This window comes from Camellia sinensis, chromosome 7 (assembly GCF_055761805.1).
Source record: "Camellia sinensis isolate YWXY chromosome 7, ASM5576180v1, whole genome shotgun sequence".
NCBI lineage: Eukaryota > Viridiplantae > Streptophyta > Magnoliopsida > Ericales > Theaceae > Camellia > Camellia sinensis.
Window position 1 is genome coordinate 149601709 of NC_138967.1, and position 72089 is coordinate 149673797.

Below are 72089 nucleotides of genomic sequence, written 5' to 3' on the forward strand. Positions count from 1 at the left end.
GCTTTGTGCTACAACTTGAAAATTCTGAAAAATAGCATTCCAAACTCTTGTTTGATCATTGAATTATTTTTCACTTTTTAAGTTTGTGATAAGAAGTGATTTGTATTGTATTTTTATTGAGTGATAGTGTTTGTTCTATGAATGCTATATTTACACAAATCACATTAGGAAATGGTAGCACCAACTTAGGGGGATAAATCATTTTGCTAACATACTTGTTAAACCCTTTTGAGATGAACTCCTCATGAAAGAAAATTGAAGATTGAAAAGCTTCCATCTCTTGAACCTAACGTGTGCCTCATATACTCTCTTAAGCTTTTGAGGTAAAAATTCTATCTTATTTCCTTTGAGCTAATACTGTTATTACTTTGATAAGAAAAAGATTGATTATGCTTCATTTGATTTGCAATGTATACTCTTTGATGATGCTCTTGTCTAAAAATCATGCTTACGCTTAAAATGTGTGCTATATATTGAAATTCATGATTTTTCTTGGCATATGGATTGCTATACCTTGAACATGCTTCATTTTTTGGATTTACATTAGCTCCATGAGATTATATTGCGTTTAACCTATTATGAGCAACATTTGGTATTCTAAATAATACTTGAGCTATGATTGTTAAATCTTCTAGATTGCATATTGGTATCCTTGGTAGATTGCATGTTGGTATCATTTTGGCATCCTTATTGGTAACATTTGGCATCCTATTTAATTATGAGCTTTCGTTGTTCATATCTTCTATTGATTTTGCCAAATGAAACAAGTGGAAGAATTTAAACTTGATTAGTTTTAAACTGTGTAATTTTTTTTTTTTTTTAGTTCTGCATCTTGAGGTAAAAATAACTTTGCATGCATTGATTTTTTTTAAACCCTTATGATATTTTATTTGCATTACCATTCTAGCAACACCAACGTCTCATTAAGTTTAATTTCTGCTGGTATTAATTTATCTTATTTTACTTTATTTTTATTTTATTTTTATTTTGCTATTAGGCTTCATTTCTTTTATTTTTATTTTTTTTCATTATTATTTTTTGTTTGGGCTTAATTTTCTTTTTTTTTTCTTCTGCTTTTTAATTTCATTTTTCAGTACTTAAAAATAAAAACAAAAACAAATCAAAATACAACTATTTACATAAAAAAAAAACACCATTCATTTTTTTTTACGGCCTCATTTTTTTTACGGCCATACGCCGATCAAACTAAACATATTTCAAAAAAAAAAAAAACCTTTCATTTTTTTCCGGCCATACGCCGATCTTACTTACTTGCCTCTTCCACCATTTTCTTCTTCTTTTTATCACCTTGGGTGACCCTTGACACCTCTGCCCCTGTGCTTTCATCGAGAGCGACGACTCCCCGCCAACTATCATAGGCCAAGAACGAAATTGCTCCAAATCGGGCCATGGAGGTGGTATTCCATTTAAACTCTTTATTTTCGGCCTTCAGTGCACCTATTTCTGCTCGCGCATCCTTGTACATACGCTGAAGCAAAGAGAGTTGGGCGTTGACCTGATGGAGCTCATTCGTCCTGTTCTGCAATCGGTGAGCCAATTTTGTGACTGCAGTCACCGGCTCCATACAGGACGTCAGTGTGAAATGATTGACTTCAATGTCTGATTGAGCTACCATTATTTGCTCAATCGACATCATAGGAAGGTTGGGAAGAGTAGGCGCCGGGGCACTCGGCCTAGCAGCGCTTGAGGGGCCATTCAAGTCTGGAAAGAGAGTAAGGGGACGGGACGAGGCCATGTAGTAGGAGAGAGAGATGTACTCGAAAGGAGGGTAGTTTTTGGCAACCTTTTTGCTATGCTCAGTCTCTCTGTTTTGTCTCTCGAGGAAGACGAAGATCGAAGAGGGTGATGAAGAAGAGATAAAGGAGAGTGAGGTGAAGAAGAAGAAGCAAACGAGTGTGATTAAGATGGGGGCTGAAAAGAAGAGGTTGAAAAGAAGAAGACAAGAGGGGGAGAGAGCCGAGGCAGTTGATTGACTGATTGACCCATCTCTCTTTTGTCGGTTGGCTGACGCAAAAGCGGGGACGCATGTCCGACGCGATTTTCGACGTACAAAAAAGAGATGCGGGCGAATCATATATATATATATATATAAATATGTATATATCTATTTTGATTATCTATTTTTTGATGCCATTTATCACTATCATTTTCCTCCTCCTCCTCCTCCTCCAGATTTTGAGCCATAATTTCCTTTTGATAATGTCACAAGGGGAGAAAATTATATGACGTTATGTATTATGGTATTATTTTCAAACTAATCTGATGTTATGTATTTATAGTTTGATATCTTAAATCTTATATCATGTTATTGATTAAAGTTTATTTATTACACATGTGCTAACCTATGTATTTAGAAATGAATTCAGGGAGCATGACTTGAGGGGGAGCCCTTGTTACTCCCAAATCAAATCAAATCAAAACATCATTATGTGCCATCATAAAAAATGGAGAGATTGTTAGACTTATTTATTTTGATGATTTATTTAATTATGTTTTAATTTATTTGAAAGAGAAAAATAGAATCAAAATTTATTTTTTCCCATTATTTCTTACCTAAACCTTTATCTTAAATGTTGTTAGAATGTATTTAATATTTGATTAAATCAGGAGTTCAAACAGCCCAAAACAAAGGTTCAAACAGCCTAGCAAAGCAGCAGGCCAAAAGGTTCAAAAGGTTCAAGTGGAAGACATTCAAATTAGTAATGATGGAAGTACAACGACTATAAACCGCTATAAAGGTTCAAAAGGCCAAAAGGTTCAAGTGAAAGATATTCAAATTTGTAATGATGGAATGGAAGATATTCAAATTGGTAATAATGTAAGTACAACGGCTATAAACGGCTATGAATTCATATGATTACAACGGCTATAAACAGTTATAAATTCAAATGAATACAACGGCTATAAACGGCTATAATTTTCATTATATATACCAAAGCCTCTAATGTAAACAAGGTACAAAAACCTGAAAATATTCTTTGATCTATAATCACTCATATCAATTCTCATAAATTATACACTGAGCCTTATAGCTTTAAGTCCATCTTTCCTGTGTGAGGTTTACAGAAAAACTAATGTTTCATTTTTATATATCTATCTTTGAGAGATATTTATTGTAAGCTTTCTTTGAAAGTAAAAATACCATTTCATCTTGTAAAAGTGTTGCAAACACTGTGTTCTTGAAATCTTGAGAGTGATTGTGAATCACCTAAGATTTGCAACGGTTTGGGCTTGTAAAGTCTGTGTAAAATCCGTGGAGGATTGCTCCATTTGTAAAGAGGTTGCTAGCGCCCTTGTGAAGCTACAAGATAGTGGAAAATCTCAAGTGATGCTTAAGGAGTGGATGTAGGCTTGGTTGAAGCCGAACCACTATAAATCTGATTGTCTCCTCTTTCCTAATCTCTTTACTTTCCTACTACTGGTATAACTATTTAAAATTCATGTGTTAATCATTTGATTTATCCTGTATGTTAGTTATACTTCATTATTATTTTGCTTGATCATTTATTGCTAAGTTCATCATTGTGCTTGTTAATAATTTGTTGTACTAGTAGTTAATTTTATTAGGGTATTATTAATTTTAATTTGTAGAAACCTAATTCACCCCGCTCTTAGGTTGCTTTTTGGGTAACAGTTAGCATAATATTGGTGTAATGAATTTCATTATTAAAGTATATTTCTAATATAATGCTAATAACTAAAATTACACATTAGATTATAAGATAAGATAATAGATGACAATTATAACATTACTCAAATTTTAATATCATTTCAAATAAAAAAGTAAAAATCATTAATTCTATAATCATCATCTTTTTTTTTTTTTTTGCTAGGTTTATTTATTACTTTATGAGTTTATTTATTATTTTATATGTCAAAACTGTATTAGTTTATGTGTTTCACTAGTCATGCTTGTTACTAATGTAGTATTTATTGACACATGAAGTTGTAAACAAAATATAATAACAAAATATAATCATTCTAACATTGTTTGGTCAAAAAAAAAAAAAAACAAGTGCCTATCATTAATAAAAAGGTGGCCTCGTAGTTTTATTTATTTATTTTTAAATAATAAATATAAAAATAAGCTGAGAGAGTATGGATTGAGATAGTTTGGTCATATGTAACGGAGATCAACAGAGTCAGTAGTGAAAAGATGTGATACAGTGACGATAGATGGAAGTGTTTTTTTTTTTTTTGGATCGATAAAAAAGAAAACTTTATTGATGAAAAAACATACATTACATATGAATATAGACGTGAGCTAGTGTAGTAAATAGATTTATGAATCTCCTTAATTTGATTAACTAAATGGCCATTGATATAATCGAGTGGAGAAAAATGATTCATGTAATCGATTTGGTTGGTTGGTTGGTATTTTTATATCATAAATATACAATCTCCATACAACTTATCTCCCATACCACAAAAGATTTTGAAGTAAAAAAGGCTTATAATACATGTTCATTGATAATAATAAAAAAATAAAGCCAAATTACTCTTACAAACTAGCAGTGAAAATTTTGGTTGTCAATATGTGATTATTAGAAATACAAAGCAAATAAAAGTCAAGTAATGAAAAATAACTAAGCATTCACATTCCATGTATAATTGTATATATTAAGTTGAGAAATTAATCTTTTTATTGTTATAATAGGGAAAAACAAGGTCACTCTAACAATTTTGGGACCCTAAGAACTCCTAATATGGGGACTTTTATATATTAAAAAGAAAATATGATCAAAAGATTATGCATAATTTTTTTAAATTGTACTTACGAAAATGTTATTTCCATTCCATATACAACTAGCAAAATTTACTTAAATTTGTAACAAATTTTACAATAAGAAAAATGATCAAAATACTCTGTATAGCGATCCCAGTTGTCCCTTTACTGTTCTGTTGTATTCCGGACTCGGTTCCGTGAAGTTAGTAATTGTATCTATCTTGTTGTCATCCTTTAATTCCACTTGATTGAGTTTTAGGATGTATTGAGCAGAGTTGTTACAGGTTGGTTAGGCCTTGGTTTTAATTCTTTGTTGCCCAGTTTTTAGGAGGTCCGCTCGAGCGGGTCTTCTTGCGCTCGAGCGGAGATTGCACACTCCCAATTTTTCGTGTCCCTGCAAAACTTCTGCAGGTGTGTTTTTCACGCTCGAGTGGGTTTCTTTGCGCTCGAGCAGGTACTTTGGCGCTCGAGCGGGTAGTACCTTTGGGTGTAAGTTCTGAGAGCAGGAAATCTACGCTCGAGCGGACTGGTTTTCGCGCTCGAGCGGGTTTACTTTATTCTTGTGTCTTGGCGCTCGAGCGGGTCTTTTTGCGCTCGAACGGACCTAGTTTTTGTTCTTGACGCTCGAGCGTTGTGTTTTCCGCTCGAGCGGGAATGTCATATATCAGTTGGCTGTGAGGCAGTTTTAAATCACTTTTTCTCATCCTTTCTCTCTCTTACTTTTCTGAAAAGGCCATTTGAGAGCCTCTCTCTCTAAAACCTTGCATTCTCTCTAGATATTGACCTAGCTAGGGTGTTTTCCTCACCTTTGGCCTTTACAAAAAGGTTGTTGATCGTCGAGGGCTATTTTTTGATCCGAGAAACTCGTGGTTTGGAGCAACTTCATTTTCACCATCTTCCTCGTTGGGTCTCATCTTTTGAGGTAGGAATTCCTACTCACTCTTATGGGTTTTAACCTAGATTTTGAGTCTATTGTTTAAATGGTTGATTTTGGGACTTAGGGTTTCAAAATGTGTTAAAGAGGGTTTTATGATTTTGGGCTCATAATATGTATTTTGGGTTTCAAAATGATGATATTGTTGTTGGTTGGTGATATTGGAACCTTTGGGTCAATATCGAGAGTTGGGGGTAAAAGCCCTAATTTGTTGTTTAAAATTAATTGGTATAATTAATTTGGGAAAATTGTGAACTTATGGAATTGAGTTGGAAATAATGAAATTGGCTCATTATGTTGTGAAATGATGGAGTTGGATTTATAAATCGTTCACTTTTGAAAACATTGATATTTTATCTGTTAGAGCTTTTATTATCTGTTTAGAAATAATTGCTTGGGCTACCGGTGGAGGGTAGTTTTGATTGTTGTAGACAATGCATGATGATTAGGCAAACTAAAACTAATCAATTGGATATGTCATAGAGTATGGCAGTTGATAGAATACATTAACGTTATGTATTGATTGATTGTGTATATAACCTTTGTGTATATATGCATTGTGTGTGGGGGAGAGGAGATAGGGGATGTACTCCACGGTTTAGGGGAAGATAGGGGATGGACCTCTAAACCGGATGTTGTTTGGGAGGAGATAGGGGATGGACTCCACTGATACAGCTCATATGCTTGTCAGATAATGTGTTGATATAGCTCATATGCTTATCCTTGGAAGTGTTGATACAGCTCATATGCTTGTCATTGGAAGTGTTGATATAGCTAATATACATATCTGTTGAAATGTGGATACAGCTTGTATGCTTATCTGTTGAAATGTTGATACAACTAATATGTTCATCTATTGAAAAATGGGAAATGTTTAATATGAGTCATTGTCTCATATAAAGGATTGGCCAGGTTCTGAGCCGTTGATGTGAATTGTGAAATTGATAAGAAATGGAAACTGAAATGAAATGAGACTGAGTTATGAATTGGTTTATGGAAACTGAACATTTATCAATTGCTAATGTCTTAGTTATTGCTCATACTGTGTTTAGCATATCTCTACTGGGCGTTGGCTCACCCTTTATGGGACATTATTTTTAGGTTCAGGTAGTATGCCACCTCCAAGGACATAGCTTGGACGTTGATGAGAGTTGAAGACTCTTCTTTTATTTATTTTGATGTATTACATGTAAATTCAAGCCAAGGGCTTAATATGTATTGAGTTAGTACTCTTCTTTTTGTAACCAAGTGTTAACTTGGAAAGTTGTAAGCCCTTAGAGCATTTGCTTTTGTTGTTAACATGTAATACAGTTGTAGAATTACTCTGATAAATAGAAATGGTTAGCTTATTTCATATCAATGCATATCTAATGAGATGGGTTTTATCTATTTTTTTGAGGGCGTTACACTCTGAGCTCAACTACTAAATAAAAAGTGAACAAACTGTAACAAAATATCATTTGAAGATTATTTTTGCATTTTTAACTGCAAAATTGTTGGTCAAGCTTGCACAATTCATTTATCAAATAAATCATTTTCAATGATAAAATTGCTAATCCATTAAATTTTTATTGTAACATAGTTGATCGAAAGTAATATTTAATTAAAATTAAATTCGATTTTTTTTTTCTCTCTCTAGAAACAACTGTAAATAGGTCCAAAATGCCTCCAAATGGGGCGGAACCATATTTCTCAAAATACAAGTTTGAGCAAGCTTTGCGAAGCCAATAAATATCCTGGACTTTGTTATGGACATTGAGGCCTTGTTTGGGTAGAGATTATTTGGCTGAAATAGTCAATAAAAATAAAATAGATTAAAATAATCAATATGATAAATATTATATCCAATCTATAATCATTTTACTTTTTAAACATAATAGCCAAAAAATTATCATCTTAAACATAGTTTTTTTAATCAAGCCAAAATAGCCAAAAAAATCAAATAGCCAACTAAAATGGCATATTTCCAAACGGCACCAGTCATAAAATGAACTGTCATTGCTTAGTAGCCATGGGCTGAACTATTGGGTGGGCCTCTTCTGTGCAATTGAACCCTTTTTAAAATAAAATACCCATATAGAACTTAGGCCATGTTTGGCTATTGTGATAGGATTTGATGAACAATTTAGTGGGTTATACTGAAATCATGTTTGGTATCGCAGAATGATATGGGACTATGGATTCTCCAAAACGGTGGGATTAGCTTGCCCATGAGGGTGTGGTATAGATAATCCTATCTTATGTGATTAGATAACTAAAAGTTCGTTTGACATTGGTTAATATAGCCAACTTTTTTGTGTTGAGACTTTTTTTGCCTAATTTTTTTAGTCTCGTTTGGTTTTTGTTTTAGGTTTTTTTTTTGAGTTTTATGAGAGAAAAAAAATGTAATGATTATGGATAAAAAGTAGTAATTTGTCTAATTGATTTTTGTAGTCAATTTTGTCTTTTTATGATTATTTAGCCCCAAAATAAATGCCAAACCAGGACTAAACATTATTTTGCACCTACTTTATGAAAACAAAGAAGTCACATTACCTTACACTACATTGTGATGAATCCCAGCTAAAAAGACTATGCTATAAATCATAATCAACACCATATGGTATCATAACAAAAAAACATTACTCTTGAGTTACAGCAAAAAATCACTATAAGTTATAGCCGATGCTACAATGATAATTTTCATACCACATTAAATCATAATAAAATAATAATAAAAAAAAAAAAACCTAGTTTGAATTATAACAAACACTACAATAAAACATAACTTTACTTCAAAAGAGAAATTACAAATTACACAGAAACATTATTTATAATTACTCTCACAAAAGCTAATAGCATCCACATAGACAAATATTACAGAACAAAACATTGCTTACTGAGTTGGTTTCTTCTTCCCTTCCTTTGCACCCTTTTTTGAGTTTGCTTCCTTGTTCCAAATTTCTCAACAAACCATTCATGATACATTGTAGTCAGAGTGTGCCCAATAACAAGCCCAACTATTAGCCCACTACCATAACCCAATAATATGATAATCCAGTCAACAACACCACTTGGAAACTTTGAATCATCACCATGAAAGCACAAGGATGGTGGTGGTGAGGCCTCTGAATTTCCACATAACTTCGATAGAGGATAACCACAACCCGGAATTCCCATCATATGATCTGTTTTCAAATGTATCAAACTGATTCCCTCGAGGAATTAGGACAGTGAGATGGTTGTGAGAAACGTTTAGGAATTCAAGGAAAGTGAGTTGGGAGAGTTGTTGAGGGATCTCTCCTGAGAGCAAGTTCTGCGAAAGGTCCAATGATTCCAGCTCGGTCAAATTTGCCAAGGATGATGGGATGACACCAGTGAGACTGTTGTTGAAAAGATTTAACATCTGAAGCCCATTTAGCCTTCCAAGAGATTCAGGAATTTCCCCTCCGAATTTGTTGTTTGACAAATCAATAGCTATGAAGGCTGTTTGAATTTTCGCGTATACTCTATGTGTGCCTTTGTTGTCCATTGCTACTGAATACATGTAAGGCATTGTATACAAAATTACGGATCCCGATCTTGAATTTGCAATTCCAATTGGAGCGTCTTGACTTGCCTGCATATATGTTAACTTTTCTCTCTGGACCATTATCATTGCATTCCAGTTTTCAAAGTATTATGACGGTAAGTTACCCGAGAAACCATTGTTAGAGAGGTCAATGATGCGCAATTTTGAAAATTTTAATTTGGCTTGAGAAACATTCATGGCACCATGAAATCTGTTAGATCGCAAAATAAGAACTTGTAACTTAGGAAGAGCTCCCAACCACGAGGGAAAAGTACCCTCCATTTGATTGTTACCAAGAAGAAGAATCTCAAGCATTGTACAATTTTCCAATGATCTTGGTGCCTGAAAATCTAAGTGATTCGTGATTAGATCAAGATTAAAATATTCCAAATCCCAAAAATCCAAAACACACAATCTAAATCAACAAGCACTTACGAAAGTGATTTAGATTGTTTGTTTTGTCAGATTAAATAATAAATCGACACAAACGATTTTTACGTGGAAAAAACCACAATTGGACACCTCCAACTGTGATTAAAAAAACCACGGGCGAAACGCCATAAATCAATCCACTACTGAAGTAAAAAGATTACAAAGATATCTTACAAATTACCCAACTTAGTCAATCTGTCTTCGAATCTACTGTAACTCTTTTTCACGACTTCATCTCGGAACTGATCAATCTTGAAGTTGATTCCACAACCTCACTCACATATAGAATCAAACACCTTTCGACCCTGTATGCTAGAATCTTCGGAATCCACCGAAGAGAACTCTTTCTTGAATTTACAGAAACCAACTTCTTGATGTATGTATTTTAGATCCTGAGTGAAGAACTCTTCTCAAGACATCAAGAAAAACTCTCAAAAATCTCCCAGAAGACTTTAAACACAACCCTAGTTTGTTTTTATCAGATCTAGGAAAACCGTCCCAAACAAAACAACGTTAGCAGCTTTAAATAGGAATCTGAATCGCGATCTCCGCTCGAGCTCAACATAGCCCGCTCGAGCGGACTGAACAAAAACTGCATACGAAGAAACAGAGATGCGCTCGAGCGTAGGAGTTTCCGCTCGAGCGTCAAATCACACCCACCAGTATCTGTGCTTGTCCTGTCAAACTACTGTGACCTGCTAATCTACGCTCGAGCTCAAGAGTCTCCGCTCGAGCGGACAGTACAAAAACAGAAAAACAAAGTTTTGAATCCACACAAGATTTTGTCTCCGGATTTGACAACACAGGGACCTAACAGTGCCAGACCATGTAATTGATTTTGACTTAGATCAATCATCATGTCAGGAATTGCGCCGTGAAAATTATTGTGACTTAGATTGAGCACCTGTAGAGAATCACTACAACTGGACAAACATTGAGGAATCGTGCCACTAAAGTTATTATCAGACAAATCTAAAAATTTAAGAGAACTATTGTGGCAGATTATTGATGGTGGAATTTCTCCGGATAACGAGTTACCAATGACCTTATAAACAATGGTGGACAGTGGTGGAATTGGTAGTGATCCTTGCAGTCTATTAAAACTGAGGTCTAAAAATAGTAGTGACCGCAGTGGAATGACATCTGGATGCTGTTCAAAACCTGTCAGAAAGTTGTTCCCAAGTTGGACCTCTCGAATATTTTCTTTAGTGTTGTTCCAAAACCAAGTTGGTATTTCACCTTGAATTTTGTTATTATCAAAAAATAACACCTCCAATTCATCCTGGAACTGTAGGAAATTGGGGAACTCTTTCATGTTACATGATTCCAATCCTAGAACATTAAACTTTGGAAGTGTAGCATTGGTAATATTTTTGGTAACCACTGTCAATTTGTTCCCTGACAATTGCAAGGCAGCAAGGTTTTGGAGCTTCGAAAAAATGTCTAACTCTACTTCACTGCTCAAGTTGTTTTGATTAAGATTAAGCCATTCAAGATATTTGAGTTGAGAAATTGAGTTTGGAATCATGCCATGTAGTTGATTGTCTGTGATTTCTAGACCTGTTAATTTGGTGAGGTTCATAAGCCAAGATGGGATTTGACCAACTAATTCATTTGAATTGATAAGCAAAGTGGATAGCTGGGTCAGGTTGGCTAAAAACTGTGGTATCTCACCCCGTATTTTTATATCTGCAAGGTATAAGTCAGTGAGTTTGGATAGCTTACCAAGTGTCAAAGGTAAGGTTGGTGCATCAAAATTATTTTCACCAAAACGTAAGACGGTTAGTTGTGATAGGTTTCCCAGGGATGCAGGAATTTGGCCCCAAAACTGGTTCACACGAAGGTCCAAGCAGGTGAGTTCGGTCACACTACCGAACGAAACTGGAAGCATCCCAGAAAAATTACATCCTACTAAATCCAATTGCTTTAGGGGACTACTAAGGTGAAATTCAGGCAGATTACCAGTGAGATTGTAATTTTTTGCCAGCCTTAGAATCTGAAGGTTTGGTAGTTGAAAAATGGTCGTTGGGAATTCACCATACAACTGACAACTCTCAAGAAAAAGAGTTGTTAGTGAAGACATATTTGACAATGCACGAGTCACTGTAGAAGATACATTTACCCAACTGAGGTCAAGTACCTTCAAGCTGGTAAGATTTTGAACTAGGTCTTCCAAATTGGGGTTTTCAAGTTTCAGAGCATTTCCAGAGAGATCGAGGTAGACCAACTTTGAAAGATATGAGATATTTGAAGGGATTTGACTAAAAAATACAGAGTAGGATAGGTCTAGACTTGTTAGCCTTGAAAGTTTTCCGATTCTAGATGGGATTTGAGAATAATTGAAGTGATTGTCGGAAAGATTCAGCCTCTGGAGGTGAACCAAGTTGAAGAGGCTACTATTGAAGTTGATAGAACCGTAGAGAAAACTGCTGCTGAGGTCGAGGCCAACCACATGACCATTGTTGTGGTCACACTTGACGCCATCCCATGAGCAACAGTCACCACTTTTTCCTTCGAACTTCTTCCATGATTCAACCTTTGAACGAGCTGAACGATCACCTGAAGCAAACTTGTTAATAAGAAAGCTATGCTTGAACTGCAGCAAGGATGAACTCTCATCTTCATGGCATAGTGGCTGCGCAGAAGAGGAAGAGTTAGTCAACATTATAAAAAGATGAAAACAACCCAAGAGCATGAACACATGAAGATAGAAAGATGAACCCATGTTGGATAACAAACTCTAAGTTACCAATCTTGGATGATGAAGCTAATGGCTGTGATGTGCTTTTATAGTTGGGATTAGAGTGTCTCAAAAATACATACTAACTAGCATGCACGAAACATGGAAAAGTCTATAAACAAGTGTCAACGTCCTTGTGTATAAAAATAATAATTAAATTGGTGAAAGAATTGACAAATAACCTTGCAAATGACTAGTGCTCAGAATTCCTAATCGGTGATTAAGAATCTAGTTTGCAACATTCCATTATAATTAGTCATTTTAATTTAAATTTACATTGAAGGGACAAAAAAAAAAATATATCATTGCATTTTTTGTATCATACGGTGTGCATCAATAAGGTTTAGTTGTTAGAAAGGAAAGGGCAACAGAAACACATTGAACTTGTGACCTCCCATCGCAAAACGTCCTAGAGTTTAATTGTTAAATACTTGTTAGGTCCGTTTGGATGGATTTGACTTTCAAATCGAGGGATTTTAGATTCAATATTAGTTCAAGAGAAAAACTATGTAAGAAGCTAAATTGAAAAAGTGTAGATGTATTTTAATAAGATCCAGATAGTTAAAAGAAAATATTCAGTATGATTTTTTCCTACTTATTCTGGCCAATCAACATAGAACAATAGATGTTAGGGCCTAATGCGGGCAGAGGGGATCAACAAGGGAGATTGCTCAAACCTAAGCCACTTGATTGACAACCAACCTATATGTATATGCTATCCGGCTACAAGGCCTTTGGCTTACTAAGATTTCAAATAGTGGAATTTTTATTTTATCTAAATTATCATTTAAAAAAAAAATTTAACCAATGAATTTCTAATTTTATCAATTTTATATTTAAATAATTTGATTTTAAATCAATTTTACTTTTGTTGTCAATTGTGATGTGGCATCGAAACTTCTTTTGATATATATATATATATATATGTGTGTGTGTATCTCCTAAACTATCCAAAAAAATCAATTAAACCCTTGAATATATTAGAAAAAAAAAATAAATTTAATTATTAGATAACAAATTTTCATCTAAGAAAATGAAAAAAATATATATAAATTTTAAACAAAAAATTAAGGAACATTTACACTAAAAGACTATAATTATAATTATTAATATTTTAAACATTTTTGTAATTAATTTTTCTGGATATCACTGTCAGGTTATTTCCCCAAAAATTAATGTATTTGGACTATTGAGTATTCTTTCAAAGTCAATGATATGATCAAGTTAGTATTAACCTCGGTATTGTAGGCTGAAATCTTTGGATATTCATCTTCATCATTCAATATATTGTTTCTCAAATTTTGAAAAAAGATGTTTCTTTCAAAAGAAATGTGGTCTAAATTTTTATCCATACAATTTTCTATCTACTACTATTCGATCAGTTCTATTGAAATTAATTTGAGAAATAGGCTAGCTACAATTTTCGAGAGAGAGAGAGAGAGAGTTGATCAAGAATTTTGAGCTTAATTAGTTATGTAGGACGGAATCAAGATAATTTGAGACTTAAACTAGGCTTTTTATAATTTTTTTAATGCTTTTTTTAATTTAAAAATTTTTTTTTTTTTTGACCTTTTAAGACAAATATATATATATATATATATATATATATGTATGTTAAATATAGTTTTTAAATATATTCAAGAGTCTAATTGACATTGGGTGGTAAAATAAAATTTCAATGTTATGTCATCAAGTTCTATTTGATTATGGATGTAACGCCCCAAATAAATACAATTAAACCCAACTCATAAGCGGAAGAATAATAGAAGCAATATACTTTCATTCATTAGAGTCTATATACAAAAGGTGACACATGCGATATACATTCATGAATGGCTCATCTTGAATCTGCAACATGTGTTACAAGAGATAAAGAAATGAGAGTTAACAGATATACACATGTCTTAATGGCTTACATCTTTCCAATGACGTACTTGGTTACAACAAAATAGATACAAATCCAATACATATAAAACCCCTGGCTAGAATTAAAACAATTAGCACGATACAAAAGAGAAGCCTTCAGCTCCTTTTCCTCCTAAGCTATTGCTTTAGTTGTGATATCCAGTGTCTTGCACCCGACTTGAACGTGCCTTTCGAATCTACCTTTTTCTTGTTCGGTAACTTGATGACCTGGTTGCATCGATGTTTGGAAGTTCGAACTTGTTAAATCCACTTCGCGTTAGACCAAGTTAAAATTTTCAAATTCGAGCGTAAAGACGAAATTGAGGGGACTGGGATCACCTCAAGAAGTTTGGCCCGAGTTGGGTGGAACCGCATGTGCAGATTAGGGGCTGCACATGCGGGGTTGAGCTAGGTACATGTTTTGGTTCTATATTAATTGTACGTGCGGTGGAAAAATTCCGCACATGCGGGAAGGGCTTTACACGTGCGGTGAGGGGCTTCGCACGTGCTGCCAGGGACGTGAAACTGCCTCGATTTTTGTGTTTTTCAGCTATGTATTGATCATTTGTCCCTTTTTCATTTATTTCAAACTATCTCTCTCTCTCTCTCTCTATAATCTTTTCTCTCATCCCTCTCTACTCAAACCCTCAAAACTTTACATTTCCTTTTGATCTTGTGAATCCATTAGGATTTTGGTACTGGTTCCTTATACCAAAATGATGAGTATATCGAGAGCTTCGTTTTGACCGGTGGAGATCGAATTCCGGCGAAGTTGATTTTTGGCTTTTCTCCTCTTCTCTCCTTGAGGTAGGGATCTCTTTGATCTTTTTCAATACCTCATAAAACCCATGTTTGTTATGGATTTTTTTGAAAATCATGAAAGGGGATCGAAGACTTGATATTTGAGATTGAGGTTTGTGAAATTGATTGTTGTTTGGGTTACTTGGGAAGTGGTTTAACATGTTCATATTTAAAAAGAGGTAAAGCCCTAATTTTTGTAATAATGCCTAATAGGTAAAAAGGATTGAAATTGTGAAATTATCATGTTATGGATTACGGAATTTGATTAATGATTTGGTAATTAATTTGAGATTAAATCGGGTCTCATAATTTTAGCATTAACTTTGTGTTGGGTTGATTATAGTTGAGTATAAAGAATTGGCAGCTTGCTATTGCTAAAAAGGGGGTTAACCATGAGATTAGAATCATTGGTTTACACTTTTGTTGAGTTGAATTTGAGTGGATTATGACTTGGTGTATTGTGAATTGGGAATTGAGGAAATTGATTTTGGAAAGAAGAGGAAAGTATAACTCTTTTGCAAGTTGAGAAAGAACTTTAGGTAGAAGTTAAGAACCTTTGACTATTATTGTTATTGTTGGACTTAATGCCTCATAAGAATTGGCTATGTAATGCCCCAATTTCTAAGCCCAAATGTTGATACAACGATCATGGTTCTTTAAAGGAAAACATAAATAAATTCCCATACTTGCATTACATGACACAAATAGTTCTCATGAGATAATACATTCAATTCAAAACAAAATAAAACAAACAAATAGATACCCTCAAGGGTTTACAAGTTTCCAAGGCTTAAGCCCGGTTACACAAAACGGTTATTCAAACCCGCACAAATACAGCCCTTGGATTACAAAATAGAGTCACCACATCTTTTCCTGCACAAAAATCCCGTAGGGTGAGCATAAAACCCAGTAGGAAATTCTTAACAAAGTATATACATTTTATACAAGTCTCAAGAGAAGAAATGCACATGCCATGCTATGTCATTTTTGAAGATAAATCACATTTTCATCTTTTGAAAACCATCATGCTCAATGATGTCATGCAATTTCAATTGTTCAAAACTTAATAATTTATTTCAAGGGCGGTAAATACAACTCCGGTAATCCCTAGGTCGGTGTCTGCAAGTAGACTATACTAGTACTACTAAATTGTCATTTTTACCAGTATTAACCAGAAGGCTCGACACCTATCTACGCGGGTTTTCGGTCTTTCACCCTGGACCCTCAGGCCAACTTATTCAATTTCATCTACACCACCTATCAAGACTTACCAACGTATTTACCCCAAAACCATTCTATGAAAACTTGTTTTCTCAACATTCCTTTCTCAATGCAAGTTTTCAAATCGACTTTCAAAGTTTAATGTAATCAAATGAATTGATATGTCAATGCAACAATAATCAATACAATGTAACAATTCTTCCACATAATACTACCATTGTGATCAAAATTCTCGTTTCTCATTTCAATGTAATTTCACAAGATGAATAAATATACATTTATTTCAATTCATCCGAGGAATAACACATGTTCCATATTTCGAGCATTTTCAACAAATTAGCCATTTCAAGACTAAATCAACATTTTGAATAACAATTTTCAAAATGAATAACAACTCTCATATTTCTCAAATTTTGTCATTTATACAATATAAATAAGAAATTTCCAAACATCACTTATTTTGGGCATTCAAAATAAATATAACAATATCAACCATGGATTTTTAACTTCTTTTAAAAATCCCCAATTTCTAGGTTTTCTCACCAAAACCATCCATCTTCAAACATTTGAGAGAAATCTCACCAAAATCCACTTTCTTCAATCAACATAATTCAAAACCCTCAATTTCCATTTTTTTTTTTTTTTTTAGGAAACAAGAAAGTAAACCCACTTTTGAAAATTATTCATCTTCTTGAATCAACTACTCATTTTCAAAGCAAGTCAAAGGATGATTTCAAAATCATCTAGATCTTGCAAAAATATATATATATATATATATATAACTCAAAGAAAATCCCTACCTTAAGTTTTGAAGAGAATTTGAGATGAAACCCCAAAATTTACGGTGTCGAAACTCAATCTCCACCGCACACAACGAAGCCCTCGAGGTGATAACCAACTTTGGTGAAGAACTTAGGCCTAAATCCCAATGGATTTGGAGAAATCAAAGAAAGAAGATGACTTCTAGAGAGAAAAGCTCTAGATCTGAAAATTAGAGAGTTTTAGAGAGAGGGGGGGCTGCAAAAGTGTTCTGAAACCCTAATTTACAGACTGATATAACATGGTCCGCTCGAGTGTGAAAAGTCCCGCTTGAGCGTCAAATATACTTTCCCAGTATTTTTTTTTACAGACATGTCAAATTTCTGGAACCCAACATTCTCCGCTCGAGCGCATAAACGGACGCTCGAGCGGACAAACAATTTCGAATGCATTTTGCATTTTTGCTTCGGTGAGCTAACCGGGCAGCTCGACCCCCGTAAGCTATATAAGGTGACTCAACTCCCGACATACTTAGCAAAGTGGCAAAACTGGGATCGCTACAAACTAATTGTATTATGTGTATTTAATACATATTGTTTAGAGGTTTTGTCCTGGGTCATCGGTGGAGGATGACATTGTGATGTTGAAATGATTACGTGTATGTAGTATACTCGAGTTATTTATGCTTGTTGTACAAAGTGATGTATAGACACCCAATTTTTAACTCTCCTCAAGACTTGGACATCATCGCTTGTGCACTCGATGATTGTGTATGTTCGTGTTTGTTTTGAGCACCCGAAGTCCTTGGCGGAATGCCCTGTTTTTGAGCCTTTAAACCTTATTCTTTCTGTGCCTTGTTTTGGACCAAAACTTGGTGTCTAGACCTCTTGGTAACTTGTTGGCCACCACCCAAGGCTGTCGGCCATGGGTGTGGCCGGTCGACCACCAGTGGTGGTCGGTCGGCTATCAGTGGTGGCCAACGGTCACCAGTGCCTTTTCCCATATATTTATTGACAGCTGTGCCAGCTGTTGCACACTGAGCTACATCTCCATGCACATGTATGGTGAGATGTTTCTAAGCTCAAGGGGTGTTTTTCTATAAATAGGGGGTTCCTCCCCCATTTTGGAGGGTTAGAAAAATTAGAGCAAAAATATCTTTCTCTCTCTCTTTCTCTCTCTTGATATTTTGTACACATTTGCTCACAAGTCCTTAGCTTTTGCATACCAACCCTTAACCAAATACTCTCACCTTTGGGCTGAGATTACTTGGAGTCTTGTTTAAGCTCTAGAAGGTGGTTTGAGCTTAGATTATTGGCTATTTTGTATTTTGTTTCAAAGGTATAGCACATACCTTGTTTATACTTGTTTTGTATCTTGGTTTTGCCATCTATTTCAACTGCTTTTGGGCTGATTTTGAACTGTCAAAAACTCTATTTTTGTGACTTAAAAGTGTTGGTTTGAGGTCTCTTTGAGTTAGGGGGTGGTCCACCCTTCTTGCTCTTTTGTTTGTTAAGCTTTTGTACCATTTTTCATCACTTTTAAACTAACTTTTTTGGGCCTTTTAACCACTGAATTTCAGAGGTTTTTCAGTGGTAAAAACCTTTTTTTGAAGTAGAAAATTGGATGGGTTAGCCTCCCTTCCTTGTGTCTTGTTTGCATGCCTAGTTAGTCTCACATGTTAGCTTGTTATTTTAGCTTTTTTGGCTTAAGTCCAGCATGCTTTAAGCTCTGTTTTGACCTGTTTTGGCCCTGTTTTGGGCTAGTTAATTCATTTGAGTCTTGTATTGCATAGTTGTGGTGTAATTTCCTTCATTAACTTGATGTTTTAATGCTTTAATCATCATTGTTTTGAGTTAATAGCATGTTTTAGTGTTATTTTGCACTTCATTTCAGCACTATAATCTCTGCAATCTCCCTCCATTCTTCACTCTTTTGTTTGCTTTGAAAGTGGTTTCAAACCACTTGTTTGCCTAAGTATGAAATGGAGGTGTTGCACCTAATGGTTTAATCCCTTAGGGGCTTCATTACCAACAATGTAATACCTCCTTCATGTCCAAAGCAACTTGTTGTTGGTGTCATCTTTCCATTAGAGGACACTCACTAATGGACAAATCAATTAAAAAATGACTTTGGTAATTAAAATGAGTAAACAAAATTGGACAAGTAAAAGAGGCAAGATAAACATCCTTTGTGTTGCATTACATGTGTTCAAATCGGACGTTAGTTTGAACACAAGGGAAATGAGACATTTAATACTCAAAAGTGATGAAATGTACCATTTTCCTTGGTCTCCATTGCCCTTGATCATGCATGATAGGGTGATGGTCCTTTGGTCTCATTTTTCATTTATTGAACTTGCATAATTGGTTTCACAAACCATCATGCAATGAAATTGCTTGATTGATGGTTTGTAAACCCAAATTTTGTCCCTCCTTTGATCTCCCGATGAAAATGAGAGGTAAAGTGTGCAAATAATCTGTAAGAATACACTGTTTTGCTCTGTCTGCTCTCTATTGCAGCAAAAAGAGGAGTTTATGTCATCAGTGGCCGACCGACCACCACTAGCAGCTGATCGGCCACCATTGGTAGCCGATAGGGCCCCTGTCGGGCGCCAATGAAATTTGCACAATGTGTTCCTGAGGTGGAGCAGAGGTATTTTGGAAGTTGGCAAAGTTTTTGCTGTTCAAATGTGCAAACAGAGGCTCGCAGCAGCAAAACGGTGACTTTTCGGGTGGAGGAACCGAGCATGCATGCATCCCTCGTTTCCCGAGGCCGTTTAGTTAACTTGTCTAGTTAATTAGTTGATTAATTTGTGTTGTAATTCATTAGTTTAGTTGTTTTGCAATTAATTAGTTAAGTACCTAGCTAGTTAGTTTATTTGTAATATTCAATTAGCTTAGAATAGTTAATTAGTCTCAAGTGTTGTAATAATTAGTTTAATTAGCATAGCTAGTTGGTTAGCTTATTCATTTGGACCCTCCTTCGCGAGGGCATAATATTGTAATAAGTGTGCGTGTGTGTGTATGTCTCCCAACCCCACGTCTTTTTCCCTTTTATTTAATCGCTTTTGATGGTTAGATTAGGGACATTTTCAATTAGCATACCTTATGCTTGCATGATTGCATCCATTCATTTGTCTTGCATGCACCGAGGCTCGGTGCATCATTCAAATTGCATTGTTATTTCAATATCTTCTTTGAATACGTGTTTAAATCGCATGTTGTTCAAATCGATTCATATGTCATATTAGTAGCCGAGCCTATTAATTGCGTTATCGCATGCGTTGCATTAGGCATCTTGTATAGTTAGGATCATGCATCTTTCTAACTAGCTTTTGTTTTGGCTTGGAGTACTCGGTAAGCTTTGACGCTTTAGCATACTTGCATGAGTGTGATTGCCATGTTGCCATGATTAGCATGCTTGCCATAAGGCTATGTGCTTACTTGCTAAACTGCATGAATGCCTATAGATGAAGACTTATTGTTTGAATTGGAACAGTTCAATGAATATGCGTTTCAAGCCCACTTTGTTAAGTGGCAAATCATGTTTTAAGCCCACTACGTTTGGTGGCAAATTCAAACTATTTTCACAAACAAACATGAGTTGAATTGTTCCAAGTTGGGCAAACTAGTCTATACTTGCTTTTGTGCGTATCACATAGTAAAGCTAGTTCAATAATAGGAATAAGAATGCATAATGTTTATAAAAGCTCATATCATGATTAGTAAAGGCCGATCTTTGATCGGGCGAGCGGGGGTGCTCATTTCATGACCTTTCCCCCTTTGTACCTAAGTTCCCGAGCCGAGGCAACTTTGGTGATGACGGACACGTGGCCTTCGGCACAAGTCAGGGTTTTCTAAATTTTCCCAAAACTAATATATTTAGGTGGGGACTCTGTATCTGGAAAAGCAGTCCAATTTTGGCACTTTTTAATTCAAAATCAATTTTCCAAAACGATTTGCTAGATTTGGACTCTTTGGTGTTTATCAGTTTCACATTGCACTTGTGAGACTAGATTCAGAACCACAGGAGTCCGAACTGTGAGGCCTTTCTTTTCAAACTTTTCCGAAAGGCAGGACACGAGAAAAAGGCAAGTCCATATGATGGTTTGAAATTGTGCACACGCTAAGAATATAAGGTACCAGTACCTTCCAGCTAGCACCTAGAGAACTTGGTCGTGCTAAGAATAAGTGGTACCAGTACCTTCCAGCTAGCGTCTGGAGAACTTAGCAGAGGTACCATTACTTTGCAGCCGGTGTCTGGAAAATTGGCATTTTGTTCTGAAAAGATGTACCGTTGGCTTATCGTGCTTAAGGCAGGTAGAGTAGAGTTGTTTATTATTATTGTTTCAATGTGACTGTGTTATGATGATTGTGGTTCTGGGAGATCAAGTTGTCTTAAAGGTTTAGTAGGTAGTGGTTAGGTGTGTGTTGTTTCCATCTCTTGAATTAAATGGTTATGTGTACACGTGGGTGTATCAAATTGATTGTTGATAGCATTTTCCTTAACCTTGGGTTTAAAGCATGAAAAATCATAAATGTAATTATGCATGGAGGTTGTAAGAATCAAGGAAAAGAAAAATCGGATCTTTGTGATTTGTTTCAAGGGCAATACGGTTATTATGCAATACTTTGTTAAAGATGAAAAATACGGTTATTATGTGATATTTTATTAAAGATGGAAAAATGAGAAGTAAATGTGAACTGGTTGTGTTGTTGAATAAATTGGATGATTTTGAGAAAAATATCTATGTATGTATACTTTGATTATAAACCGCCACAATATGTATATGATATGATATGAAGCATTCATAATCATAGCTATCTGTAGGTTGTTATTGTTTAGGATCATGTTGGGATCCTTGCTGGACTTTCTGTTCACCCCACGTTGCTAAATTTTTTTCAGGTGATGTTAGCAAGTGCTCGAGATCGAGGGTCACCCTTAGTTGTTGGCCATGGGGCCCTTTCTATTTGTGGATGGAATGTCATTATTGTAAAAATGGTTAAACCCTTTCTGTTACTTTTAAAGATGTAAGCTTACGGGCAATTTATTTAGTTATTCTCCTGTTGCATTCATTTTGTATTCGGATGAGAGAATCCTTATTTATCCTTTCTCGTTAATGTAAAGAGTTTCTGCATGTTATCCTTGAAATTGAATTAATTCAAGGAATTTGGTAATGGATTTCGAGTAATAAAAAGTTGTGCATTACATTGGCAAAGGCATATTACCAACACCTGAAAATGGTTTTTCGCAAGTAGGGTGAGCCAAGACCCAGTAGAAATAATCTATCACAATATATGAATCTTAATAAAGGTATAAGTACAATGTGCATATACAATGCTTGTGACAAATCATTCGTATTCCTCAAAATCATAAAGTACCAAATTTTATATATCAATCCATTGTTCTTCAATTTATTTCAAGTCAATTCATTTCATGAGCCAATTTCATTATTTTTCAGACAACCCAACTGAGACTACAACTCAGTGGTTCTCTAATAAACACAACAATCACACGAACACTTCAATTTGATATTTTACAAAAATTTCGTCTACGGGAATCGGCACCCAAGTATATGCGCGGTTTCGGGACTTCCATCCTGGACACACAGGCCAACTTAATTCAATAGAGTCCATCCCCTTTCTTAGGGATGTGCGTCGTGCGGTTCGGGCAGTTTGAAAGTAAAATTACAAACCGAATGGTAGGTTAGCGGATTAGCGGATCGACAAATTTCGTTTTGGGCGGTTTTTGGCGGATTGAAAAATATTCTAACTAATTATCATACATTTGCATAATATATAGCACTAATTTGTATAATATTTTTTAGATATATAATACAAAGTAATTTTACATAATATGTTTCATATATATAACCACTAATTTGTAATAAATTTCATATCTTAAATGTGATGACTGGTTTCATTGCGTGTTGTTTCTTTTTGTCCTCCTTGAGTCTGTGGTGTTCGAGAGTTTTCTTTCAAATTCCGGTCCTTGTCTAACTCCGGGTTGAGCGTCATTTGTTTCGGAGGGTGCACGGCCGAGTCCGGAGTCCCTGGGAGCGAACCAGAAAAATTCTAGACTGCTGGGCCAGGGCCGCACGTGCGGGGAAAGGTGAGTTTTGGAGGGCTGCACACTGTATTATATGCAGGTGCGGAGTGAGGGGCGGAGGAGATGGCCACACGTGCAGGGATGAAGGCCGCACGTGCGGGAAGCAGGCTCCACACGTGCGGGACGCTGGTAGTCCGAATCTCTATTTTTTTCTCTTTATTTGGCTGTGTATGTATTACTTTTGGGACATTTCTCTCTCACTCTAAACATCATTTTACTCCTCTTTCTCTCTAAAAACTCTCACCAAACTTCAAGAACCTTTGATTCCTTGCAATCAATTGAGTTTTGACTCATTTTCTTTCACAAATCTTGGTTAGCAAAGCAAGAACTACATCATGTGTGGTGGAGATTGAATTTTGACACCTTTTGATTCTAGGGTTTCTTCTCTCATCTTCTCCGAAACTTGAGGTAGGGACTTCTTTGAGTTATATATACATGTTTTGCAATAGTGATGTTGATTTAAAGGTTTTCTTGAAGTTATTATGTTGGTTTTGATTTTGTGGCCCAAAATGTAGAGATTTTCAAAAGTGGGTTTTAAAATCTCAAATCTTTCTAAGATAGCATCTTAAGGGTTGAAATCATCTTAAGCAAGATAATGGTGTGTTCCTTTGAGTCCCTTTCAAGTGTTTAGTGTGTGTGTGTGTGTTTGTAAAGAAGAAAACCTAGAAATTTTAGGGATTTCCTTAAATAAAGGAAGATGAGGGTTTATGGGTGATAATATATATATATATATATATAAATTCATAGTTGTGTGCCGTGATAAGTAAAGAAAGTGGAGAGTTTCCTTGTTTTATTACAAATGTATATATATTGATGATGGGTTTCTCTACACGTGAGAATTATTGAGATTGGAGGTTGTTGTCCAAATTTTGCTATAACTTTGAAATGATGAAAATGATGGAAGTGCATGAATTGTGGACATGTTGTTATATTTATTGATAAATGGTAGCAAGCTTTTGGCTATTTGTGGAATGGCATTGAAAGGTGAAAAAGGAAATTTTGATCATCATAGAATATTTGTTGAAATTATGTTGAAAGTGGAGAAATATGATGTAGAATAGATAATTGTTGCATTGGCTTCTCTAAAACCTTGCATGTCAAGAACATTGGATTGGGAATTAAAACTTTCATTAAAATTGAAATATTGTGAAACGAAATCATGGAAATGTTTATGGGGTAAATATGTTGGTAAGTCCGGATAGGAGGTGTAGATGAAATTGATAAGTTGGCTTGAGTGTCCGGGGTGAAAGACCGAAAACACATGCAGATGAGGTACCACTTCCTTTCCAGTTACCAACCAGTAAAGTGGGGTTTTTGGTAGTGCTAGTTGAGCCTACTTGCAGACACCAACCTAGGGATTACCTGAGTCGTATTTACCGCCCCTATGGAATAAAATTGTAAGTTTCGGAATTGTTGAGATTTCAAATTGTTGTTGAATATGGTGATTTTCAAAAGAGCATGTAAATGAAATTCTCCTTAAATTGGCATTGCATGGCATTTGCATTTAATATTGGGAATCTTGCATAACTATGTATACTTTGTAATGATTCTCTACTAGGCTTTATGCTCACTCCTATGGGATATTGGTGTAGGAAATGATGTAGTGATCCCACCGGGTTGAGGGCGTGGACATATTTTGTGAAGAGTAGATGACTCTATTTTTGTTGTGAATTTATTTGCTAGCCAAGGGCTTTAAATGTATGGGTTCGTGAAACCATTTTTGTGTAACCAGGCTCAAGCCTTGGAAGATGTAAGCCCTTAAGGGCATTTTATTTTTTTAGGATTTAATGCTCTACATGCTACAGATTCATGTGTTTTCTTACCGTTGAATGAATAATTTGCATGTAGAACTTTTGCATACTCTTTATTGATTAATGATGAAAAGGGTTGGAGATCTATCTTTATTCCTTAATGAATGTTGGTTAATGTGCCTAATTTGTGTTGGGATATTTCGGGGCATTACATTAAATCTCTCTCACACTCATTTTTACATTGATATTTTATTGGAAGTTAAAAAATATATATGTATTAACTATAGCGGAGCGGAGCGGTTTGGTTGGCGGATTATAAATTTTAAAGTTTAAATCGCGATTAGCGGTTAGAGCGATGCAGATTAATGCGGATCGGTGCGGTTTTAGTGGATTGGGCAGTATTTTATACATCCATACCCTTTCTCCTCCCAAACATGAAGTATACCCCCTTTCTCCTTCTAAACATCATACATATACAATGTATTTAAAACATAGTCATATTCAATGACAACCAACAAGAGATTGGTTTCAATTCACCTAATCCTTATGCAATTTCTACAATAATCATAGCTATTCTCCACCGATAACCCAATACAGATATTTCTAAACAAATATTCAATCTCAAGGCAGACAATTTATTCAAAATTTCATAGGTGAGTGATAATACATATTCTTCTCCACCATTTATGTCAACATCTATTCAATTTCATATTTTCAATACCAATTCCATTTATTTATACAAAATAAATATCTGAAACATTTTTAGGGCAAACCCCCTCTTTCCCAAATATCAACCCAAATGCCAAAATCAACTATTTTTTTGCAATATAACCTCATATTCAACCCCATAACCATTTATGGCTCATTCACTTAGAAACCCCTCTTTTGATATAATACCCCAAACCCTAGATTTGTTCATAGTATACCTAAATTCCACCATTGTTACACAACAAACTCATAACTAAATGAAAAATCATATGAAAGTATAGAAAATCACAACCTCCAGTTTAGAAGATCAAAGGAGAAAATGAGAAACTTCAAAGATGCTCAAACAGAAATCTATCCAGATCAAATGCGAGCCCTCGGCGTGCTCCACCTTTTTCTCAAAGACACTAGGGTAGAGAACTCAATGGATCTAAGTGAAAATGAAGAGAGAGAGAGAGAGAGAGAGAGAGAGAGAGAGATTTTAGAAAGAGGAGCTCTAGATCTAGGGTTTTTGAAGAGTAGAGAGAGAAAGAGATATGAAAAAGTGATGTAAAATGTCATTTTTATGAGCTGAAATACACATAGTCCGCTCGAGCGCAAGAAACGACGCTCGAGCGTCAGACATAATAAGTTGTTCTGCTCGAGCGCAAGAAGTGACGCTCCAGCGCAGAATACACACATCTAGTAGTTTTGCAGACAACAGACCAACGCTCAAGCTCAAGAAAAGGCCACTCGAGCGCCCACCCGCTCGAGCATAGAATATACTCTTCCAGTAGTTTTGCAAGCCTACGAAAGTACTGAGAGTTTGCAAATCCAGCTCGAGTGTAAGAAGTGCCGCTCGAGCGGAAGACCAAAATTTTTGGCAACAAAAGTTTGAAAACTAAGCAATCAAGTTGTTCCAAACATGCTCGATACAACCCAATAGCCAAACTCAAGTAAGAATAAGAGGAAAAAGACATGAACAACCTTACGAGGTTATGAAACCCGGGTCCAGAATACAAAATGAGTAGGGTCTAAACCAAAAACGCTATAATGGACATCAATTGATTGTAGTGGTGAAATTAATCTAAAATCAAATAATTTAGATATAAAATTGATATGATTAAAAAACAAAGAAGGGAAAAAGTTATTTGAAATCGATCATCTAATAAAATTATTTAATTGAATCCTAAATGTATAGGTAAAACTGTCATTTTTTTTTTGGGCGGGGAAATGCACCTCTTTTTTCGATTTTTTTTATCTGTAGTATTTTTGTTTTTTTCAAAATTATGTCACATTTTTTTTACTTTTCTAATCTGTCTTTTCAACACAAATCTAAAAAGTATATATACATATATATATATATATATATATATATATTGAAAAATTTTAAAAAAATCAGTAAAGACGAAAATAAGCCGAAAAAGATTTCTTATTTTGACTTATTTTTGTTTTTTCTGGATTTTTTTTGATTTTTTTTTTAAAAATTATAATTTTTCGATTCGTCTTGTCAAGTTGAATTTAGTACCCTAAATTTTTTTAAAAAAATTATAAAAAAAAAATTCATTAAAGAGGAAATAAAAAAAAAATGCCATTCCTAAAAAACCCCTAAATTTAAACAGTTCTCCTTCAATAATTAATGTCAATTCATACTTTTCAAATCACATTCATCCAAATGGAGCTTTTATTACTCGATCATAGTCGGCCTAATTTTGTACCGTGGTTTGTCGGTCTTTAAAATCAAATGCGCAGCCCATGTAATTTTCTTAGACATTGTTGGGTAAAGTTTATAGTTTATTATTATTTTTTTTATAAATATTAAATATATTTATGTTTATTTTTTATAAGAATAAAAATAAAAAAATTAGTACACATACGCATTTTAAAATTTATTTTAAAAATAGGTGAGAAGCGATGACTAAAGGTGATTACTCGCGAGATGTGGAGGTTGAAGGTAGTTGTCAATGAGCCAAGTTGATTGCTATTAACTACAGGTGATTGTCAAGAGTGAACGTGATTTTTGGAGAAGGCTAGAGAAAGTAACCAATGATTGTTACGATGAGCGGTGTGTGCTAGCCGAAAGAAGCAGAATAGATAGAAAAGAATGAACTAGCTTCTTTTATATATATATATATATATATATATATATAACCAAAAAAAAAAAATTAGTAAATTTTGTAAATAGCTTACAACTTTTTGAAATAAAAATAGACAACAAATAATTTTTTATTTATAATTTTTAAATTTTTATAAACATAAATTCAAAATTCAAATATAACCTACCATACTCAATTTAAACAATTGAATTCAACTTAATATTAAGTAATGATACAATTTTAGGACATTGTTTGTATATTGGATTTGATGATAAATTTGTAAATAAAAAAGACGAGGCAAAAGAAAATTGAAAAAGTAATAGGAGAAATTACAAAAAAAAAGAAAAGAAAAAAGACCCAAGGATTTATTCTTGTAATAAAACAAAATTTTAATTTATAATTTACCAAATAAAATCTTAATCTTCTAATTTGTTTTCAATTTAAATCATTTTTCTTTTTTTTTTCACTAAGTAAATCAATAAAAAAAATAGTATTTTAATTATTAAACTCAATAAAAAAAGAGTGGTGCTATTAGCACCTACCAAAATTCTTTGAACCCTCCATTTCTTTGGACCCCAACCCTAAGCCCTAAATTTTAATAATATTTTTTTGGACACCCCACTTATTACCAAATCTACCCATATTCATAATATTTTCACAATGAAATGCACACCCACCTAATTTTTCATCTCTCTCCTTCCCTGACCGTCGGTCTACTGCATTCATCTTCTCTACGTCGATTGAATCCATTTTGCTGGTGAAGTGCTTCAACACTTTTGAATCAAGTGCTTCAAGTGCTTCAAGGTGTAGCCAAAGACTTGCATTCGAGAACCCGGATTAGACAGCTGCCCGGTTGGCCACGACGGGGCTGAAGAGGGATGCGCTGAGTCAGATTCCGATGGTGGTTTATAAGTCCGGGCTAGACACTCCGGCGATCGACTGTCCGATTTGCCTAGGAGAATTTGTGGAGGGAGAGAAGGTACGAATTTTGCCCCAATGCAACCATGGTTTTCATATAAAATGCATAGACACTTGGTTAGTGTCACACTCTTCATGTCCAACTTGTAGACAATTGTTGTCTGAAAATCCTACTAGTTCTAATGTGGTCGAAGGGGATGGTAGCGTTTAGTTTTGGTTCCCTTTTTTTTTTTTTTTTGTCTTGTGAAAAATCGACTTATTTTTGTGTTATTATGATATATATATATATATTCAAATTTGATTCAAGGTTTGTAAATATTGATGGGAATTCGGAATATGCAGGACATGAATGCAGAGGTTAAGTTTTGTTTATGGATGATTTTGGGTGGATCAAATTAAACTATACCAATGCATAGTTTGGTTTCTTTTTCTGAATTAAAAAAAAATGTACAGTTTGGTTAGTATCTCATTAATTTTAGTTGGGGTTAATTGTACTTTGCATCTATCAATTTTACAATGCTTAAAAACATGCACCTTTTGTGTCCTAAGTATGACTTACCATACTCATAATGCTGCAAGCCTCTGTCAGTTTTGGCAAATGATTTGATTAATGTTTTTGATTCTTTTATAAGGGTTTATCTGTAATGCCAAACATATATGGTTTTTTTAGTATTGTAGTGCCGAACATAAATGCTTGCTAGCCCTTTCACAGTTGCTGGCCTACTCATTTCAGCACTGTTGAATCGAATAAAAATAATTTGTTCACCACTGTGTAGCCGAAAAAATGTATTTTGTTCAGACCTGTTTTGTCGAGCAATAATGATCTTGTCAGCACAGTATGTCCGAACAAAATTTGCTCATCACTGTGTAACTTGAATCCATTCCAATTAACTTTTTTCATCAACTTCAATTCAATATAACACAGAAAATAACATTCATTTCAATTCACGGTTTGCCATTCCAATTCATTAGAACAAAGAAAATAACATGAATTAAATCTATTCAAAATACATAACTTAAATCCATTCCAATTCACTCTTTTTCATTCTAAGTTAGTTTAATAAATAAAATTACATAATTGAAATCCATTATAATTCTATTTCCTAGCTCATTCATATGACATTAGTCCTCATCCAAGTCTACTGTTTCGATTGTGGCTACGTCTAGACTGATGAGTGATTTGAAATGTTGTACTCTGGAACTGCATGCAACCTCCCAGCCTACTGCACAAGGGTCATGGTACCTCCGCCAGTTAGTTACTATGGGTGGAATAGGATGACCAAGCTCCAAAATGAGCTACAAAATATATATATATATATATATTACAATGTACGAAAATGTTGTCCTTATTAAGAAATTTGTCGTTATAATATATAAGAATGTACAAAAATATTAGAAACCAATACTTGAACAAATGGTTATTGTTGACAAAGCCAATACATATCTCCTTGCGAGAGGTAACAGACTTCGGTATTGACCTAAGAGGGAGGAATGTCAAACATTGTTGCATAGACAAGTGGACCAAAACGACTTGGTAGAAAGACGATATGTCTACCAACAAAGAGGTTTCCTCATGTGACAACCTTCCAACATAAGAATGACCCTCAAGATATTCTGCAGCACGATGATTATGCACACCACAAACAACTATCAAGATCCAGTCATCATTTGTGGCTAATTTTTGGCCCTTCAATAAAAAAAGACATTCACATTTTTTTGTACCAGTTAGTCTTGCTTTTTTTGTCTTAGGCCTACTGTTTTTTCGAGTGTCCCTATAAGATCCACTCCTCTCACAAGCTAAGCTAAGTCTTGGCTTCCTACCTCGAATACCACCCTCATGTGATTTCTGCATGACAATAACGAATCCATTTCTTCTTCCAACTTGACGTGCCCATCGAATTAACTCATCTCGACTCTTGAATATCTGAAATAAATAAATTAAACTAACTAATTATTGCACATAAAAAAGGTACATTATTTGTAAAACAATCAAAGACTCACCTCATGAGTAACAAATTCATTACAATAATCCATTACAAGTTCTGAATCAACCTTACTGCCTCTAGTCGAAGTATCACCCTGAAAACACGTGTGAATGTAATTTCAAAATTGAGAAATGATGTTCATTTGATGTTTATTTCAACAGTCCCGAAACTAATGGTTTTGTTCAGTTCAACAGTGACGAAAATAAAGATGATATTCGGTTCAGCAGTACTGACTATCTGTATTAATGTTCGGAATCTATGTATTGAACGAAAGGATTATGTTCAGTACTGTATTACCGAACATAATTCTAACAGTTAGCAAACCAGTACCGAACAGCTCGAACAAAACAAGAACAACCGAAAACGATTGAGAATGTTAATGCAAGACAGATAAACTTACCAATGGAACGCCGGTCTCACTAGAATTGTTGTCTTCGTCCTCCATTGCTCTACACAATGAAATAAGTGATGAAGTATACGTTATACTTGAAGCAAACCTTTTAAGTTCAATAGCGTTGATGATGGTGATAAAGATGACACATTCAGGATTTAAGATGATTATAAAACATAATAGATTTAGGGTTTATGTTAGTTGGTTATGAAAAGTAATAGGTTTAGGGTTTACAAATATGGAATACGTATAGTTGGAGTTGGAGTTGGAGTTGGAGGTAGGGGTGGGGGTGGGGGTGGGTGTCTAATATTATAGAGTATTAGTTCTTATTGATAGATGGGTGTTCCATTTAATAATGTCTTTTAATATAATTTTACTTTAGGGTATAATTGTAATTAAAAAAAAATCATAAAATGGGGGGTCCAAAAAATTTTGGCAGGTGCTAATAGCAGCACTCTAAAAAAATTATATACATTTACAGTGAGTTTAATGATAAAAATATTTTGCCCATTGGTTTTATTTACTGGAAATAAGTAAATAGTTTAGATTGAAAAAAAAAAATCAAAAGATTAGTGTTTAAATTTAAAAAAATTAAATATTTAGAATTTATTTTGTTACAAAAGTTAAACTTTGGATTTGTATTTTGTATTTTGTATTTTGTTATTTTTTTTTTTGGGTGTAAATACCCCCAAAAAACTGCCATTCACATTGATTTATTTATTTTTGGGTTACTTACACTTTTCATCCTTATAGTTTAACCTAAATTTTATTTTATTCCTTATAGTTTCAATTTGAATAATGTTAGAAATGAGTTTTGGAAAAATCTGGAAAACAGAATTTTTCTTAACTTTGGTCTAATTTTTAAATGGGACCCATGCGCCGAATTTTGCGAGTCAAAGTAGTAACGCGTTTTATGCCGCGTTGTGATTCACGTAGTATATTTGGTTGCTCAAAACCATTATCGGATGAATGGAAAATTGAAGCCAAAGTGAGCTCTATGGAAATAGAGTTTTGGTGGAAATTTCTTAAAAGTATGATTTAAGGCTTGTCCCACACTGGTTTGGTGGGAAGAGCTTTGTGGATTTATAAGGTATGGGTTTGGAACTTGGGGTAGGCTCCAAGGGACACCCAAGTTTTGTAGAGAGAGAGGTTATGGACAAAATGGAGTAGACCCATTAGACCCAAAAATCACCACACGTGCACCACCACCACCGTCCGGGCTGGGCTTGAGCACAGGTGTGTGGTATATGGTTGAGTTGGGCTTGTCCAACCCAATAATAATCTTTTTGGGCCCAAAACATTTGTATTTAATTTTATTTTTTGAAATAAAATCTTTCCAAGAATTCGAAATTAATTCTGAATTTTTGTCCAGGTTAATTTCAATTTTTGAAATTTCAAAACAGTTTGCACCTCTATCCAACAGATCCGAATCTGTTACAAACCCAGAACATGTTTTGTTCAAAATTCGAACCCAAACAGATTCATATCTGTTTGAATTAAAACCCAAATAGTGCCATTTAAACCAAACAGGTCTGCTACCTGTTCAAACAGGTTTATTACCTATTTAATTCAAAATGAAGAGTCACCTTTACACTATATAGACAAGTCACTCACTTGGTTTTGCACTCTAATTTCGTCCAAAATATTGTCTGCCTTCTCTATATTTTTGATGCATTATTTTCCTTGTGAGAAAGAGTGTAAACACTTAGTATGTTCGTTGTGCGAATAAATTGTAGTACTGCATTTATTCGTTGATTGATCATTTTATCCTGGAAGATAGACGTCCACATATCTGAAAGCACCGTGGAGAGGACGAATTTGTCTTAAGGACACAATGTCTAACACTGGACTTGATTAGAATATTGTTCAAGAAATTAATTAAGTAAGTTGTTAATTTATTTTCTAGTTTATTATTTATTTAAATCAAATTTTGATTTTGTTTTTGTAACAAAATAAAAATCTTTTATTTATTTATTTTATTTTATTTCTAGTTTGATTTTTGTAATCAAACATTCTCTCTCCTTTCCTATTTTTCTTTTCTATTCTGTTTGTAGTTTAGTACACAAACATAATTTATTTATTTAAATACAGTGAAGATTGTCTAACAATCTTAAGACAGATTAATTTTTGGTGTCTTCATTGTATTTAATTTTCTGTGTTTTCACAAAAGTGATATTCTGGTTGGAAAACAAATAGTAGTAACATACTGTTTGATAGATAGTAGTAATATATTGTCTATTTTCTTTGACAACTAGTAGTAATATACTGGTGTCATTAACAATTACAGAATATTAATTTGTGTTATAGAAAATTATTGTGGTATTTTATTTTTCTAGTTTTAGTAATAAGGAAAATAAAATTATTTTGTATTTATAATTTATTTTCTAGTTTTAGTAACTAGAAAATTAATTTGTGTTTTGGTTTTTTCTAATTTTTGTAATCAGATATTATGGCTACTGCAACTGAAACTGCAATTGGAAGTGGTACTCCAATTGTTACACCAACTCCGGTCCCTATCCAGAACCATGTTCAATTTCCAATAAATCATGGAGAAAAACTGGAAAAATTTAATGGTACTGACACTACAACAAAAACAAGCTATGGCAACGTTTTTTTTATGGCATTTTTATTAAAACGCCATCATTGATCAAATAAAAATTAAAAACTACAGTGTTGTGTTAATTAAATTTCAAAACAGTGCTGTTGTGGTGCATATCTGACGCCGTTACATATCCTATCTCACTCTCTCCCTCCCTCTCACTCTTGCTCGAATTCATTCTCACTCTCACCCTCGCTCAAAGTCTCTCTCAATCTCAGTCTCACTTTCGCTCTCGCTCAAATTCTCTCTCACTCTCGGTCTCATTCTCACTCTCTGTACTCATCTCTTCATCAGATCTATGACGTTTGTCGAAGATTCGAAGGTTGATTCTTGAAGATTCGAAGGTTGATTCTCCAGATTTGCAGTTGTCTCTCACTCTCGCTCTCATTCTATCTGTCTTAGTCTCACTGTCGCTCTTGCTCGAATTCTCTCTCTCTCAGTCTCACTCTCACTCTCTGTACTCATCTTTTCATCAGATCTATGAAGTTTGTTAAAGATTTGAAGGTTGATTCTTGAAGATTCGAAAGTTGATTCTCCAGATTTGCAGTTTCTCTCACTCTCGCTCTCAATCGAATTCTCTTTGTCGCAGTCTCACTCTCGCTCTTGCTTGAATTCTCTCTCTCACTCTCTGTACTCATCTCTTCATCAGATTCGAAGGTTGATTCTTGAAGATCCGAAGGTTGATTCTCCAAATTTGCAGTTGTCTCTTTCGATTTTGTGAGTTTCAATTTGTTTAGGTTTTTTATTTTTAATAGATTTTTTACATTCTGACTCAAATCTGGCTTCTCACTTCTGATTTTCTGTTTTTATTAGATCTCATCGTTCATCAATTGGTCGATTAATCTACATGAAACCTGTTTGAGATTTGGCTTCTCAAATCTGTAAGTTTTTATTAGATCTCTCTCTCTCTCTCTCTCTCTCTTCTTTGTGTATACAGTTATATATATATGCTGTTAGAATTGCAATATTACTTGGGATTTGCTCTTTATTTTCAATCATAAAAAAAAGGGAGCTATTTGAATCTGTATTGCAAAAACTAATGGCAGAGTGGAAAATTTGAGACCTTAGTTTAGAATTTAATTTTGAATATAGATTTGAGAATTTCTTGATTTGGTAAATATTGGAGTAAAATTCAATTTGGTGTAAATTTATGTCAAAGAGTTTCGGGTGTTCTGAGTGGCGTTTTTTTTTTTTAAAAAAAAATTTCAAATTATTATTCAAGTTTATTTTATTTTAGTTTATTTTTTTATTTTTGGTTTCAAAGGAATCGGAAGTGATTGAAGTTTTTCTAATTGGAATGGTGTTGGGTTCATCATTGATTTGAAATATATGAATAATATGCTCTGGCTTCATCACTGTTGCCACTCCGATTGTTAAGGACAATCTTTGATACTTTAATTCTGAATAATTTGAGTGCTATCTTTCTCTTCATACTCCATATGGGAGTTCTTCTTAGTGGGGAGAATTGATGAAGATCGATAAGGCAGCAATAATTGGGAGTTTGAGTTATTTAGGAGTATAAATCTGCTCATGAGTTATTTTGAGTATATCTATTTATTTTTATTCGTTAGCCTTATATATACATAGTGTTGGTGTATAAATTTTATTAGATTGTGGCATAATTGAAGCTTAAGGCTTAAGTGGAACCTACTTTTATGTTGCTGCCAAGAGAATCGCATGTGTCAAAGCGAGTTTGTAAACCAAGGATTGTTTCAATGCTCTTACAGCATAGTTTCGAAACCAAGAATTATTTTTTGATGATTGCAGTTGGCATTGTGATTATATATCTTTCATGCTAGATGTTAATGGACTATTTTATTCTTTAAGTTCTTTAAGTATAAGATTCAATTACGGACAGATGAGCCATCTGTGGTGGCTCCAGAAAATTTGGTTAGGGTATTCAAAAACTTGAACTTAAATTAGAATTTGTATAAAAAGAATACACTTATCAGTGGTTATTTCCCACTACTAATAAATCTTCCAATTTGAACTTCTCAAATCACAAGCAAAATACTATTGAATAAATTATTTTCAATGTAAGTAACTAAACAATCATTTTTTCATTAATATCCCATTTCGTTACGCAATCAATTCTTTACAAATTTTATGTCCTAATTTGACATAAGCTACATTTACTAAGAGAGCTATTTGTTTGGTACCTTTATTTTATTTGAAAAATAAATAGGAACACAGATATCAAACATAGAACTGAACACAAAATGTATGAATGGATGAGATTTTACAAGATTGATTGGTGCACTTTTGAAAAATCTTTTCCATTCATACATTTTTTGTGTTCAAGTTTATGTTTGGTTTCTATAGTATTAGGCTTTTTCTTTTTTGTTTGAGGATTGTTTTTTGATCTTGAATATTACTCAAGTGGAATGTGAGTTGGGTGTGCAAAAATTGAAATCAACAAATTAGGTGTTCAAGATCTAAGAATTGGGTATTCAAAATCTTGATTCATTACTGATAAACATATATGAAACCTCAAAAAAAAAAAAAAAAAAAAAAAAAAAAAAAAAAATCAGGGTATTCTATTGAATACCCTTGAGTGTACATGCTCTGCCTCCCATGTGAGCCATGGATGGATTTGTATCATTACTAGTGATTATTGGATATTGATCGTGCTTTAACAGTCATTTTCATTCTATGAATTTGATCACTCTTTTGGTTGTGTTTATTGTTAATTTGGTCCATGAGGATGATGCAGATGCTACATCGGACACCTCAAACCAGGAAATGCACAGTACTGCACCTTTTCTCAGAAGTAAAGCCTCCAGTTCCTCGTTGCTCCCTGAAAATAGACAGTTCAATCTTGAAGTTTCATCTTTAAATATTCCAGTTGATCAAATGAAAACGATTCAAAACATTAACACATTAATTTCCGAGGTAGCTTGTGCTCCATCTTTATATAGATTTCAGTTCACTTGTTTATTGCAGGATGAACCTTTTTTATTTCATTTTTGTAAGGTTCTGATATCTCTATTTTTTCCTTTTTCATATTTGATATTTTTAATTTCCTGATGAAATAATTGAAGTAATATTATTGAGTATACTTTTAGAATTACCGAGTTCTGGACTTTGTGTTTGCAGTTAGCATTGGAGAAGGAAGAGTTGATGCAAGCATTGCTTGCTGAATCATCTGAAAGTTCCACGCTGAGGGTAATGTTGGTCTTAATATATAAACGGAGTGTCTCTGGTTCAACTGTGGCAGTATTGAAATGTTAGAACCGATTTGGGTGAAGGATGGTAGCATTGAAATGTTAATAGTCTGTGGGTGTTTGTTTTATGTTGATTGTAGGAACACCTTATTGCATATTATTCTGAGGACCGGGATCCACCATTAAATAAGCCTCACTGAAAGACCAATATTATTAAAACTGAGATACTTCAGTGTAGGTTTACAACCCTTGATATAAAATAATAATCCTATTCCTAACAAGACATAGAATAATGAACAAAAGCACCAACAATTGCAAATTTCTATTAGATTCAAACTGAGATACTATAAAGTATAAGAAAATTGTCAAAAAAAAAAAAAAAATGAAACCTCCTAAATTAAGTCATAACTAAATTAAAACTTTCTAGAAAGGGGAACAAATGTGAATTTGGAAGCCAAAATGAGAGACTTTGGTGGCTTAGGTCACGGTGAAGTAGTGAATTTTTGTTGTTGGGCTGTTTCAGATCGAACATGGGTGGTTCTGGCCCAAATTTGCAACTTTGACTGGATGCCTAAACTAACTGACACTGCATGTTCTACATCATATTTAGAATCAAAAGACATGGTGTAACATTTCACTTAATGTAATTTATAGTTATGAAATACATTGTTGAAATTTGTGATTTCATTATTTTTGGGGTTAACATACAGTAAGATTTTAAGCTGGAGATTTCTGTGCATTTGATTAATCAATGTGATGCAGTGAAATGAAATCTTAGATGTCAATATTGGTGCCAATCGGCATACACTTGCAAATTCTGAACACCTTGGAGACAAGCTGACAACTCATAAACTAAATGACCACAACCTCCTGAAGTTGGCCTGCCTTTCTGCCAAAAAGAGTATAAATTTGTATGTCTTGAATATTAAATCTTTGACCTTCCTGTCCACTAACAATTATCAATTTACTTTCTCTAAATTTTTAAATCCTTCATATATTCTGTGAGAGCTTCTGAGCCAAGCTTGCTTTTATTGCTTCATCTTTTTAAATCAATTGTTATATGAAGAGTTCGTTTGATTCGGATCAATGGCATGCTCCTAGGGTCTGCAAAATGGGGAAGTAATGGCAAAAGAAGAGTACAAACAGTAGTAGATATTTAAAGGGAGGATGATATCTTGGGGTGTACCTAACAATGATCTTGCCAATGGATGTTGTAACTAACCTAACCTTTACTATCGCTTGTCATGTTAAACCATATAATACAATGACATCTTTGAGGAGAGGAAATTAAGAACAACCTTCTCGTCAGTTCAGGAGTTGGCTTAAATTCTCTCGATAATGTTAAACCATATAATTAATGTATACAGATACAAATGATTATTTTCTTGTGTTGCAGCTGAGAAAATATATTTTTGATGTCTATATTATTACATGTGATGACCAGCATCTAATTCATGCTCAAATTATTGTTAATCCTCATTTTCTGAGGTTAGATTTAATTTATGGACTGAGAAGTATGCAAACTTGTTTCTTGAATTGCACTAATGACATAAAAAATTCCAAGTAGTGGCAGATTTCTTATGTGATTGAGTTAATGTATAATTGCATGGTATAAACAATTCATTTATAGTCATACCCAAGACCCTTGATGTTAGTTTCCATCCCGGTGAGTCCCCTTCTTGTACTGGAACATTCTATGAGAAATGCTTTTCACATTTTCATGTAGGAAGGATTTTCTTTAATGGTTAGATTGTATGGTTGTTGTTTAAATTAAAACTTATAATTGTTGGTATGTTATTTTGGCAGTGTCCAGACCCTCATTTCAAGAAAAAATATCATAAAAGAAGGGTTTTGCAAAAGCCTTTAGTGGAGTCTATTGTCGACAGTTTAATGCCTGGAGGACAGGTATTGCTCGACATATCAATGATTTTGCAAGACTGGTCATATTTGCTAGAGCTAGTGAATGCATTTGCATTATAAATGCTTTTTTCTACAGGCTGGACAAACTATTTATTTAATTATCAGTTATCTGATTATGACTTATAAATGAATTGTTTTAAGTGTTGTTCTGTTTGACTATAAAAAAAAAAAAAATTGACGCTTTGTGTAAACATGAATTTACTTCTTGGGATCATGGAGACCTTAACTGGATGGAATTTTATCAGGCCGAATCAGTTCCTTGTGTTGATTCACTCTTTGTGATTGTTTGAACCACCGAATATAGAACCAGTCGCTTTTATTTATCTCTTATGTACAGGGGTTGGGTAATTTGTGTATAGCCAAGTGAACTATGCTTATATTTAGTGGAATATGATAATTGATATAGACCCTCGTTAAACTTTCGGCCTCCTGTGTGCTATGTATGATTCCTAGTGACAGGCTTTTTAATTTCAAATAAATGAATACATGTAAATTATGTTTGTGTATTGTTACCCTGTCAAAAGACTTTCCCTGTTGCCAACATTACATCAGAAGATATTTTGCTTGGTTAAATGGCTTTGTCTTTTATAGAAGCCATTATAGAGTTGACACTATTGAATCAGCACTAGGATTTCACAAAGTGGCTTCAGAATGCATTATCTTTTTTTGTCTGTCCTTTTTGTTTTCAAGTTTGTCTTTGATGGATGGTTTTCTTTTCCCATCATGTTCATATTTGTAGTGCAGAGAGAAAATTGACATTTGAATTCACCTTAGATGATGGTTGATCAATTCTTACATTTCAGTGCTAAGCCTATGTAAATAATCTTGAAAAGTTTGTTGTTTCTTGCTAATATTCATTTTTTTTTCACTGTGCACATTTTTTTACTGTATTTATCTTCTTTTATTTTCTTTCCTTTTTCTTCTTACTTCTCATAAAAGAGAAGTGTGTCGTATCTATATGTAAACTAGGTTTTTTTGGACAGTTATTCAAATAGGTAAATAGGGAAATCAACCAGGAACTTGCAAAATCATTTTGTTTCTGAACATTGCTTTCTCCCAAATTGTCAAGTAATCTTTTGAATATTTATCATGCTACTTGGAAACTTACAGAATGGACATCCACAAATAATTGAAAAGGAGTTGACATCTGCAAATGATGGTAATGTTGCTGAAGATCTGATGTAGAATCGTGATGTATTCTTAAGTACCCTTCGGTCTCACTTGACAAAATTACAGGTCTGTGGATCTGATTTATTACTATTTTGGCATTATAGCTGATTGCTGATTGCTGAAATTATGTCATCTATTAGGCAGTTTTCCTGCATGGAAAATTACTGGATGTTTGTAATAATTGACAAACTTTTGCCTTTGATTTTCCGTTTTGAATAAAATTCTATTTCTCTTATGTGAATTGCATTCAAGCATCTTGTTTTATGTAAGGATGCAGATAATGTAAAATTCTAATGAATGCAAGTGGTGCGCTATTTTTGAGAACGGAATATATCAAGGGTGATATAGATGCTACGGGGAAGTTGCCTTGTGGGTATTTCTTGGAGGATTTCAAGCGTGTTGCTTGTTCATTTCAGATGGTTCCTATTGGTAACCAATTTCTTCCTTGTTTAATTTTATAAAGGTTGTATGTGGTGTAGGTACAAGCAGACTTGATCAGTATTCTCATGGAGAAAATGGAGATTCTGACCTTAGGTTTGCACTAAACAACATGGCAACCATGGGGGGCTGATTTGAAGAAAATTCAAACTGTTTGACAGTATATGATTGAGATTTGGAAAGTTGTAGGGTTAAATCTCCAAGGAGATGAACTAGAATTTTTATGATCTTTAATTTGGCATTGTAATTCAAATTTGAGCCAATCTATGTTCTTTTATATTAATTATTAGTTAATTCTCAATCTCTGTTCCTAGTTAAATTTATATAAATTCTCGGTTAATTTTCAATTTCTATTCCTAGTGAAATTCTCAATTAATTGGGCTGTGTTCTTAAAAAATTAAAAAAATAAAAAAGACTTCTTTTTGAAAAAAAATCCCACTAAATGATGTCATCATGACATCGCATCAGTGGCAAGGATTAAAAATGAAAATAGATGGCGTTTTTTTAAAAAACGTCGCTGAATGATGTCACCATTACATCATTAACGGAAAAGGAAGTGGCTGTTAAAGTTTTTGCGACGTTTTAGAAAACGCCGTCATATCTTTTAGCGACGCTTTTGAAACGCTGCTAAGCTATTGCGACGGCCGTATCTTCGACGAAAATATTAAACGTCGCAAAATTCTATCGTGGCGTTTTTCAAGCCTATAGCGGCGTTTTTGAAACGCCGCTAAAAGTCAAATTTCTTGCAGTGTGAGTTTAAGAGATGGCAGCAGAAAATGCTGTTTTATCTTACAACTCTAAACTTGGTCCGGTTTCTCCCTGAAGAGGCTCCAGTACTGCGAGATGATGAAAGTGATCAGCAAATTGTTACCGCTATAGATACTTGGAAGCATTCTGATTTCCTGTACAGAAACTACATTCTCAATGGCCTTGACAACATGTTGTATAATGTTTACAGCCCTCTGAAGTCAGCAACAGAATTGTGGGATTCTTTGGAGAAAAACTACAAGACAGAGGATGCCGACACATGTTGTCGGTAAATTTCTAGATTTCGTTATGGTAGACTCCCAAACGGTAATTTCTCAAGTTCAAAATTTTCAGATAATTTTGCATGATATTCATTCTGAAGGTATGTCTCTTAACAAGTCTTTCCAAGTTGCTGTTTTAGTGGAAAAGTTACCATCGGCTTGGAAAGATTTCAAAAATTATTTAAAACGTAAACGCATGGAAATGACCATGGATGAATTGATTGTAAGATTGAGAATTGAGGGAGATAACCGAAAGGCTGAAAAGAGGAATGGGAAAAATCCCATAGAGTCCAAGGCTAATGTGGTTGAACAAGTTCACAAACCACATAACAAAAAGAGGAAGTTTACTGGAGATGGTCCTAAACAAGGCGACAACAATGGCAGCAAAAAGTTCAAAGGAAAATGCTATAACTATGACAAGACTGGACATCGAACTTCTGACTGCTGCCGCCCTAAGAAGGATCGCGGAAGTACAAGCAAGAAGACCACCAATCAAGCCAATGTGACAGAATTAGATTACATCTCTGACGGGGTAAATGACATCAATCTCTCTGTTGTGGTGTCTGAGGCTAATTTGGTTGGAAATCCCAAGGAATGGTGGGTTGACACTGGAGCAACTCGTCACATTTGTGCGGACAAGAAGATGTTCACTACCTACAATGAGGCTGCAAATGGTGAACAACTTTTCATGGAAAATTCTTCTACTTCTACTGTGGTTGGACAAGGAAAGCTGATCTTGAAGATGACATCAGGGAAACAACTTACCCTAAACAGCGTACTGCATGTACCTGACATCCGGAAGAATTTGGTTTTTGGTTTTTTGTCAAGTAAAAATGGATTTAGGCTTGTCTTTGAGTCTGATAAATTTGTATTAACAAAGAGTGGTATGTATGTTGGTAAGGGATACATGAGTGATGGTCTCTTCAAATTGAATGTAATGACGATTGTACCAAAAATTGCTATTAATAAGAATAACACATATTTTGATTATATTCTTGGGTCGAATTTATGGCATGGTAGATTAGGACATGTGAATTTTGATGCTTTGCGTAGATTAATTAGTTTGAATTATATACCAAAGCTTGAAATTGATCCTAATCACAAATGTGAAATATGTGTAGAAGCAAAACTAACTAAGACTCTATTTAAATCGATTGAAAGAAAAACTGAACCTTTAGAATTAATTCATACTGATGTATGTGATCTTAAATTTGTTCAAACTAGAGGAGGCAAAAAGTATTTCATAACATTTATCAATGATTGCACAAGATATTGTTATGTATACTTACTTAGAAGCAAAGTGAAGCTTTAAAAATATTTAAACTCTACAAAACAGAAGTTGAAAATCAACTTGAAAAAACCATTAAAATAGTTAGAAGTGATAGGGGTGGTGAATATGATGCACTATTAAATAAATTTTGTGCACAACATGGCATTATTCACTAAACTACAGCCCTCTATTCTCCACAACAAAATGGAATTGCTGAAAGGAAGAATAGAACCCTTAAAGAAATGATAAATGCCATGTTACTAAGTTCAGGCTTACCGCAAAACTTGTGGGGGAAGCAATATTGTCTGCTACTTATATTCTTAACAGAATACCCTACAAGAAAACCAATAGCACTCCTTACGAATTATGGAAAGGTCGACCACCTTCCTACAAATATTTAAAAGTGTGGGGGTGTTTGGCAAAAGTTGAAGTTCCTGTTTCTAAAAAGACTAAGATTGGACCAAAAATAGTGGATTGTGTGTTTATTGGTTATGCTCAGAATAGTAGTGCATATCGGTTTTTGACTTATAAATAAAAAAATACCTGATATAAATATGAACACTATTATAGAGTCAAGGAATGCTGTATTTTTTGAACATGTCTATCCTTACAAGAAAGGACATGAATTAAGTTCACAAAAAAGAACTTATGATTGTACACAAAGTCAAGAGACTAATGACAATCAATCACAAGAGACTAGTAATGGTCTCGACCAACAGGATTTAACTGATGATGAACCAAAACGAAGTAAGACAGCAAGAATATCAAAATCCTTTGGTCCAGATTTTCTGACATACTTGTTATAAAATGAACCTCAAAGCTTTAAGGAAGCAATGATAGGTCCTGAAGTACTTTTGTGGAAAGAGGCTGTTAATAATGAAATTGAATCCATTATGCAAAATCATACTTGAGAATTGGTGGATCTTCCACCTGGTTCTAAACCTCTTGGATATAAGTGGATATTCAAGAGAAAAATGAAAGTAGATGGTTCAATAGACAAGTATAAAGCGAGACTTGTTGTAAAAGGTTACAGATAGAAGAAAGGTTTGGACTATTTTGACACTTATTCCCCTGTGATAAGAATAACATCCATTTGCATGCTTATTGCTATAGCAGCATTGTTTAATTTAGAAATACATCAAATAGATGTTAAGACAATTTTCTTAAATGGTGATCTAAATGAAGAGATTTATATGGAGTAACCTGAAGGGTTTGTAGTACCGGGGCAAGAAAAGAAAGTTTATCGCCTTGTAAAATCTCTGTATGGAATAAAACAAGCACCTAAGCAATGGCATGAAAAATTTGATCATGCTATGCTTACTAATGGATTTAAGATAAACGAACGTGACAAGTGCATCTATGTTAAAAACATTGACAAAGGTTATGTCATAGTTTGTCTTTATGTGGATGACATGCTTATCATTGGAAGCAGTCCAAATATGATCAAATCAACTAAGCAAATGCTTAATAAAAGATTTGATATGAAAGATATGGGGGTCGCAGATGTTATATTAGGAATGAAAATTACTAAAAATCTAACGGATATGCATTATCTCAATCACATTATATTGAGAAAATTCTTGGTAAATTTATCAAGGATGATATGAATTTAGCTAGAACACCTGTAGACATCAGTCTTTATTTATCGAAAAATAAAGGTGATGCGGTGTCTCAGCTAAAATACTCCCAAATTATTAGAAGCCTAATGTACCTAATAAATTGTACTCGTCCTGATATAACTTATGCTGTTAGTAAATTGAGTAGGTACGCTAGTAATTCCGGAGAAGACCATTGGAAAACGATCATTCGGGTTCTTAGATATCTAAGATTTACCCGTGATCATGGTTTGAGCTTTACTCGATATCCAGCAGTACTCGAAGGTTATTGTGATGCCAATTGGATATTGGATATTAAAGATTCCAAATCCACTAGTGGATATGTCTTTACTCTGGGAGGCGCTGCTGTTTTTTGGAAATCCACGAAACAAACATGCATTACACGATCCACAATGGAATTCGAGTTCATTGCTTTAGACAAAGCAGGAGAAGAAGTAGAATGGCTTCGTCACTTCTTAGAAGATATTCCAATGTGGCCAAAACCTGTGCCAGTTATTTGCATTCATTGTGATAGTCAATCTGCAATAGGCAGGGTACATAATCATATTTATAATGGTAAGTCACGACACATTCCTCGTCGACATAATACCATAAGGCAATTTCTCTCGAATGGAATAATCTCAATAGATTATATAAAATCTAAAGAGAATATTGTGGATCTATTAACAAAAGGTTTGACAAAAGAGCAAGTGTATAGTTCATCGAAAGGGATGAGATTAAAGCCTATTACATAAGAGTCATCATAATAATAACCCTACTTATATGACTGGAGATCCCAAGAACTAAGTTCAAAGGGACAACAAAGTTATGTGTGGCTCGCCAGAAATCACCAAGGGATTAAAATTCCCTATCCATTCTTTTGGTGAGAGTGATATCTGCAACATGTCTTGTATGCAGGGATGTAAGGGTAAGCTTTACTTTTAATGATTACTTATATCTTGATGTAGGCATAAAAATCAAGACGAGTATAAGGAGATACTCACAATAAGAATCACCTATATGAGTGCCGAACTGGGGCCGGTTCTATGAGAATAAAGAGGCTAAATTCTCTAGAAGCACTCATGAAAACCAGGAGTGTTCAAGACCAAAATGAACACAACAGTGAGAACCACGATGTGTTAGAAGATGTTTTGTGTGAAATCTATTGTATTGGCTTATACAAACGGCTGAACAATTCAAGGCATCGCGTCCATTGATTAGCTAGTAAGTCCGATAGGTTATCACTAGGGAAGGTTCAAGGCCGAAAGCTACCTATCCTGATGCAAGATATTTTCGATATATACTCTTTCGACAAATTCTGCATATTGTTGTATTTTCGTTGTCTCAAATTCTATTCATGTGGGGGATTGTTAGAAATGGGTTTTGGAAAAATATAGAAAATATAATTTTTCTTAACTTTGGTCTAATTTTTAAGTAGAAAGAGTTTTGTGGGTTTATAAGGCATAAGTTTGGAGCTTGGAGTAGGTCCCAAAAGGAACCCAAGTTTTGTAGAGAGGGAGGTTATGGACAAAATGGACTACACCCGTTGGACCCAAAAATCACCACACGTGTGCGCGCCGTCCGGTCAGGCAGGCTAGGCTGGGCTTGGGCTTGGGCGCGGGTGCGTGGTGTGTGGTTGGGTTGGGTTTGGTTTGTCCGGCCTAATACTAATCTTTTTGGGCCAAAAACATTTGGATTTAATTTTATTTTTTGAAATAAAATCTGTCCAAGAATTCGAAATTAATTCCGAATTTCTGTCCAGGTTAATTTCAATTTTTGAAATTTCAAAACATTTTGCACTTCTGTCCAACATATCCGAATTTGTTACAAACCCAGAACATGTTTTGTTCAAAATCCGAACCCAAACAGATTCATAACTGTTTGAATTCAAACCCAAACAGTGCCATTTAAACCAAACAGGTCTGCTACCTATTCAAACAGGTTTATTACCTGTTTAATTCAAAATGAAGAGTCACATTTACACCTATATATAGACAAGTCTCTCACTTGGTTTTGCACTCTAATTTTGTCCAAAATATTGTCTGTCTTCTCTGCATTTTTGATGCATTATTTTCCTTGTGAGAAAAAGTGTAAACACTTAGTGTATTCGTTGTGCGAATAAATTGTAGTGTTGCATTTATTCGTTGATTGATCATTTTATCCTGGGAGATAGACGTCTACATACCTGAAAGTACCGTGGAGAGGACGAATTTGTCTTAAGGACATGATATCTAACACTGGACTTGATTAGAATATTATTCAAGAAATTAATTAAGTAAGTTGTTAATTTATTTTCTGGTTTATTATTTATTTAAATCAGATTTTGATTTTGTTTTTGTAATAAAAGAAAATTTTATTTTTTATTTATTTAATTTTATTTCTAGTTTGATTTTTGTAATCAAACATTCTCTTTCCTTTCGTATTTTTCTTTTGTATTCTTTTTGTAGTCTGATATACAAACAGAATTTATTTATTTAAATACAGTGAAAATTGTCTAACAAATAATTTGGTCCTACACTTTCAGTTTAATTTCAATTTAATCATTTCATCCAAATTTTTGTTAATTTTATCTACATATACTCCTTAAAAAAATTAATAATTATTTTAAAATTATTAATTTTAACCTCCCATTTAAATTGAAGAATCAAATTAAGTTAAAAAATTGACGAGACAAAGAACGTGATGTTGCATACTAATGGTAGTTTTGTGGGCGACTTGCTTTTATTCAACGATGCCGTATTAAAAGGGAAATGCAAGAGGAAATATTATTTTACCTCTTAAATTATTATGTGTTTTTTAATTTGGCATCCAAATTTTTTATTATTTTAATTTATCCTTAAATTTTTTAAAATATGATCAACCCCTACTGTCCATTTACGTTTACAATCAGAGGGAACTTGTTGACGTGACACCGAATTTTATTGAGAATTTTTATTTTATCCACTAAATTATACTTTAAAAATTAATTTGTCCCTTAATATAAAAAAATTGAATATAAAATATTTAATAAATATTTTTTTTATCTCAATAATGAGAAAATTAAAAATTTAAATAATATACTTTGCATAAAAATAATTAAAAAAATATAAAAACTCTCATTTATAATTTTCTTTTTAAGTGTCAAACTATGAAACATAGGTATTTCGACAAACATGTCGTACTTATATCAAGTACCTACCAATATATGGTTTTTGTATTTTATTTTTGCATACGTACCGGGTATATGAAACAGGTACTCAAATTTTTTTCTTCTTAATTTTTGACAAACCCATACATACCTTAATATATACCCAAACCGTGTTGTACCTCAATTGAAATAATATTTTTTTCCAATACAGAAATAAAATTCTTTTTACTAGACTTATTTTTTATTTTTAGTTTTATACTTAGCATGATTTTAAAACTAAGTCATAGTTTGTAAGTTATTTAATATAATGACATTTAATTTTGGCTTATCTTATACCTATACTTTTGGCATTAAATGTTAATTGTATGTTAGATCTTAACAAATTAAAGCATTTAATCAATTTTTTTGCATTATTCCAAATAAAAAATAAATATTCTTTTACAAACGTATCAAGCCGTACCTATATCATACTTTGTGATATTTTCCCATATTGACATACCCCGTATCGTACTAGTACTTGTACCCGTACCTGTGCTTCATAGGTCTTAAATTATCTCGAGTAAAACTAATTAAGTAGAAAATTTCTTAGTTACTCTATGTGTATACACGCAATTGTGACTAGTTTATTCATCAAATTAATTTCAATATAATTTCAATACAATTGATCGACTAATAGTAATTTCAAAATTGAATAGGTAAAAAAAAAAATTTAAATTCAATTACTATTTATAGAATACTCAATATGACTAATATTCAATTTTTTTTATTTAAAATTTAATTTTTCTCATTTTGGAGATATAAATTATTAATTAAATATTATTATTTTTTTAATATTTAGGGAGCAAATTGATTTTTAAGGCATAGTTTGGAGGATACACTGAAGTTCTGAATGAAGTTTGCTATCACGTCAGCATGTTCCATTTGATTGTCGCTAGAAACAGACAACGAGAGTAAATTGATCAAATTTCAAAAAATTTAAGGGTCAAATTGAAATAATGTGAAGTCTTGGTGCCAAATTAAAAAATGCGCATTAGTCGAGGGGGTAAAATGATATTTTCTCGGGAATACAAAGTGGGTAAATATGGCTCCTTATTAATTTTTGGAGAAATTTAAAAGAAATTAAAAAAATTCAAAGTTTAAGTTGTGTAACAAATTAAATCATAACTTTTTATAATTTTTTTTAATTGCTCAAGTTATGTCATAAACTTTTAAAATAGTATCAATTTTAACCATCTGCACATAGAAGACACAATTTAGACAATTTTATTTTATTTTTCTTTCAACACTGTTAATTACCACTCTTATTGCTCAACCTATTGCCACGCCATTCCATCCTTTTTCCCTGTCCATCGCTACTCCTCCCCTTCCAACACCACCGCCACCATCTAACACTATTGACAAAAAATAATTAAATTGTCTAAATTATTTGTACTCCATTAGCTATATAACTAATTTGTTGTTGGAATTGCTATCATTTTAAAAGTAGATGGTTTAAATTAAAAAAAAAAAAACAATTAAAAATTAAGATTTGATTTGTTATGAAGACCAAACCTTGAAATAGTTCCCTTTTGTAATTTTTTATAAATTTTTAATTGCATTGTGAGATAAGAAAGGAAAATTAAATGTAGAAAATATCTGGACCAAATAATAACTTTTTTGGGGTTTGGTTTTGAAATTCTATTTTATATTCTCTTCTCCCCTCCAAAAAAAAAATTTGAAAATTAGCTTGATAAATAAAATGGAAAAATAAAAATAGAAAACTCGTTACTTTTTTTTTTATGATTTTCTCTTTTTTGTGGCAAAAAAAATTTTTTGAAAAATTTTAAATTTTTTTTTTGTCTTCATTTTCATTATAGCGATTCCGGTTTTGACCTGACCCATTTGACTGTCTGGACTTGGGTTTTATGATTTCTGAATGTTGTTTATGTCTTTTTCCTCTTATTCTTACTTTAGTTTGACTATTAGGTTGTATCGAGCATGTTTGGAACAAGTTAGTTGCATAGTTTTTTCAAACCTTTTGTTGCCTAGATTTTTGCCTCTCTACTCGAGCGGCACTTATTGCGTTCGAGTGGGCTTTGTGAATTTTCAGTACTTTTGCAAATCTGTAAAACTGCTAGGAGAGTGTATTCTAAGCTTGAGTGGTGTTTCTTACGCTCGAGTGGGTAGATGCTCGAGTTACCCTTCTTCTGCTAGAGCGTTGGTCTATTGTCAGCAAAACTACGATGAGTGTGCATTCTGCGCTTGAGCGTCACTTCTTGCAGTCAAGCGGAGCAACTTATTGTGTCTGACGCTCAAGCGTCACTTCTCACGCTCGAGCGAACAACGCATATATCAGTTCGCGAAAGTAACTTTTTATATCACATTTTCATCTCTTTTCTCTCAAAACCCTAAAGTTGAGACCCTTTCTCTCTAAGACCTACCTGCTCTTTACATTTTCACCTAGATCCATTGAGTTCTCTACCCATGTGCCTTTGTTAAAAAGGTAGAGCACCTCAAGGGCTTCGTTTTCATCCGAATAGAGTTGTGTTTGAGCATCTTTGAAGTTTCCTCTTTGCTTTGGTCGACTTCTAATTTTGAGGTAGGGACTTTCTACACTCTCCTATGATTTTTAACTTAGTTATTCATTGATTATATAAAAAAATGTTGGGATTTGGAGGATTTTAGACAAACCTAAGGTTTGGTTTAAAATCAAAAGAGGCATTTTCAAATGAGGGTATTGAAAATGGTCGTGGGTGTAGATATGAGGATGTGTTGTGTTAAAATTTGTTGATTTTGACACATCGGTTGGTTTTGGAAGAAAACGAAGTTTTGCCCTAAAATGTTTCAAATAATTATTTTGTATAAATAATGAAATTGGTATTGGGAATATGAAATTAAATGAATGTTTATATAAATGGTGGAGTTGGATGTGTATTATCTCTCACTTATGAAAATTCGGATAATTTATCTGTCTTGGAGATTGTATATCTATTTAGAAATATCTGTTTTGGGTTATCGATGGAGGATAGTTATGATCATTGTAGAAATTGCATGAGAATTAGGTGAATTGAAACTAATCTCTTAACTGTTGCCATTGAATATGACTGTGTTTTAATACATTATATATGTATGATATTTGAGAGGAGAAAGGGGATATACTCCATGTTTCGGAGAAGAAAATGAATGAACTCCATTGAATTGAGTTGGCCTGTGTACCGAGCATATACATGGGTGCCGATTCCCACGAGCGAAATTTCCGTAAAATGACAAGTGAATATATTTTGTATGATAATTATATTAGTTGGAGGCCTATGGGGTGTATCCTCGGTTTGGCTGACTAAATGAAGTGGGTATAACTAAGGGGTTGAGATGTAAGTTTGACCTAACATGTTTTTGGAAAAAAAGTTGTAAAAGATTTGTCATTTGGGAATTGAACATGTGCATCATATTTATATCTTTGTTAATATTCATGTATTATGTTTGATTGTTTCTACTAGGTTTTGGCTCACCTTGCTTGGGAAACCATTTTTAGGTGCTGGTGACATGCCTCCTCCAAGGACTTAGCTTGGGAGGACCTGGGAGCTGAAGGCTCTGTTTTTTTGTTTTGTATTTAATATTTGTACAAGCCTAGGGCTTTATATGCATAGAGCTTAAGACTCTCTCTTTTGTTGTAATCAAGCATAGTCTTGGAAATATGAAAGCTTGTAGGGCATTTATTTTGTTGATCATTAAGTTGGTATCACATGCTATAGATTTGTGGTAGAGCTTATGAATGTATATCACATGTGTCACTTTTTGTAAATTAACTTTGATTAACAAAAGCCTATTATTTTGTTTATGTCATCTAGTATTAGTCATTTATAGATGAATTATTGTAATTATTTTGGGGGCGTTACAACTTGGTATCAGAGTATACCGGGTTTGAATACTTTCGGTACGTGGGAAGTGGTTAGTACGACAATAGGTTTGTCTCGCTTGTTAGAGTTATTTGAGTATATAATAGGCATCTGTGATAACATGCCTATGTGATTATATGGGTATGAGATTTAATTTCTAGGATATTGATTGAGTCTACGGGTTTCTAGAAGTCCCATTAGAAGAGCACTTGATCACTGTTATTTCTAATTGGAACTCTGACAACGTCGCGGGATTGTCATTATCTGGGAACGAAATTCGTATGTGTTTACGTGATTGCGTGCTTATGTGGAGTGAATTATTGTTGTCTACCACATTAAGACCCTGAGTGAGTTAGCTTCGGCACATTTGTGAATGTGCTAATCTCTTTTGTTACCTTTATTAGGATGTCAGGTCTTGGACGTGGTGGTGGTAGGCATGGTAGGCCTAGAAGGCATGAGGTGCTTTACCGAATGAGATTTCGACATAGGATGAAGAAGTTGGTCAAGCCAATGTGGTCGAACTAGTTGGTCAGCATGCTATGGGTGCCTTAGCCCGCAAGATGGCAGGAGTATTGCGAGAGTCAATGGACATTCTCAAGGCCGAGAATCAAGTCCAAGCCCAAGTAGCTGAGGCAGGGCCGTCTTTCTTGAAGCGGGAGTTTTTTCGGTGAAATTTGGATGAGTTTTTAGGTGATCCCAAGGAGCCACTGAAGGAAGATGAGTGGCTAGTGCAAATAGTAAAGACGTTCGAGATGCTTGGTATCGAGGATGACCAGTTGCAAGTGACCTTGGCATCTTTCCAGCTGAAGAGAGATGCGGGTCAGTGGTGGAAGTATGTATGTGGATGACTTGGGAGGCTTTTGTCAGTGCCATCTAGGACAAGTTTCTACCTTCTATGGTTAGAGAGAAGTTGAGAGATCAGTTCTCCAAGCTTATGTAGTTGAACACTCTGGTGGCAGAGTTTGAGGCCACATTCACTAGCTTGTTGAGGTTTGCACCGGAACTCGTGGCAACCGAGGAGCGCTGTTGTCTAGAGTTCGAGAAAAGGTTGAGGACCAGGCTCATGTTTAAAGTAGTCGGGTCAATTATTAGAGATTATGAAGGCCTTATGGAGGCGGCGGCTCATCTAGAGACCGTGATACGGATAGAGGAAGAGATGATGAGGGACTCTAGGAGGAGTCAGGATATTCAGAGGGACAGTAAGAGGCGGAGGGGTTCTAACCCACGATCGTCCCAGGGAGCTCAACGAGGTCCACTTTTCCAGTGCTGAGTTTAGGTTCTGAGAGAGGTAGTCTAGGAGATTTCACTTGTTACAAGTGTGGCCAGTTGGGTCACAAGTCTCCAGCTTGCCCATAAAGAGGAGGAGGACAATGGTCTACATCGTCCTTGACTTATTCTCAGAGCCAGAGGCAGGGGAGAGGCCAACCGCTCACTTGTTATCAGTAGGGGCAGACGGGGCACATGATGAGATTTTGCCCATAATTGGGTGGCACACTCGATGGGTCTGGTTCGAGATAGACACAAAGCCACCAGCCTACACAGTCAGCACAGGCCTCGAGGGCTAATCAGGGAGCCTTTTCGGCTCAGTCAATGCATCAGGCTTATGCTCCGAGGGTTGAGCAGGTTGAACAGAGACCTACAGGGCGTGTGTATGCTGTTACCATGCCAGATCTAGCACCAGCGCCTTTGGTAGTGAGAGGTACCTTCTTGTTTTGCAATTTGGTTGCTAATGTGTTGATTGATACAGATGCATCTCATTCATTTATTCCATCTACATTTGCATCAGTTTTGGGGTTAGAGTTGGCTCCGTTAGCATCTCCTCTTTGTGTAGAGTCATCTATTGGTGGTGATATCGTTTTGAAACAAGGGTGTCAAGGTTGTGACATAGAGGTTGCCGGTCGCCGACTTCGCTTTGCATTTGTGTTGATTGATATGTCTAGTTTTGATGTTATTTTGGGTATAGATTGGTTGTCATCCTATCAGGCTATTGTAGACTGCTATCGTCAGAGGGTTACTGTATGTACCATGAGCGGTGATTGCTTTTATTTCTTGGGGGACTGGGTTGATAAAGTCTTATCACCGGTGTGTGATCTGCATGGGTAGAGTGAGCTTAATTGCTTTCTTACTAACTTCTTGAGTACTGAGTGTGATGAAGTCCGAGTTGAGTTGCCAAGGGTAGTTTGTGAATACCTGGATTTTTTTTCGGATGACCTTACTAGTTTACCACCTCATCGAGAGATCGAGTTTTCTATTGATTTAGTGTTTGGCACAGCACTGATTTCTATGGCACCGTATAGATTTGAACCTACCGAGTTGAATGAGTTGAAGATTTAACTCCAAGAATTGTTGGATAAGGGTTTTATCTGCCCAAATACTTCACCTTGGGGAGCACCAACTCTTTTTGCCAAAAAGAAAGATAGTGCATTGTAACTTTGTATAGATTACTGGAGGTTGAACCGGGTAACGGTTAAGAACAAGTACCTAATGCCTCGTATAGATGATTTGTTCGATCAATTGAAGGGGTCTTGTTGCTTCTCTAAGATAGACATGAGATCGGGTTGTCACCAGTTGAAAGTGAGGGAGGAGGATATTCCGAAGATGGCATTTCGTACGCAGCATGGCCACTTTGAATTTCTAGTGATGCCGTTTGGGGTAACCAATGCACCAGCTGTGTTTATGGATTTGATTAACCGAATCTTTGTGAGTTCTGAGACCGTTTTGTAGTCGTCATTGTGGACGACATCTTGATTTACTCACCTTCTGAGGAAGAGCACAAGAAACACTTGCGAGTGGTGCTTGAGTTGCTTAGAGCCCATAAACTGTATACTAAGTTTAGGAAATGTGAATTTTGGCTGAGAGAAGTTAACTTCTTAGGCAATGTAGTATCCGCAGAAGGGGTGACTGTAGGTTCATCCAAGATAGAGGCAGTGCAAGATTGGGAGCAACCTAAGAATACTTTAAAGATTCGTAGTTTCTTGGGGTTGGCAGGGTATTATTGTAGATTTGTGAAGGATTTCTCTAGGCTAGCCTCACCATTGACTAGATTGACGAGGAAATGAGTTAAGTTTGTGTGGAATGAGAGTTGTGAGAAGTCGTTCCAAGAGCTTAAGGTTAGAGTTACCACTGCTATAGTATTAATTATTTTGGAGAGGGGTTTGGGCTATTCGGTATCTTGTGATGCCTCACGAAAAGGTTTAGGTTGTGTCTTGATGCAAAAAGGAAAGGTAGTAGCCTATAGCTCGCGGCAATTGAAAACACATGAGAGGAACTACCCTACTCATGATCTAGGGTTAGCGACGGTGATCTTTGCCTTGAAGATTTGGAGGCATTACCTGTATGGTGAGAAGTTTGAGGTATTTTTTGATCACAAGAGTCTGAAATATCTATTTACACAGAAAGACTTGAATTTGAAGCAGAGGAGGTGGATGTAGTTCATAAAGGATTATGATTTTTGAGTTACATTATCATCTGGGGAAGGCCAATGTTGTAGTCAATACATTGAGTAGGAAATCTATTAGCAATATAGCTTGTATTGCCATCTAGGAATGGAAAATATTGGGTGCTATTAGGGACTTTGACTTGCATCTTGGCGAGTCCGTAGAGTCTGCAGCCTTATTTTTGGTAGTTGCACAACTTACACTTGTGACCCGAGTATTAGAAGCACAGGAGGGTGACCTTGAGGTAGAATCCCTCCGGGAGAAGATTTCCAGTGGGAAGGTAGAAAGAGGCTTGAACGTGTACTTTGACTCGAGTGTTAGATACCTTGACCGTCTCTTCATGCTGAAGTCTTGCCAAGAGGAAGTACTCTGAGAGTTTCACCATTCACGCTTGCGATGCATCTGGTTGCCACAAAGATGTATCACGACCTTTGTCACCAGTTTTGGTGGAGGGGAATGAAAAAGGATGTGACTGCGTTTGTGTCAAAGTGCCTTACTTGTCAGCAAATGAAGGCCGAACATCAGAGGCTAGCAGGTTTGTTGCAACCCTTGCCTATCGCCCAGTGGAAATGGGAGTATGTCATGATAGATTTTGTTGTGGGCCTTCCGAGGACTTAACAAGGTAGTGATTCCATTTGGGTAGTAATTGACCGGTTGACCAAGTCGGCGCACTTTATACCTATGCGCGTGAGTGACTCAGTAGATTATCTTGTCGACCTTTACATTAGGGACATAGTGAGGTTGCAAGGAGTCCCTGTGACGATTGTTGCAAGGAGTCCCTGTGACGATTGTTTCGGATAGAGATCCGCTTTTTATAGCTCGATTGTGGCAGAGCTTACAGAGTGTCTTGGGCACTAGATTGACTTTTAGCATCGCCTATCATCCTTAGAATGACGGGCAGTCAGAGCGCACCATCCAGATTTTGAGAGGATATTCTTCAGGGTTGTGTCCTTGACTTTAAAGGTTCGTGGGAGAGGCACTTGCCCTTAGTAGAGTTTACCTATAACAATAGCTTCCAATCAAGTATTGGCATGGCACCGTTTGAGGCCTTGTATAGCTGACTGTGTAGATTTCCCATATGTTGGGCCGAGGTAGGAGATGCACCAATGTTGGGTCCAGAGTTAGTCCGGGAGATGACGAAAAAAGTTGCACTTATCCGTAAGAGGTTAGTTACGCCCTAGAGTTGCCAAAAAAGTTATGCTGACCGTAGGAGGAGACCCTTGTCTTTTGAGGTGGGAGACCATGTCTTATTGAAGAAATCACCTAGGAGTGGTTTGATGAGGTTTGGGAAGAGTGGGAAGTTGTCTCTTCGGTTCATCGGGCCTTGTGAGATCCTTAAGCGGATTGGAGAGGTAACTTATCGTTTGGCCTTGCCGTCATAGCTTTCCGGGTTCATGATGTGTTTCATATTTGTATGCTTCGAAAGTGTGAGCTAGATCCATCATACGTGTTGGATTGAACCGACTTAGAGGTAGATGAGGATGCTTCGTATGAGTAGAGACCGGTGAGAGTCTTAGATACCCGGGACCAAGTCTTGTGAGGCAAGACAATTCCCTTGGTTAAAGTATTGTGGAAACATCATGGAGTTGAGGAAGCAACTTGAGAATGTGAGTTGGAAGTCTATGAAAAATTTCTAGATTTATTTGTTGATGTTTAATCATGTATTGAAATTTTGTTATGTTAATGAAACATGAAAACATTGTATATGTTTTGGAGATATGGAAACATTGTATGTGTTGTTTATGTTTTGGGAATGCGAGTCTATGAGAAACATTGTATATGTTTTGGAAATATGAATTGTGTATTCAGTATTGACAATTCATTTATCATGTCGATGGGATTGAATGACCAGAGAATGGGTCATGGTGATGGAATTGAATGATTATCATTATGGTTGTAGTTGGTTTTAACTTAGTTTTAAAACTTGATTTGAAATTTTGGGGATGAAATTCTTTAGGGGGAGGGGGGAGTTATAGCGATTCTGGTTTTGCGACTCATTTGATTGTCTAGACTTGGGGTTTTATGGTTTCTGAATGTTGTTCATGTCTTTTCCCCCTTATTCTTAGTTGAGTTTGGCTATTAGGTTGTATCGAGCATGTTTGGAATAAGTTGGTTGCTTAGTTTTCAAACCGTTTGTTGCCCAGATTTTTCCCCTCCGCTCTTACGCTCAGCGGGCTTTGTGAACTCTCAGTACTTTTGTAGGTCTGCAAAACTACTAGGAGAATGTATTCTTCGCTTGAGCGGCGTTTCCTACGCTTGAGCGGGTTGATGCTCGAGCGACCCTTCTTGCGCTTGAGCGTTGGTCTGTTGTCTGCAAAATTACTGGGAGTGTGCATTCTGTGCTCAAGCTTCATTTCTTGCGCTCGAACAGAACAACTTAGAGTGTCTGACGCTCGAGCGTCACTTCTCATACTCGAGTGGATTGTGCGTATATTAGTTGACGAAAGTGACATTTTACATCAATTTTTCATTTCTTTTCTCTCAAAACCCTAAAGTTGAGACCCTCTCTTTCTAAAACCTACTTTCTCTCTACATTTTCACCTAGATCCAATGGGTTCTCTACCCATGTGCCTTTTTTAAAAAGGTAGAGCACCTTAAGAGCTTCGTTTTCATCCGAATAGAGTTGTGTTTGTGCATCTTTGAAGTTCCCTCTTTGCTTTGGTTGACTTCTAACTTTGAGGTAGGGACTTTCTACATTCTCTTATGATTTTTAACTTAGTTATTCGTTGATTGTATAAAAAAATGTTGGGATTTGGAGGATTTTAGACAAACCTAGGGTTTGTTTAAAATAAAAAGAGGGGTTTTCAAATGAAGGTATTGAAAATGCTTGTGGGTGTAGATATGAGGATGTTTTGTGTTAAAATTTATTGATTTTGACACATAAGTTGGCTTTGGAAGAAAATGGAGTTTTGCCCTAAAATGTTTCAAATAATTATTTTGTATAAATAATGAAATTAGTATTGAGAATATGAAATTAAATGAATGATTATATAAATGATGGAATTGGATGTGTATTAGCTCTCACTTATGAAAATTTGGATAATTTATCTGTTTTGGAGATTGTATATCTATTTAGAAATATCTGTTTTGGGATATCGATAGAGGATATATATGTAGGAACCCACATTTTATGTCTTCGTCATGTTCATGAGCGTCTGTATGATTATGGCTTGTTGAGCTTGCATGTGTATGTTTGTGGCTTGTTTCGCTTAAGTGAGTGAAATCCATGCCTTGTTTTGAAGCCTTGTGATTTGTCTAAGTGTTGTATGCTTGTCTTGTTCCTTCCTTGATGTGAAACTTAGGTCACGCCTTGCCTGAGTTATGTTAGCCGATGTTATTCCAAGCCTAGGTTACGTTATGCCTAGATCATTCCAAGCCGAGGTCATCCTCAGTCTAGAAGTATCTTGGAACCCCCTTGTTGACCTCCGTCCTTGCCTTGACACATTAGCCGAGATGTTACCTTGCACCCTAGTGATCTCGTCCTGGAGTGGTATGACCTAGACCGAGGTGTGGCGCATCTAGGCCAAGATGTGGCACAGCTTAGTCAAGTGTTGTCCTTCCTAGCCAAGGTCATTGTCACCTTAGTTGCCAAAGTCCTTTTGTTAGCCGATGTCACCCCTTGCCGGAGTGCCATTCCGTGTAGCTTGTTAGATACGCCTTGTTATTAGCCGATGTCATTGCCTCGTCAGAGAGCCCATGCCGCTTTACTTGTTGAACACCCTTCCACCATGCTTTGTCTGGTCTGTCAGCCACCTTTTCAGGGAAAACTCAACCAGTCGCCGCCACGTGTCTCAGCAGAGGGTTAACCCCAGAACCGGGTAAAGAAAACTATCATTTGGTATCATAACCTTGCCTTGTAGAGAGAGGAACTCTAGGAGGAAGAAGGAGTTTTAGAGTGAGAAAGTAAGTCTTCAAGCTTGATTCCTTGAGATCAAACCGTTAGATTCGTGTTCTAAGGTTAGATTCTTGATCTGCTCATGATGTTCTTTATGTTCATGTTATTGCATTGCATGATCGGATATGATTTGTAAGCCATGCATCGTCTTGAAATTCGGTTTTAGGAAGAGAAAATGACATTCATGTGTTCTTCAAGAAAGTCATGTTTTGATCCGAAAGCTTTTTGCCTAGACTCATGTTTTGTGTTTGTTCTTGCATGATTTTCAACTATGGGTACCCAGGTCCATGTTTTCGAACTCGTAGCATGAAAATCCCAGATTTTGTGATGTCAGGTGGTGATTGAACATTCATACTCCTCATGTTTTTCATACTCATGTTCTTCATGATTCATCAGCAGAGGGAAACCCGAATTTTCCCCGATCTCTTGCCCTTAAATGTGGCCCTCGGGAACACACCTCGGCAAGGAGGTGTGGAACCTCGGCCTAGACCTGGTTGGTGCCCAGCATGTTTTTCCGAAATCATTTGTGTACATAAGAGACTTGTTTGAAGGTGCATTCAATAGGCTTTGCCATGTGTTTGTAGGACTTGGGCTTGTCTCGACCCCGACGTGTGAAGAACTATGTGAGTGGTATTTTTAATAAAGCTATGTTACACTTGCTTTCATAAATCTCGTCTTGCCTTGTTTTGAAAAGTACTTGATCTAGCATGAATGACCATCCCTACTTGTATATTAAGCACTATCTTGTTTTGATGACATTTCTTGAAAGTCCTTAGCTGCAGGGGACTATAATGCAACTGCACTCTTGTCTTGAAAGTCCTTAGCTGCAGGGGACTATAATGCAACTGCACTCTTGTCTTGAAAGTCCTTAGCTGCAGGGGACTATAATGCAACTGCACTCTTGTCTTGGAATGTCATCACCCCCTTGTATTAAGTAGATGTAATAACATCCAAGGAACTTGAAAGGCCGGCAATGAACTTGATCTCCCCCTTGATTGTAAAGTATGCTATGTATTGTTTTGAAAGGAATCTTGGATATCAATCATGCAAAACCTTTATTTCTAATATCATTCACTGAGTATCCAAGCTCACCCTCTATATATATATATGTAGGTGATGAGCAAGAAGGCAATGAGGCCTAGACGTGTAGCCGATGTGTTTTTGGGTGCATTGCCGACGTGTTTTGGATTAGCATTTTGTACCATCTTGAAGATTATGCTTCTTAGCTTATATTTCATGTGCACTTGTATATGTCGGCTTGAGAAGCCTTTTGGTCAAGATGTATTTTGTATCTCATTTCCTTATTGTATCTAAGTTGTAAGACCTTGTACAAATGTATGTCATTTCATTGGACTTAAGCACGGCTCTCATGGACTATTTAGATTCAGTATATGTATATATGTTGCTTCCGCACTTGTAAGCCCCATATTTATACTCTGATTGTGTGTGCTTCTTGTAAGTCGGCCTTCGGTAATCTCGGATTACTGGCCATCACGGCACCAAACTACTAGGGGCGGTTTGGGGGCGTGACAATATATGATCGTTGTAGCAATTGTATGAGGATTTGGTGAATTGAAACTAATCTTTTAACTATTGTCATTGAATATGACTGTGTTTTAATACATTGTATATGTATGATATTTGAGAGGAGAAAGGGGATGTACTACATATTTGGGAGAAGAAATGTGATGGACTCCATTGAATTAAGGGTAAGTTTGGGAAGATCCAAAAAAGTCAAAAAGTCAAAAAGTTACTCAAAAAGTTAAAAAGTTAACACTATTCATCAAAAGTCAACAATTACGGCTGCACAACTCCCAATTCAAATTTTTCCCTACAAATCAATTTTTACAATTTTTTATTACACATTTTTCAATAAAAAGTCAAAAAGTTAACCCAAACATCCATATTTTCAACCTCAATTTTTTAGTTAAAAAAGACAAAAAGTACACTTTTTTAGTCTTCCCAAACTTGACCTAAGTTAGCCTGTGTGTCTAGGGTGAAAGTCCTTAAAACAATGCGTATATATGGGTGCCGATTACCGCAGACAAAATTTTCGTAAAATGGCAAGTAAATGTATTTTGTATGATAATTATATTGGTTGGAGGCCTATGGGGTGTATCCTTGGTTTGGCTGACTAAATGAAATGGGTATAACTAAGGGGTTGAGATGTAAGTTTGACCTAACATGGTTTTGGAAAAAGTTGTAAAAGATTTGTCATTTGGGCATTGAACATGTGCATCATACTTATATCTTTGTTAATATTCATGTATTGTGTTAGATTGTTTCTACTGGGCTTTGGTTCACCTTACTTGGGAAACCATTTTCAAGTGCTGGTGACATGCCTCCTCCAAGGACTTAGCTTGGGTGGACCTAGGAGTTGAAGGCTCTATTTTGTTGTTTTGTATTTAATATTTGTATAAGCCTAGGGCTTTATATGTATGGAGCTTAAGACTCTCTCTTTTGCGGTAACCAAGCATAGTCTTGGAAAGATGTTAGCCTGTAGGCCATTTATTTTGTTGATCATTAAGTTGGTATCACATGCTACAGATTCAGGGTAGAGCTTATGAATATATATCGCATGTGTTACTTTTTGTAAATTAACTCTGATTAATGAAAGTTTATTATTTTGTTTTTGTCATCTGGTATTAGTTATTTATAGATGAATTATTGTAATTATTTTGGGGGCGTTACATTCATAAAATTATTCTTTATTTTTAAAATAAAAACAACAAACAAAATTTTATGGGAATTTTAGTTAAAGCTCCCAGATTAAAATAAATTTTACTAGTATAACAACACATGAAAATATTTCCTAGGTCAGGTCTTCTAAATTTGTGGAGATTATTCTTGGACCAAAATACTCCTCCACTAAAGCAAGAAGTGTTATTTTTTTTTGGATTGATTTAAAATCTTAAAAATGTAATGACTTTTAATCTATATATCTATTTTCATAAAATTTATGTTTTCGGTATCGTCTCATCGAAATCTATCAAATAAGATCGATAATGAATAAGAAAAAATTGACAAAATTTTCACTGAATTTCCTTTTATCGAATAGTGAAATTTTGTTGTGATTGAGTAAACGTCAGTGAAATTTTATTGACTTTAGTCAAATAAGTTTTACAAAAGTTAGCAAAATTTCACTATTAGTTTTCAATTGAGAACTAACAATTACAAGATTAAAGGCCATCTCCAAACTTTTATCTAATTTCAAAATTAAGAGCCAATTAAAAAAATTTGGTACTTATTTTAAATTTAAAATCAAAAAACTTAAGTTGAGAGCTACAAAATAAAATAAAATAAAAATTATACTATTTTAAAATAATTTTTTTTTTCTTTCCAAAAAGTAATTATTCTGTCTACACCACCTGCTGTAACTCATTATGTTAAATATGAAACTGCTCTGCGTGAGGCACAGCAGTGACTGTGGTGCCCCTATTTGAGGTGTATTATGGCCTTATTTTTATGATCTAAACCGTTCATTTTATAGGGTTTGTTGAGTACTTCATGCCTATCAAAAATCATATTAATCGGATATCAACAACTATATGATCGAATTGCATATTATTTATGTTATTTCTCAAAATAAAACTAATTATTTATTATTTTGGTTATCGATCATATAGTTGTTGATATCCGATTAATATGATTTTTGGTAGGCATGAAGTACTCAACAAACCTTACAAAATGGACGGTTTGGATCACAAAAATAAAGCCATAATACACTTCAAATAGAGGCACCACAGTTACTGTCGTGCTTCACGCACAGTAGTGACCCCTTATCCTTGGATAATAAATACTGATATTTTTTAGTTTAATTCCACCACGACCAATATGATAACTAGAATGAATTCAAGTTGTTTGATTTGAACAACAGCCAATATAATGCCCACTACCAATGCATTAGTGGTTTGAAAGATCACATCAACAGTGCTATTGAAAATAGGCATGTAAACTACACTTAAAATAAATAAATAAATAAATCAAAATCAGTGAAAGTGGGCTCTGTCTCTCTAAATTTAAAAATAAAATAAAATGAGGAACTTAAACTTTAAATTATCTTCTGCCAGGCTCTAACTAATAATTGCTAATTTTTCCAAATTTAAAAACCGAGTAAAGCAAAGTATATCATATATGAGATGGAAATTCATGTTGTGTTTAATCAATTAGTAACGGACTGAAAATTTTAAAGTTGGTATAATTAATTATGTAATAAAAAAAATTATAGACAAAATAATATCACAGACAAAAAGAGATCCACACGCTTAGAGATGTAATTGGTTTAAGACAGTTGGTGTTTAGATGAAAGTGTTTATCGAACGATAATATCGGTTCTATTATATTGAGAACCGATACTGATCAATTTTTTCATTAAACTGCACCAATTCAAACGACTTTTCAAATTTGAGTTACTTCTTAAGTTTATAGTAGAATAAATAATTTATATAAAAATATTGAATTAGTCATTTGTATATTACTTCAATATCCAACCCAACCATTCACAAAAATACAAATAAAAAATTAATAAATCTTTAAACTTTTATTGAAGTAGAATTATAAACAAAATATAATTTGAAAACTAAAATCTTGACACCAAAGTAAAACCAAAAGTTAAAACTATTATCCCATGAGACTAAATCATACGTCTATGAAGTACAGTTAAAATAAAAAATTGAAAACGACATAAACATTTAATATAGTTGTATAGACATAGTAGTAACAAAATTTGACTCAAACACATATGAGTGACAAATTAACTACTTATCACATTACCAATATCTATTGTCAAACCTAAAATATATATTTTAAAAATAAACAATTAAGTAAATCAATTGAATTTTATACTCAATCAATTTCATTATATATTTAATATATATTGTGAGCGTTTGGGAAGTGACTATTTTAGAGGTTTTTTGGTTATTTGAGTAGGCAATTTTAGTTTTTGTGTTTGGGAAGTTGGGTTGGATTTTTATTTGAGTTGTTGTATTGAAAAATTTGTTTGAAATGATGTTTAAAGTGAAATGACAAATTTGTCCCTACTCTTTCTTTTTTTCAAAATTAGTCTAAAGGGACAAAATGGTCATTTACTCATTTGGGACTAGGCTATAATTACACTCAACCTACCGAGCCTACTTTTTGTTTTGTTTTGTCTTATTTTTTTTTTTTTAAATATATATATATATATATATATATATATAAATCATTGGTTTACATATTTTTTTAGGCTAGTGGGCTAAATTAGACTTTGAGGCTATTTTAGCCTCAAAGTTGGGTTCCCAAACACCTCTATTATGATGTTTAATATATAAAATTTTCAGTCAGTTTCAGTTTAACTAAGTGTATAAAGTGCCTAAACAAGTACCGAATCGAAAAAAAAAAATTTAAAAATCACACAAATCAATTCAAATTAAAAAACTAATCAAATATAACCAACATAATTCAATTCAACTGATTTAATCATTTTTTTCGATTTTACTTATCCCCTACAACGTTTATCAGGCGGAAAGATTGAGGAAACGACTTTAGTAAGCGAGAAGGAGAAAGACTTGTGCAATTGAACTGACAAAGGAAATGATGTTCCACTCCACAAACGACTAGTGCTAGTAAGGTGGGCCACTTGCTTCGTTCAACCAAGCCGTATTAAAATGGGTATACAAAGTGGGGCAATGCGTCTACTTAGGCCTCGTTTGGTAATCGAATTATTTAGTTAAAAAGTCAAAAAATTATTAAATTAGTCAAGAAGCTAACAACTCGTACCAAAAAGTTAAAGATTCTTTTTTCTTTTTACTTTTTGCACATCTTTTCATAAAAAGTCAAAAAGTCATTCCAAACATACTAGTTTTTAACTCATATTTTAGCCAAATAGTCAAAAAGTTACTAAATTAGCCTGTTCCCAAACGAGGCCTTATTAATTTTTTGGGAGAAATTTTAGGGAAAAAAAAAAAATCAAAGTTTAACTTGGGTAACGAATTAAATTATAATTTTTTAATTGTTCAATTTAAATTATAAATTAATACTAAAATAATATTACTTCTACCTATATGTATGGAAAAGAGATATTTTAGATAATTTAGTAATTTTGTTCTCCTTCAATACTATTAATTATCACCCCCCTCTTTCCTAACCTATTATCACCGTTCCATCTTTTTTTTCTATCCACCATTACTCCTCCCCTTCCACCACCACCACCACTACTGTCCAACATCATCAACAAAAAATGATTAAATTGTCTAAATTATTCTTGCTCTATTAGCTATAACCAATGCATTGTTAGAATTGATATTATTTTAAAAGTAGATGGTTTAAATTGAAACAATTAAAAAAATTAAGGTTTGATTTGTTATCCGGATAAAACTCTGGAGTAGTTCCTTTTTGTAATTTTTCCTAAATTTTTAATTCCATTGTCGGATAAGAAACGAAAATTAAATGTGGAAAAAATTCTGGACTATTTGTTTTTTAGTTTATTATTTGTTAGTATATTATTTATTTAACTTGGTATTAAAATTTGGATTACTTTAATATTGCTATGGCAAATTTTTTTTTAAAAAAAAAAAAAAGAAGAGGGGATTTTTAGTATTAGGAATATTATGTTTTTCTAGATTATTTTTCGCCTCTACTCAATGGTCAAAAATAATTATGTTTAACATTCTATTATTTGACCTAACAATCGTATTACTGATCAATACACAACGTAATTCTTTATTTCCTTCTTTTAAAATTTTATTCTTTCATGTTTTTAAATAATTACAATAAGCCGGTATTTTGCACGAAATGAAAAAATAATTTTTAAAACATTATTCTTAACTCATCTTAATTACATATCATCTTTATCATTTTATATGTATCAAGTAATAACAGTGGCAAAAATCTTCACATCTCATATTATTGGTCACTTTCTCATACCATTAATTTTTCAAATGAGTGTCCACACAACTTTAAAACTTGGGAAAATAATTAATAAGTCATATTTTGTTTTTAAAATTAGTAATGAGTCCTATCAAGTTTTAATATGAACAATTAAATACTACATATGATAAAAGGTTTCTAAGAGATTCATTACTCGATAATAATGTGTCTTATTTCAATTTTACCCTTCCTAGTTAAATTGAACAACAATTTTATAAATAATTTTAACTCAATTAAAATGCAAAATTTTAATTGTAAAAATTATTAATCTTACACTTATAAAAAATCATTTAATTTGAACAATAAAAAATAATTTAATTATAAAATTTGTAATAAATTAAAATTATTTATGAAATTTTTTTGTTAATATTTTAATGCAAAAGATAAAATGAAAATAAAATATACTATTATGAACAATTGAATTTTTTTACGTATAACAATTTATAAAAAAAAAAAAACCGTCACGCCCCGTATTTTTATTACTCGGATAATATGACCAATATTCATTAATTAAGTCCATTTACAAATGACAATTCATCCTTTGATGAAATTATAGCGATCCCGGTTTTGCCCCAACCTTCATTGTGTTCCGAACTTGGATTTCGTGATTGAATATTGTATCAATGTCTTGTTTTTCCCTTTTGACCCTTTGTATTTGAGTTTTAGAACATGTCGGGCGAGTTTGGAGCGGGATGGTTGTTAGTTGGGTTAGATTGTTGTTGCCCAGATTTTGGCCTCTTCGCTCGAGCGAGCTTTTTGTAATTTGCTTCTTCGCTCGAGCGAGATTTCTTGCGCTCGAGCGAGAATTGAGAGTTCTTAGGTTTCCTTTTAGACGCAGCTTTTCTGGGGAGGTTGAAGTTCTCCGCTCGAGCGAGGTTTCTTGCGCTCGAGCAAGCTTTGTGTTGTTTGTTTCTTTGCTCGAGTGAGGCTTCTTGCGCTGGAGCGTGTGTGTGCGTCTGTGGCAGACCTGAAGCTTTGTATTCTGCGTTCGAGCGACGCTTCTTGCGCTCGAGCAAGATCACCTGTTGTGTCAGGTCGCTTGAGCGACAAATCCTTCGCTTGAGCGACAAATCCTTCGCTCAAGCGAAGACCACGTATATCAGTTTGCAGCAGAGGATTTTTGTATCACTTTTTGTATCTCCTTTCACTCCAAATCCTAATTCGATAACCTCTCTCTCTAAAACTCTCTCTCTCTCTCTCTCTCTCTCTCTCTCTCTCTCTTTACAAATACTCCTTGATTTAAGCATCTCTCTACCCTACTCCTTTTGTTAAAAAGGTAGAGCACTTTGAGGGCTCTGTGTTGATGCGAATGGATCGTGGTTTTGGCTTGTTTGAAGTATCTCCATCTTCTCCTTTAGTCTCCTAACGTTGAGGTAGCGATATTCTACATTTTGTTATAAATTTTAACCTAGTTATTTGTTGTTATGAATATATGGTGAGATTTGGGATGTTTGGAGGAAATCTAGGGTTTAGATTCAAATTTATAAAAAAGGGATTTAATATGTTGTTGCATATTTGATCATGGGGTTGGGTTATGAGGTTGTTTGGTGTTAAAATGGTGGAATCTAGCTATTTGGTAGAATTTGAGAAAAAGGGGGGGAATTGCCCTGATTTGAGTTAAATACATTATTTTGTATAAATGATGGGATTAATATGGGAAATATGAAATTTGGAGGATGTATGAATAAATGGTGTAGTTGGATTTGGTAAGTCACTCACCTATGGGAATTTGATAAATTATCTGTTTAGAAGATTGTATATTTGTTTAGAAATATCTGTTTTGGGCTATCGGTGGAGGATAGCCATGATTGTTACAGAAACTACATGTGGATTAGGTGAATTGAAACCTATCTGTTAATTTACCTCATTGAATATGATGGTATGATTGAGATATTGAAAGTGTGTTGTGGATAGTCATTGTATATGATAATGCTTTTAAATACATTGTATATATATCATTGTTTGGGATGAGATAGGGGATGGACTCCATTTAAAATTAAGTTGGCCGGAATGTCCAGGGTGAAAGTCCCGAAATCTAGTTTATACATGGGTGCCGATCCCGCGGACGAAATTTTCGTAAAATGGCAAAATTGAAGTACTTGTGTATAAATGGGTGCCGATTCCCTCTGATGAGAATTTCGTAAAATAGCTAAATTAAAGTATTTGAATAATAGTTATGCTGAATTGTGAATCACTGAGTTGTAGTCTCATTCGGATTGTTTAGATAACAATGAACTTGTCTCATGAATTGACTAGGAATTAATTGAATTAATATGAATTGAATAGAAGGAAATGGATTGAGATATGGGTATCAGTATTGAACGATCATGGAAAGAATGCAAGTTGGTTATGAGTGTGAAACTTTTTTCTGACACTTATATCTTAGTTAGACTTCATAGATTGTGTTAGTATATATCTCTACTAGGCTTTGGCTCACCCTACTTGTGAAACCATTTTCAGGTACCGGTGACATGCCACCTCCAAGGATGTAGTTTGGAAGGATTTAGGAGCTGATGACTATCTTTTGTTGTTTAGATGTTTAAATGATTATATGTAATGAGCTTATGACTCTCTTTTGTTGAAACCAAGTAATGTCTTGGAAAGATGGAAGCCCGAAGGGCATTTGTTTATGTTAAATCCCTTTGTATTATCAACTTCATGAAATGAAAGGATTACTTACACTCTGATTTATGTAATTGTTGTTTATGCTTGAGTTATATCTATGGTATTATTTTAGGGGCGTGACAGAAATGATGAATAAATAAATATACATATTTCCTCTCGTTATACAATAGTGTTATTTACATATAAATAAAAGAAATGCCCTAAGGCTTACAATAAATAAAAGGGCATTGCCTTTATAAAGTATAGAACTCAGCCCAAGAAACAGACAAATAAAAAAAAAAAAAGGACTATGGCTCATCACTACTTTATAACCATGCAGAGATAAAACCTGCTGTTTAATCCTCAAGTCCGAAAACATTCCCTGTACACATGTACATGTATGGGGTGAGCAAACTACTGGCTCACTAAATAATCTCATATTATAACATTAAAACACATGTGGGTCTAGCAATACAGTGATACCAGACATATATATATAAAGCCATATCATGCCATAACCTTATGATTTTATTACTTAATTCCTTAAATCCAAGTTTAATTAATTAACCACAACTAGTTAACTTAAATAAATTAACATGCTTCAATGTCAATAATATATCCTTTTCAAAACGAATGCGATGCCAAAGTTTATAATATGAGTTATATGCATGTCTTTTCTTCAAAGCAGAAAACAGGCAGTAAATACATTGGGAATCTCAAAATAAATATAATCTTTTATGGAAATTTCGTCTGTAGGAAACCGTAAACCAGCACCCATGTAAACGTAGGCTATACAACCACTACTATTGCCATTTCACGAAAATTTCGTCCGTGGGATCGACACCCATGTATACGCGCGGTTATTGGGACTTTCACCCTAGACACACAAACCAACTTATTTCAATGGAGTTCATCCCCATTTTTCTCCCAAACATAGAGTCCATTCCCTTTCTTCTCCCAAACATCATACATTTACAATGTATCAAAGACATAGTCATATTCAATGACAACGAATAAGAGATTAGTTTCAATTTCCCTAATCCTCATGCAATTTCTACGACAATCAAAGCTATCCTCTACCGACAGCTAGAACAAGTATCTCTAATGCATTAATTAAAAGATAACAACATGGATATACGATCCAGCATACAATCATAAATAGGAATCCCCCATGATTCCCAACACTTGGAAACAATCCATGTTTCACATTTTAAAGACAAATTTTCAAAACCTACGTAATTTTCCATCAAACTCAACATTTTAAAGGAGTAATCAATACTCGATATTCCAAAAGTTTCATGTGCTTTCCAATCAAATCCACAATTTAACACCAAACGTAATATTTTCCCAATAATCCAACAACTCCCAAAACATTAACATTAAGATTTTTTCACAAATTAAGGGTTTTTCACTTTCAAATACCCACATGCAATTTTATATACAAAACATACATTTAATAGCAAGATTATAGGTAATCAACTCCCAATTTAACCAAACTCTCAATTTACAAATCAAATATCTCATATATAAATTTGAGGTACAAAAATATCATATTAGCATACTCCAACTAGTAAAACTAATAATCAATTTTCCAATTGTTTTGACTCACACAAAACTTTCAATCAACTTTGCTCCACCTCAACCAAAGTAACCAATATGATTTTCACCAAATCTCATACTTATTGAATATCACCATTTCCATCCTACTATATTACAAGTTATGATATAATCTCAATAACACACTTTTAATCATAACAGATATAAAATTTTAACCAAACTAATTTAATCCACTAAATTAGTAAGTTTATCATATTCAAAATTTTCCAAATCAGTAATACCAAACATAACTTCACATGTCTCATCCTTCAAACATAACCATATGTCATACTAAACTACATGAATAGTAAATTATTATTATTATTATTATTATTATTATTATTATTATTATTATTATTATTATTATTATTATTATTATTATTTCCAAATTCTCTACCAATAACAATTTCACAACTTTTTTCTAAATTAACTAATCAACATGATATTTACATCAAAACTTATTAAATAAGCCCAAGAGTAACCTTTTCAAGGTTGGGAGTTCAAAAGTCCACATTTCATATTTTTACTTTCACAAAAACGAACGAAATTTAATCATCAATATCACCATTAATAAAATATCACGTGTGGGGGCCGAATAATTATGTGCTCAGAAGAGGTTCAAATAGAGCGTTGAGAATGTTGGTAAGGCTAACTCGGCGTGATCAAACCCATTGAACAAGAACAAGGCCAAGTAAAATCCAGCTCGTGGGCCAAATATGTTGAAAAGTTTCTGATGTGCTTGGGGTCCCAGATATGATGATGGAGGGTGATGATGAAATGGTAGGGCCCCTGGAGAGCAATATAAAAAGAAGAAGCATTAGCCAAAGAGAGGTATGTGAGAATATACAAGATAACTTGAGATAGAAATAAATTGGAGAGAATATTGACTTGTCTGTTGGAGTGCTATTTCCGGCACCCTCAACCGAAGTGTTCATCTCCTTTTCAGGTAGTAATCAGAGGATCAAGGATGTCTAACTAGATTCTGGAGTATTTCCAAACCACTTTTCCACAATTGGTGCCGTCTATAGAATACTCAAGTGCATCCATGGTAGGCGTGATAGATGATCCTTCGATAGTTGCTGACGATGTTACACCAAGAGATGACATTACTCCAAGAAACATGCTTGGACCGGAGAATATCACCACGCGACGGGCCTTGAACTTTAACCCAGTAGCTCAAACCTCACCCTCAACTTCTATGCAAGAGACTATGCAGATGGTCATGGATCAAGCAAAACGAAACAAACAATGTCTAGAAGATATGATGGTTGAGAATGAGTGCTTGCGTAAGGAATTGGCCCTGGAGTTAGCCAAATCCCAACAGGCCACACGCCATAATTGGGGTCGATCCCCAGAAAAAAGAAGGATGATCGACGGTGTTGACTTCGGAAACATGATAATGGTAGTGATTCCTACTCACCATCTCAGGAACCCAAAAAGAAGGGGTGAGTCGATGTATCGAGCCCATTCGAAGGAAGTCCATATGTATGGCATAGGTGAGGGAAATGAAGTGATGATTCGGATAAAGGGGATAGGCATGACCCTTTCGCACGACGCATTGCAAGGGCTATGCTGCCTAAAAAGTTCAAAGCACCAACATTCACCCTCTACGACAGAAAATCAGATCCCACTGACCACATTCATCATTATGAACAAGCGATGACGTTGCATGCTAATAATGAAGCCCTCATGTGTCGAATTTTTCCAAGTAGCCTGGGATCGTTGGCCGTCAGATGGTACTATAAACTGGAGCCGACGTTAATAAGAAGCTTTCATCAACTCCAAAAATCCTTCTGGGCAAGATTCATTACCAACGAAGTTCAGCCAAAGCAAGCCAACTCTCTCTAGGCAATGCAAATTAAACCAGAAGAGACCTTCTGTGAGTATTCGGCGCACTATTGGAAATGTTTCAACTTGGTGGGTGATGCTTGCAATGATTCCATGGCCATTATCACCTTTAAGATGAGATTACACCTTGATAGTCCTCTCTGTAGTTCGTTGACCAGCAGGCCTCCCAAAACAGTCTAGGTGCTAATGAAGAAAGTTGAATAATACTGTAAGGTGGAAAACGATGCCTTGCGCGTCAAGGCCGGATAGAAAGTCATTAAATCGGCTCTATCTGTTCTGGTTCAACTGATAAGTGTCGTGCTATGAAGGAACCCCGAACCTCGTACTCGGACTAAACGAGACAACCGATGTGATTCGCGTTGTTCAAGCGGCCAATGTTCGCATTGTTCAAACGAACAATATCAAGTGGATAGTAGACACACAAGATGCTTGGGCAAGAAGTATATGGAATTGACGGAGCTGATCAGTAAGATCCTTCCCAAAGTCCAACATCTTCTGTTCTTTAAGTGGTCGTCCAAGATGATGGAACCTCTTGATACAAGAAGAAGGGATAAGCGGTATGATTATCACAAAGACCATGGCCACGATACTGATA

The 72089-nt window shown here is 34.6% G+C and overlaps 2 protein-coding genes across 4 annotated transcripts; one reads left to right on the forward strand and one right to left on the reverse strand.

The window, feature by feature from the left end:
- Positions 1-8751: 8751 nt before the first annotated feature.
- On the reverse strand, positions 8752-31076 carry LOC114318616 (receptor-like protein 7). Its single transcript, XM_082881242.1, has 7 exons — positions 31032-31076; positions 30648-30725; positions 30468-30570; positions 30169-30260; positions 10568-12298; positions 9424-9573; positions 8752-9303 (listed from the first exon to the last, which is right to left on the reverse strand). Exons 1-7 carry the CDS (start codon positions 31074-31076, stop codon positions 8752-8754), a joined length of 2751 nt encoding a protein of 916 aa, XP_082737368.1.
- A 2532-nt stretch (positions 31077-33608) lies between these two features.
- LOC114261367 (protein BLISTER-like) lies at positions 33609-40689 on the forward strand. 3 transcript variants are annotated; one of them, XR_014336184.1, is made up of 7 exons: positions 33609-34338; positions 34435-34502; positions 36335-36391; positions 36718-36786; positions 37548-38690; positions 39816-39941; positions 40153-40689. XR_014336184.1 is itself a non-coding variant. In XM_082879546.1 (5 exons), exons 1-3 carry the CDS (start codon positions 36274-36276, stop codon positions 37548-37550), a joined length of 312 nt encoding a protein of 103 aa, XP_082735672.1. In that variant the 5' UTR covers positions 34509-36273; the 3' UTR covers positions 37551-38690; positions 39816-39941; positions 40153-40614. The 3 variants fall into 3 exon arrangements, 1 of the variants encoding a protein (XP_082735672.1); XR_014336183.1 differs by having other exon boundaries at positions 34249-34338; positions 36335-36513; positions 36718-38690; positions 40153-40244; positions 40355-40689; XM_082879546.1 differs by lacking the exons at positions 33609-34338; positions 34435-34502 and having other exon boundaries at positions 34509-36513; positions 40153-40614.
- The last annotated feature ends 31400 nt before the right edge of the window (positions 40690-72089 follow it).

Coding starts and splice junctions, on each gene's coding strand:
- LOC114318616 (XM_082881242.1), bottom strand. CDS start 31,076: ATGGAGGACGAAGACAACAATTCTAGTGAGACCGGCGTTCCATTG. Junction 30,571..30,647: donor ATGAATTTGTTACTCATGAG/GTGAGTCTTTGA, acceptor TATTTATTTCAG/ATATTCAAGAGTCGAGATGA. Junction 12,299..30,168: donor CTTTCTACCAAGTCGTTTTG/GTCCACTTGTCT, acceptor TCTTCTGCGCAG/CCACTATGCCATGAAGATGA.
- LOC114261367 (XM_082879546.1), top strand. CDS start 36,274: ATGAATTTGATCACTCTTTTGGTTGTGTTTATTGTTAATTTGGTCCAT. Junction 36,514..36,717: donor TTAACACATTAATTTCCGAG/GTAGCTTGTGCT, acceptor TTGTGTTTGCAG/TTAGCATTGGAGAAGGAAGA.